This window comes from Suncus etruscus, chromosome 14 (genome assembly GCF_024139225.1).
Source record: "Suncus etruscus isolate mSunEtr1 chromosome 14, mSunEtr1.pri.cur, whole genome shotgun sequence".
Classification (NCBI taxonomy): domain Eukaryota; kingdom Metazoa; phylum Chordata; class Mammalia; order Eulipotyphla; family Soricidae; genus Suncus; species Suncus etruscus.
In genome coordinates, this window is record NC_064861.1 from 29,705,913 (window position 1) to 29,778,001 (window position 72,089).

General features: G+C 44.9%; 1 protein-coding gene across 1 annotated transcript; it reads right to left on the reverse strand.

Moving 5' to 3' along the window:
• Positions 1-5,275: 5,275 nt before the first annotated feature.
• SLC25A48 (solute carrier family 25 member 48) lies at positions 5,276-43,652 on the reverse strand. Its single transcript, XM_049786827.1, has 7 exons — positions 43,424-43,652; positions 38,493-38,536; positions 31,627-31,698; positions 28,548-28,806; positions 12,700-12,957; positions 9,821-9,954; positions 5,276-5,398 (listed from the first exon to the last, which is right to left on the reverse strand). Exons 1-7 carry the CDS (start codon positions 43,515-43,517, stop codon positions 5,276-5,278), a joined length of 984 nt encoding a protein of 327 aa, XP_049642784.1. The 5' UTR covers positions 43,518-43,652.
• Positions 43,653-72,089: the final 28,437 nt, after the last annotated feature.

Below are 72,089 nucleotides of genomic sequence, written 5' to 3' on the forward strand. Positions count from 1 at the left end.
TTGGGTGTCAGGCTCAGCAGCAGGGCATGATCTCCTTGGGGAAGTCAAGAATCATGTCTTCTCACATGTCACCAAGAAATCTGGCGCCCGTTTAAGAATGAACTGGATGCCAGTGAAATATCTTCACCAGCACCCACATGCTTGTCCTGGACCAATATGCTGGGGGGACATAGAGCTGCCTCTCCTGGTTACCAAACTGCTGCTAATGTGCCAGAATAAAAGGGTCTTATCGGCCCCTGTGTCCTCCCTGACACCCAGCCCAGTGAGTGCAGGAGCCTATGAGTGAATGATATCACACAGCTGGAGAGGGCCAGAGAGCAAATCTTAGCCTAAAGCTGTGGTCTGGGAGGATGATCAGAGAACAAACCTAGAACTTGGTTTTAAGCAATTGGAACCAGTCAATAACCAGAGAATTAGAATAATGACAGTAATCGAATAAACTGAGGAGATGCCAACTCATGCACCTGTTTGTATGGGAGCAGAGCTCTGTTGTGGTGCATTGTCTGCTTGGGCTGGAGATTTTCAGAGACTCTCAGTTGCTGGCAGAGCAGGTAGGCAGGAGTGAAGTAGTCAGGAGAGACCCTTTCTAAGGCAGGGAAAAAGCATCTAAACTATTTTCCCAAGTGGATTCTAGGCGAAATGTAGAAGGCCATCTTGTCACCTACTCAGCTGAGAGGGATCCTGTAGCTGCGATTAACTCCTGAGAGACCTGGGGCTGGGGTGGACAGAAGGACTACCACCATACGAAGGAGCCCAGGACCTCCCCCAGGTGGTTCTGGAGAAATAAGAACACTTATAATAATGATAGTTCAGGGGCCAGGGTGATAGCACAGTGGAGAGGGCATTAATTTGCCTTGAATCTGGCTGACCTGGGTTCAATCTCTGGCATCCCATATGGTTCCCTGAGGAACCATATGGCTTATGTCCCCCAGCATTAGTGGGTAAATACCCTACGTCAGGGAAGTGGATGAACATGAACTGGTCGACGGAATAATATTGAAGAAATGAGGCCACACAAAATGACTTGTATAGGGACCCACATTCTGGCAATCTTGTGACAAAATTTAATCTCCATGCTGGGAGTATATATAGTGCAAAACCACAGTCTTAGGCATGAAAGGAATTTCTGCACGGAATAACCCACAATGAGTATGGCCTAAAAACAAACAAGTAAGCAAACAAAACAAGAAAGAATAATGAAATTCCTCAGGAAATCAGTCTCTGGAGAAAGTCTTTTTATTTCATTTGGTTTTGTTTCCTCTGAAAAATAGAGGCCCAGGAAGCCCATGAGCAGGTACCACCTCTACAGGGCTTTAGCAGCACATTTTACAGCTGGGGTGAGGGGAGAGGGTCTCTTCCACTTTCCTCTCCCACACCTGCCCATAAGCTGAGAGCTGGGAGAAGACCACGGGGTTTGCTGCATCCCGGGCACTCCTCCACTGTGTGGCCATACTCCCCACTGGGCAAGCAACCAACCTCTGCAGTGGTCTGAACAGAGGGAAGAGACAAAGTGTGGCTTGAACAGGGGCCTGGCAAGTGCATCTGATTGAGAGACTGGGTGTGGGTTCAGTGTTTTTATTTGGATACCTCGAGGCCTCTCCAGCATGTATGTAAAATCCCAGATGGTTTATGTCAGGTGTAAGGAAGTGCCCACTGACACCTGGCATAGAGGATGGTCCATCTTGATCCCAGCTTTGTTCGACTTGACAGCAGGGGTTCTGAGGCCTCAGCCAGGCAGCCAAGGACAGAGCACTTGCAATGCAGAGTAAGATTTCAAGGTCCTCGGGGCTGACTCAGGCCCTCCTGGGCACAGGGCTGCTAGACAGTTCTTCTCTTGAGCAAATTCACGTCTGTGGGTCATGGAAACGGAATCTGTAGCACAATGAGGCCCCAGTCAGGAGAAACCAGCCTTCTTTTGAGATGCTGGGCTTTGAGCAAATGAGAAACAAAGACCTAGGGGTTAAAAACAATGCTTGTGGGGGGGGGGGCTGGAGCAGTGGTGCAAGTAGTAGGTCATCTGCCTTGCACATGCTAACCTAGGATGGATACAGTTCGATCCTATATGGTCCCCCAAACCAGGGGTGATTTCTGAGCCGGGAGTAATCCCTGAGCATCAATGGGTGTGGCCCCAAAACAAACAAAAATATGTTTTTTTGTGAAGCAATAGTTAGCAAAGCATCAGCCTGGGAACAGATAGGAAGCAATGATAAGATTGGCAAAGATTATGTGTAAGTGCTAAAAAATGAAATTATAAGAATTATTATAATTATTATAATTATAATTATTATCTTCTTTCACCATAGGTGGATTTTCCTGAATGGAAAGTAGGCCAAGGAGATTAGAGTATGAAGGGTCACAGCTTGGGGACAGAGCCGCATTACTTCACGAAGATTCCAGAGGTGGGTTGAGAGTTGCAGCCAGAGCCAAAGGTCTCACTCAAACCTAGGAGCTGATGCTGATGCTTGACCAGTCCCTGCTTCTACTGGCACAGACCAATGCTCTCATTTGGTCTGATTCTGGTTTCTTCATAAGAATAGATGAGTTGACAGACTCATAAGAAAACTATCTCTGCTGACCAAGATCCTCGGTAATGGGAAGGAAGTTGGAGCTGCTTGAAGCAGAGATGCCTTTGCTACAGGTACATGGGTAGTGGTTCTGGACATTCCCACCACCTGTACACAGGGACCCCTGGAATCACATCCTACCATTTCTGCAAAATTACAGGAGATCCTGCTTCTCTTGCCATGTCATTAGTAAGGACAAGATGGGTCTGGTTTCCATAGCCTGAGAGTGGCTGTTGACCCTGCCTACAGGTGGGCTTGCTTCAGCTATAAGAGCCACTTGACAAATGCCAAAGTCCAGGATATGTTCAAGGTTATCTGTGTTTTTGGGTTTGTGGAGTAAGTTAGACAACTCTATAATGAGGCTAGTTCAAGATGAGCTTCTGGGAAAGTTGCTGGGCAGCCTGTTCTTCTGAGTTCCTGACACAAGATTCTTCCAGAAACAATAGCTTCTGGTATGGTGATCAGAGAAGCCACATCTCGGAGGGCCATGATATGTCTTTCTATAAACTCTCTTGAGATAATGGCATCAGTCATCAGGAGACCATTATGGTTAGGGCTACAGCCCAGCAAGCATCTAGCCTCTCCATGACTGCTGGGACTTGGCATTGTAGCTTAGATTTCATAGCATTGGAAAATGGCCTTGAGCCTCTACCTGGGAAGGAAGGGCTAGCAGCCACCCCTAAAGAAAGACTCCAGATAGGGATACATATAACAAATAGGGGGCAGGAGATAGCAAAATCTTGGGATCAACCTAGTTTGATTTGCTTCTGTGTATTTGTACTTTCTATTTTTCTAAGATAAAAATACATTAGTTTAAAAAATAAAAATAAAAAATACATTAATTTTATCATAGAATTATTTTGGAAAATCAATTTTGGAAACCTAGAGAAATAGTACAAAGGTTAAAGTGCTTGCCTTGCACGTGGCTGACCTTAGTTCCATACCTAAAAGTACACGTACCCTGAGAACCACCAGAAGTGATCCCTGAGTACAGAGCCAGGGGTGAGCACCCATGGGTGTGGCTCCAAGGCCCCAAATATAAAAGATTAAAATCTCTACATTTATCTTGGAGGCCTGAAGAGATAGCATGGAGGTAAGGTGTTTGCTTTGCATGCAGAAGGACAGTGGTTCAAATTCCGGCATCCCATATGGTCCCCTGAGCTTGCCAGGAGTATTTTCTGAGTGTAGAGCCAGGAGAACCCCTGAGCGCTGCCGGGTGTGACACCAAAGCCAAAAAAAAAATTAAATTTATAAAAAAAACCTCTATATTTCTCTTTTAAATATTGGCAAATGGCTGGCCAGCTTTAAGAACAAGACAATTTCCTTAAACTACAGAAAATCTTTAGCCGAGATGCTTAATTACGCAAAGTAAAAACCAGGAAATTTGTGACTGTGGATATAAGTGGCTAAAAACAGTTGCTTTAAATCTAACTTTCACATCTCAGCAGTGTGAACCATAATGCCTTTCCTGGTGTGCAGGTCCCAGGCTCCCCTCTTTCTCCATGTCTTGGCAGGGCTCTGCTACCCTGGAGGAGGTGCTGAGAGTCAGCAGAACCCTCCTGACAAACAATTCTTCTGAAGAGAAGTTTCAGTCACTAAAACTAAACCAAAACAGTCTTCTGATTCACTAGAAAATTCTGTGACTCACCCCCATTATGCTTTCTGAGCTCCGCAAAGAACCAGTTGGGATCAGAAAAGGAGAACTGAAAAAGGAACTGAGAGGATATTGGAGGCTGATCATCATCCACTCAGTGGCATTTTGGGTTAATTTGATTTTTTGGTTTATGTGATGCTGGGATTGAACATTGAGCCTCACATATGCCTGGCAAGTTATCCACTTCTTTAGCCCCTCATTGATTTTTTTGATGACTGTTGGTGCTCTAGGGCAGGCCCTGAATAAAACAGTAACTGTAAAGAGAAGAACTGCTTGGAGCAATCCTGGGCCATTCATGCTGGGCAAAGAGTAGAGCATACATCAAGCTATGATGCAGAGATGTATAGGGGTAGGGGTGCTGAGCAGACACAACTCTACAAGAGGCACCAAGGCAGGCTTCCTGGAAGATTCTCCTTGATTAAAATACAGCTGACAAAAGGGTGATGTTGAAGCCAAATTGAGAGTGTTAAGAGGGTGTTTAGCAGGTGCAGCATGAGTAAAGACCTAAAGATAAGAGACAAAGGTGCATGGTGGCAAGGATGCATACATCCTGAGGGCTCTTGAGTGTGGGAGTCACTTGCTCAATGTCTAGCTTTAGATTTCTGGGGCCACAGTGATTGTGCTGAATGAGAAAAAAAAATGGGAGTGGTGGCAGAGTTTGGGAGGGAACTTTGGGAACCATCAGTGACTCTGACTCAGGTCTGAGGTCACAGGAAGGTCTCAGGAAGGCAGCATCATGTGAAAGAAGAAGGGCCGCTGCTTTGAATCCTCACCCTGGTCACTGAATTTATGCAGTTACAGTGATGCAGTTCTCTGTGAGGGCTGTCAAAACAGGGGGTTCACTGAGTACGGCTGAGTCCTGTGTGCCCAGCTCTCTGCCACTCACAGGTAGATTCCTCAGAGGAATCTTTGACAATAATGAGAGGGGCCCTCACTAAGTCTTAAAACAGGTTAGAAAGGTGTCATGGAGAAGGCCATCACACCTTTAGAAGAAAGCTTCTAGCTGTAGTGAGGGGTAGCATTGGGGAGTATTTGGGAGCCAAGTACTGACCTGGCACTAGGGGCTGGGAACTCCGTGGTCCCTGCGGAAGGCCTTCAGTGAGAGCTCGTAGCCCAGGAACATGGCTGCACTCATGGGGAAGCCTCGGACCATGTTGACTGTGATGCCCCTGAAAAACACCTTTGGGAGAGGCAGTATTATCTCATGGGCTAAGTGATACCCTGATAGGGCCACTGTCCAGTGTCTTCACCCCTGTTTCAGACTGGACCCCGTAGACCAAAACTACCTGGAATAGCGAAGCCATGCCCTCTTCCCCAACCCAGGTCCTTTCTGATGGTCATTTTCCTCCAAGCCTGACGCTCAGACATAAAGTAGCACAGACAAACCATGGAGCCCACAAATCCCCACAGAGATTAATCACTGCAGAAGAGGTTAAATCACTGTCTCATGTATACCCAAACATGCACATAAGTGTACACTCACACACACACAAATCCTGGGAATCTGTCACTCGAAATTAGCTCTCTATGTCCCTCACTTTGTAGGGGTACATACCATGGAATCCATGGCAATATGGAAGATATAGCTTGGTGTGGGAAGATAATGAAAAGTTTTAGTGGACTTGGGTGGGGGGGGGAAGCATAGATCCGGGGAAAGCAGTTGATGACTGGGAGCTCCCAGCTGAGCAAATGCAGCTTCACCAACAATTTCAACAATTGAGAAGGGTAAACAGATCCTCATTCAGTTCATACCCCATTAATGTCTTTCAGAAATTCTTTAGGCTCTCCCAGAATTCCAAGCTGATTGTCTACAGAAGCTTTCTGGGCACCTGGCTCTGTATAGCCAAGATGTATACTGGGACCACCTTTCCTCAGTGTAGACTCTGCAGGCGCTGTGGACAGACAGATATGACCTACCACCCAGCCTTTAGCAGCTAAGGCCTCTCTGCTACAAAACTCCAAGGTGGCAAATTCAGAGAACATAATGTAAAACCCCAGAGGGAGTCTCCTAAGGAAGCCTCAGTGGATCCCTACTGCCCAGAATTTATACCTTTCCTGGCCTACTGGGACCCATGCCCTGCCCTGTGCTCACAGAGATGCTATACTGTCCTATGGGGAGATTGTAGCCTGACCCTTCTAAGGACCAGTTCTCTCCTACCACCAGGTGTCTCGTCCCCTCTGCAGCAGTGTTACCACACACCCATAACTCTGGCTACCTCAACTGGATTATAAACCATTGCTTCTTGTAAGTTTAGGGTCTCTGCCACCACAATCCTCACACTACTCTATCACAACTCATCTGCACTTTCATGATCGTGATGAGTGTCTTAGAGAAGGTTGGGTGTGGGCCTTAACTCAGAGTCCCCAGTACCTTCACTGGGCTATAAATCTTACTAAATGAACAGATAAATGTAGATAGTATTTATAGAGATGCATGGATGAATGAGCATATTGATAAATGGGTGAATAGATGGACATATGAATGCATGCATGGATATATGGATTTATGGAAAAATAGGTAGTAAATGAACGAATTAATGGGTGCTTGGATGGATGGATAAATAGGTGAATAGATGAGCAGATGAACAAGTAGATGGATGAATGAAGGGAGAAAATGATGTGTGAGCAAGTGTATGAACTCCTTAGTATGAAAAAAATTATGAGCTGAATTATTCCTAGTGTAATATTTCTAAAGAGGAGGAAATTATCTAGATCTCAAAGTGGCTAAACCAAAGAGCAAGCTGGCCCTGGGACCTGAGGAAGGTTTTCTACTGACAAATATCATTCAGTCCCATCTAATTGTCATCAATCACTTGATAAGTCTATCTGTGGATCTAGAGGACACCAAGTCCTTTCTCCAGCCTTCCGGTTTCAGATAATTCTCCAAAGAAGAGTCACAGTTCAAATGGCCCGAGATAAGCCTCACAGAAGTTAGAGACAAGGGCTTGACTCTAGGCCTCCTTTCAATTCTAACTGGCAAGCTCCAGAGCCCTAGGACTTATAATTTCTCTCATCAGAGGGGTTGTTTTGCTGATAATCAGTAATTAAATCACAAATAGCTAGTAGTGGGCACCACTGTCTTGGTTTGACTCCTTTCTAATCTTTCTTAATCTATTAAATACTGGGTTCTTCCACAGGTCATTGTGTATGGAGTGGCTAGTACTTTGCACTCTGCTGCAGGTGTGTGTGTGTGTGTGTGTGTGTGTGTGTGTGAGAGAGAGAGAGAGAGAGAGAGAGAGTGTGAGTGTGAGAGAGAGAGAGTGAGAGAGAGAGTGAGAGAGAGAGAGAGAGAGAGAGAGAGAGAGAGAAAGAGAGTGGGTTAGTAATGGGCATTGCACAGAGCCAATGTCCCAGCCAACTGGGACCACAGCCATGCCTTGGGAAATACCCTTCCTCCTGACCTGATGTGGGTGGCAGCTATGAGCCACTCTGCTTCCCAAGGCTGTGTGAGGTCGTTTCACTTTCTGTTTATATAAAAGACACACACACAGGCTTACCCAACTAAAAAATATTTTGGTGCTACAACTCAGAATAGTTATTGACCAAAGACCAAAAGCCACAGAAGGGTCAATACTGCCTCTCAGAGCTCCGAGGTTTCCGATGTCAACATACAATCTTAAACAACACATCATATTAAAGTAAAAATAATAATCTGTCAGTGAGGTGACTAATGAGCTGAACATATCTCAACTTTTAAGTTTTAAAAACCTTATCTCTGGGTGAAAAGTATGAGCCAAATGTTATTGAGGTTGAAAAATGAATCCTCTGGCCTCAGCTGCCTCTAATAATTGTGTGTTTCACAGAGATTTTTGGAGGAAGTGATAGCAGAAATATATTTTGCCTCAGTGTTTTCAGAATTATGACACATGAACATTTTTAGGTAATAGTCAAAAATATCTCAAACACACAGAGAACATCCTGTTTGAATCTCCTAGGTGTCTCTTTATACTGGTTGAATCACAAATTGTGCTAAAAAATAATCAAACACAACTGAGGTGGCAATTCTAGGAAGATGGAAGAATAGAGAACACAAATACATGGAATAAACAATCTAAAGGGCCTATTTTTGGAATTCTGGAATTTATAGAGGGCGGTAAAAATTTTCCAGGGGAAAGTTTTCACCATAAATTGTGGTTAATTTCAACAGTACTTTAAGCCCTAGAGGGAGCTGTGTACCGGCTCCCTGAGCCACCACACACAAGTTGGGGGAGTTACTATGGGCAACAAAGAAGCTGGTCAGTAGGATGCCATGGTCAGCCAACCCCAAACACCAACTAATGCAAGCTTCACTCCTGTAGCAGTGAGGGAATGAGGGAGAAAGGAAGACATTCCCAGAAAAACAAAATTTGAGGGGCTCAGTACCACCAGACAGAGCCATCCTGCAAGAAATGGGCACAAGAGTCTCCCCAAGGTAAAATAAAATGATACCAGACAGTCACAGGGAACAATAAGAAGAAACAGATCTTGAGACTAGAGAGATAAATGGGGAAGGTGCTTGCCGTGCATTCAGTCATCCAAGGTTCTATTCACTTTCCTCATATGGTTTCCAGAGCACTGCCAGGAATAAATAACCCCTGAACACAGACAGAGCCAGGAGTCAGCCCTGAGCACTACTATGTGTGTCCCAACCCCCATGCTGAGAGTGGGGGGAGAGTGAGAGAGAGAGAAAGAGTGAAAAAGAGAGAAGGGGAGAGAGAAAGAGAGAGACACAGAGAGAGAGAGAGAGAGAGATCATTATTTCAGCACGATCTCAGTCTCCTGGTAGTATGAGATGGCCCTGGTTCTGCAGGCACTTCAACCACTAAACTATGGTATCTGTTCATGAAGCAAAGAATGTGCATTCTTGGGGTGCTGCTGGTAGAAAACAGGGGGGCAGCCCTTCCTCCCAATTGTAGAACTGCTACAGTTCCTGTATTCTAGCCTTTTTCTGTCAGCAGGGACCAGGAAGGACAAGGGGGAAGGAATTCCTGAAGGAACTCAAGGGAAGCAAGACAATGAGGAATAGTAATTGCTTGTAGCCTTGCTGCTAGCTGTGAATAACAGACCACATTCAGAGTGGTTTTGAATTTGGCACAGATTTGTATTTAGTCTTTTGGGTTCAGGGAGGAGGAAAGAAGGAAAGGGTAATGGGGTCAGTGCCTCAGTAGCTGAGACTAGAGGTGAGGAGCTCTGGACTTGGGATGGGGGAGTAGAAGACACATCAAGGAAAGAAAACTCTGGAGATATGTCTGGAGAGACCAGCAGGGCCAAGGGGATACACACTGAAGAGGGTGGACGCAGCCTCTCCAAGAAGAAGTTATCACTGGTGACAGACAGACAGATGTGACTTCGGGGGTCTAGCTCTGTTCTGTGCCAGCTGTGACCTCAGGCAAGTTACCAGGAAGGACTCTCCAAATTTGGGGTATATGTGGATGGATACTTGTTCCCTTCTCCAGCCTAGGAAAAGAACTATTTCAGACCATGTTCCTCACAATGTATGAGAAATTATTGTTGCCAGCCTCAGTTTCCATTTTCTTTCACATAATTCTACCCCACTATCCCAAGGCTGACCCCACATTGAGGGGCTAACACTGATCCCCCAACAGAGCCTTAGTGTGCTTACTTGAAGCCCTTCCTTCTGGTAACTCTGGGAAATACAGTCTAGGACACCTCTGTATTTGGTTAAATAAACTCCATCAGCTTGGAGTCGACTTTTCACAACATCCATAGGAGTCGCAGTTCCCCAAGAAATTGCTCCTGCAAAGAAAGACAGACAGGGTGAGTGCTGGCTGATGGGGTGTAGAATCCCAGCATCCATGACACAAGGGGAGGCAGAGAGATAGCACAGCAGTACAGCGCTTGCCTTGCATGCTGCTGACTCGGGAGGGACCTGGTTTGATTCCTGGAATCCATAATGCCCCCAACCTGCTAGGGTTGATTTCTGAATGCAGAGCCAGGAGTAAGCCCGGAGCACCACTGGGCATGGCCCAACAACCAACCAATCAATCAATTAATCAATCAATAAAAAAATGTTTAAAAAAGAGACTCAAGGGGCTGCTGAGAGAAGCAGGGTGAGGGGCTCAAGGTTGGGTCAATCTGGAAAGGCTGATTCTGCCCCCTCACCCTCGTCACTCACTCTGAGACTGCAGAATCTCCTGACTTTTCTAAGCTTCAAGTCTTTCATCTACTATAGGGTTGACTTCATCTTTCTTGGTGGGGTTGCTGTGAGGATCAATACATTGATGCATGGGAAGTGTCATCATAGATCCATGCCTTCATCAGGGCTGAAGAAGGGGAAGTGCTGAGTAGTAGCTCTTATAAGAGAAAGAGGAACAATTTCACTAGTGCTTGGCAGCTTTGGAGGCAGCCTGAGAGAGGCCAGGGTGGAGCCTGAGGCTGTAGGAAAGGCTTCGCAGGGCAAGCTTTTCTCTGGGCACACACCTGGTAATAAGTCACTCTCCAGAGAAAAGGCTGCCAGGGGAGAGTAGAGGACAGTGGGGCAGGTCTTTAAGACCTGCTTCTCTTTCCTGAATCTGTAAACTCCAAGTCTTTGGGCCATACTCAAGGATAAGCTCAGAGGCACTTGTTTGAGCAATTCTATGTTTCAAGATCTCCAGGACAAGTAGCACCAGGTTACTCTAAATAAACACAGAAACATTCTTGGGTGGAGAGAGAAAAACAAACATATGTTAAAGTCCAAAGTAGTATTTGCAAGTTGTATAACTGGTGTCCTGGGCTCCTCAAAGAAGCTTCTCCTCTGCTCATGTGGGTGTCCAGCTCTGAATGCTTCTAGCCTTCTGGGAGCCTCTGGCCAGGACAGTCAGCAGCTTCCCTGCAGGGGGCCAGGAACTACCCTGGTGAGGGGGTTCACAGAAAGAGTCCGCTCAGAACTGTAGAACTTACTAGGAGCAGAGCTTGGGCAGGAGCTCACACAGGTGGAGAAAAGTGGATTCAGTGGGAACATTCTTGTTTGGGATTAAGCCATGGTATGTGTTTGCAGAGTTTCGGAGTAGAGCTAATGCTGACACTGCTAGGGGTAGGTAGGGTCAGGGTGATAACTTCCCTCTATCCAGAAGATTCTTCCTGTCAGCATCAAACATGGGGCAAATCATGATCCTCTCCACTTTTCTCTCCCTCCAGATCCATTTCTCTCTTCCCCATCCCATCTACCAAAACCCTTTCCAAGTGTGGTGTCTACTCATGTTCTCCAATCATCCTTCTCTCTACCCAGATGGTCTTGTCTCTATTTGGTTAAGTCCCCAGAGGCTGCCCCACAGATTGGCCTAGGCAGCAGGAAGAGCAGGTGTGGAAGTCCTGTCTGAGAGCCCTGTTGCAGTAGCCTCATGACTCCAGGGCAGTAGCATGGAAGTTAGGTAGAGATCCAATGGGGGGTGAGGAGGACAACTGCTATAAGGAATCAACTTCTACTTAAAAAATGGGTTTCAGGGTGGGTATCTGAAGCAGGTCAATGGATCAAGCTATACCTTGAGTGAGAAACTTCCCCTGTGTCTGCCTGTTAAATTTACGAGACTTTTGCGCCCACCTGTGACTTTGGCATAGTGACTATACTTCTATGAACATGAGCCTTGAAAATATGGAGGCTGATGCCATCCTCACGAGAGGAAATATGGCTATGGCAATGGGCTTGTTCAGAAACTAAAGCCTGGCAGCAGGTTTCTTTCTCAAAGCCAAGTAAAACCTGACCCAGAGTGGATGCTTGAAATTACCTGAACAGGGGCTGGAGAGATAGCATGGAGGTAGAGCATTTGCCTTACATCCAGAAAAATGGTGGTTCAAATCTCGGCATCCCATATGGTCCCCCATGCCTGCCAGGGGCGATTTCTGAGTGCAGAGCCAGGAGAGCCAGGAGTAACCCCTGAGCGCTGCTGGGTGTGACCCAAAAACCAAAAGAAAGAAAGAAAGAAAAAGAAAGAAAGAAAAAGAAAGGAAAGAAAGAAAGAAGAAAGAAAGAAAGAAAAGAGAAGAAAGAAAGAATGAAAGAAAGAAAGAAAAGAAAGAAGAAAGAAAGAAAAGAAAGAAAGAAAGAAAGAAAGAAAGAAAGAGAAAGAAAGAAAGAAAGAAAAGAAAAAGAAGAAAGAAAGAAAGAAAAGAAAGAAGAAAGAAAGAAAGAAAGAAAGAAGAGAAAAGAGAAAGAAAGAAAGAAAGAAAAAGAAAATGAAAGAGAAAGAAAGAAAGAAAGAAAGAAAGAAAGAAAGAAAGAAAGAAAGAAAAGAAAGAAAGAAAGAGAAAGAAAGAAGAAGAAAGAAAGAAAGAAAAAGAACCTGAACAAAAATTGAAAGAGACCACCTAAATAGAGATTGATCCTCTCACAGCTGCAGAGGGAAGGGGACAGGACAAACCAACCAACCAACTCCATTTCTAGCATTTTCTATGCCTGCCACTTAGCAAACCTTGGCCCTGGGGAGGAGGGGCTGGGCAGAGCTTAGTAGGCTTCCTAGATGCAGTATCCAGGCCAGGGAGAGGCAACACTGTCCTCCTTACCTGCCACACCACCTGCCAGCCACACAGAGTAGGGGTTGGGGCCTGAGCTACCCTCAGGTGTGATCCACTCATTGAGGAAAACATAGGGGATGAAGTAGAGGCAATAGCCTGGGATGTCCCTCAGCAGCATGGCATTGAGGCCCCGGTATAGCCCAGCCAGGCCCTCGGTGCGCAGGATGGTAGTGATGCAGTGCACAGGCCCCTTGTAGGCAGGCCCCTCTCCAAGAGCCACAGTCTGAGTCTTTGAATGGAGGTGGACTGCAAAGAAAAAAAGAAGAGGACAAGTCACTATGAGGCAAAGCATGGCTGTTCTCTATGGGGAGTTCCCTGTCATATTACTATAAAACTTCACTAACCCAGACCTTGGCAGTTCAGACTATTTCAGTGATTCTGAAATACTCACAGGGAATTCCTGTCAGCAAGCCCAGTCAGACTGGACACAGTTCTGGCCAGGTGATAAAGTGCCAGGAATTTTACTTCATCATCACTGTGTCTTTCTAAGAAAGACATGACTGCACACCAGAAGCAGAAACTAAAAAATTTATACTCTGGGGGCCGGGCGGTGGCGCTGGAGGTAAGGTGCCTGCCTTGCCTGCGCTAGCCTAGGACGGACCGCGGTTCGATCCCACGGCGTCCCATATGGTCCCCCAAGCCAGGAGCGACTTCTGAGCGCATAGCCAGGAGTAACCCCTGAGCGTCACCGGGTGTGGCCCAAAAACCAAAAAAAAAAAAAATTTATACTCTGTGTGTGTGTCTGTGGGGTATATGTACTTATGCATTGTAAAGAGTAGGAGATTTGGACCCAGACTTCCATGGGTCCCAGACACCCTACCTGCAAACCCCTTTTTCCTTCTTCAGTCTCCTTTGCTTCCTTATCTTTCACAAGATAACCCACCACTGTCTTAGATACTTGAAAGTTGACACATAGCTCCTAAAAGTTCTTACTACATGTGGAGAAGAAAAAATGCCAGCTATGTGAGGTCACAGAGATACTAGTTAACACTATTTTATGATCTACACATGATCGCCTCATCATGTTGTGTTCCTTAAAGATGTCAGATGTTAATGATAGCACAAAAAAAGCTGAAAATGTACATATATATTGGTACTTGGGATCAAACATCAGGTCTTTGATATGCAAGGCATGAGCTAGTCTAGATCCCTAGCAAAATATTTTTTTTATTTTTTTTGTTTAACCAACTTTATTACATACATGATTGTATTTGGGTTTCAGTCATGTAAAGAACACTACCCATCACCAGTGCAACATTCCCATCACCAATGTCGCAAAATATTTTTTTAAAGAACTAAGAGAGGGATCATAGCTATAGTACAAAGATTTGCCTTGCAATTGGCTGACACAGATTTGATCCCTAGCACCCTATACAGTTTCCCAAACTTACCAGGAGTAATCTCTGAGTAAAGAACCAAGAGTAACCCCTGAGTATTGCTGGGTTGACCCCAAAACAAAATTTTTAAAAATTATAAAAATTATATAAGAGGAGAAAGGGAGAGACAGAAGAGAGAGAGAGAGAGAGAGAGAGAGAGAGAGAGAGAGAGAGAGAGAGAGAGAGAGAGAAAGAGAGAGGAGGGTGCTGTGTATGTGACCAAGGTAAATGCATGCTCAATGTAATGTAAGGAAAATAGGGGTGGAATAAGTTAGCACATATTACTGCTGAGCCTGTGGTTTCCCATACAAATGTGAGGATAGCGAGATCACGAGCTGGAGGACAGAGCATGTTCTCACTGACTCACTGTAGTTCTGGTCAGGCTATTCCCTAAAACAGCTGTGGGGTAGTTCTGAAGTTCTGAAGCCTGGGCACATGGAGTTCCAGGAACACAGGGCATCTGTCTCCTGGTCTGACTCTGGCATCACTGATGACACATCATAGATTGCTACATTTGCCTCTTTTAAGGGCAAGGGTGTAGACAGCAAGTAGTGACTTTGTCTCTCTCCCTTTGAACCCTCCTACCTGGTTCTCACCCAACCAGCTACATCCTCCCTTTCGGAGGCTCCTTTCTATTTCTACAAACCCTTTAGCATGACTTTGACTCATGGTGGGAGTCTGAGCAGAGACTCCATGTTTCTTTTTTACTTTTTCTTCTTGGAAAATGAACATGATATGATGGAGAAGGAAGCAAAATGTGGATGGCCTGCTACCCAACACCTATTTGGCCACCTGGCTTTTTAACTTCTTATAGGCAACGACTCATTTTGGACTCTTACATGCTGATTAGCATAAACCACTTTCCTTATATAGGCCTTTCTTCTGAGTCCCCCTAAAAGTCCCATCTTTATCAGATGAAAAGTTGGGATTCACTCATGTGTAATGACTCCAGAGTCCAAACTGGAGCCATGGGAGTAAAGTACAGCCTGCATTCTAACTTGTACCAGAAGTAGATGAGATCAAGTGGGAACTTTCTATTTGCCTGGGAGGTGGCTTAAGTCAGCTCAGCCTGAGTGGGAGAAGAGCAATCTCTTCCATCCATTATAGGCTTTTCAGTGAGGGCAGCACCAAACCAAATGAATTTCATCCATTTCTGCTAAGATCCTAGAACAGTAATCTTTACCATTTGGGCAGGTTGGTAGGTATAGACAACTGGCCTACCATCTTAGTTTTTTAGTCCCTAGATCAGTATGTAGGGCAGCTATAAGGAGGCTGAAGAATATGGGGTTAGAGCCATAAGTAGGAATGGTAGTCACTTTGGGGGCAAAAGTCAACTGAGTTCAGAGCAAGATCAGACATTGTAGGTTTTTAAAAGCCCTTTGAGAGATCACTGGAAAGTCTTTCTCCTGAATTCTCCGTTAGGCTGCTGGGTCTTCCTGGGGAATTTTGACAGGAGATGAAATAACCATTGTCCCAATGTATTCAGGACCATGATCATGTCCATGTCACAAGAATATGATCCTTAGAGCCTAAGTTTCCATGAATCAATTCAGGCTCTAATGTGGCTTTTAGGAGTTACTGATTAATCTGTGTGTGTGTAGGGGGAGGTATCCTGCTGAGAGTCTGCTTGATTGGAGGTGGAAATGTTGGGGAAAATTCTTGCTTGATCTCTAATTGGTCTTGCCACCAAATATTCCTGTTGTCTACTTTTATTTCTAGGGTGACCAACAAGGAAATTTTTCATATCTTTCTTGGCTTGAAGCACAAGTAATCAAATATTTATTGCTTGATAACTATTTCTTTATGACTAGAACAGAATTTCGATTGTCATGAAGATTTTGATTGTCACTTGGAACAGGAACACATCTTGGAGCTGGTAGGTAGCACTTTTAGAAACAAGATTCTATTGCAAAGTCCTTTAGATTTCTTTCCACCATCCTCATTGACAATATTAAATTTTTTTATTTAAAAAACAAACTTCACTGTGATAAGCCTAAAGGATATTCTCCTCTTCTTGATGCCATGAAACCGGACAGATGCCACAGGTGATCAGACTTTGCCTGAGTCACATTTAATAGTCTTTGCCAAGTAACAGTAACCTGACTTTGACTCAAGGTTTTCAGCAAATCATCTAGAGATATGATATGGCTTTTGGTAATGACTGATAGAAGAAACTGTCTGATAACATCTACATAGTTTGGAGGAGCTGATATTGGTAAACAGTTCCCAAATCTTAAGTTGCTAACAAGACTAAAACCACAACTAAACCCATTCTAGAGCTTTCTACAAGGTTATTAATGAGAAATTTCTTTTGCACATGCATTCAATTTCACAGATCCTTAGATAATTTTAATTTCTGTGCCATTTTAGGTATTTTAGGGGTAAATTATATATATGATAGTTCTTTTCTTTATCCCATAAAGTATGGGATAAAGTATGATTTTCTTAAGAATAAGGGATATGGTCTCATAATCCATATCAGAGTTATCAGTTCTTAACCCATATTGACAAAACTTTAACTAATGTACTATACATGGATTGTCTCTGGAGCCCACAGTGACCTTTATAGTGACTCACCTGCCACTCCTCTAACCTCAGTCCAGGATTCATTCCAAGATCCGGAATTGCATCTAGTTGCCAAGACACTTGAGCTAAAACATGTCAACAATATTTCTTTGTTTCTCATGATATTGACATTTTAAAGTACATATTTTCCTGCTTCTAAGAGAACCTTCCTCTTTGTGATCTCTGCTGTTGTTGCACTGAGATTATATGTTCTTGGTGGGAATTACTATTATTCTGAAGTCTCCCTTCTTTCAGCTAAGATCTAATTCATGTTAAACAAAAGGTATAGCTCCTTAGCACATTGTTGATGAGCTTTGACAATCACATGTACCTGGATTTCCACACCCTCTTGGGAAAATGATGTCTCATGGTTGAAAATATCCCAACAATAGCCCACTTACATGGACCAGAGTCCTAACCCCTGTGCCCTCTTCTGTGTCTCATGGTGAGAAAATCCTGTGATGAAAGCTTTCTCTCTGCTTGCTGCATAGATCCTGCTAAATTCATCAATCATTTAATGATCCCAAGAAAATCTCGAGAATAATAACAACAATGAAGAAAAATGCCTTCCAGGTTTTTTCAGAGAGATAGTATTATAGGTAAGGCGAACCTGTGTTCAATCCCCAACATTCATATTGTAACATTGTACTGTCATGAGTGATTCCTTAGTATAGAGACAGGAGTAATCCCTGAGCATCACTGATTGTGGCTCCTAAGCAAAAACAACCAACAAAAAAGAATTCTGTGTTGAGGCCAGAGCAGTGGCGTAATGGTAGAGTGTTTGCCTTGCACGCAATAGACCTAGGATGGACCGCGGTTCCATCCCCTGGCATCTCATATGGTCCCCCAAGCCAGGAGCAATTTCTGAGCACATAGCCTGAAGTAATCCCTGAGTGTCACTGGGTGTGGCCTAACCTCCCCCTACAAAGAACCTTGTGACATCAATGTGGAGCTCCTCACCATGACCCCAAAGTGGCCCCTTGACCATGATGATCACAGCTGCATCCACATTAGCAGTTGTGTGGTTGAATGATTTGATTCATCTAGAATACTTAAACAGAAAATCAGACACTCCCATCTATTTTGCTCAGATCAGATGTTTTGCCAGCCTTAGGGAAAGGTCTGAGAGTCTCTTCTACTAGCTCCAGAAAACCTCTGAATCAGAAACACTGGTGATTCCAGCAGTGAACTAATTTCAGCTTATGGAAACCAAATTTTGGTTAGTCTTACAAATGGAGGCTGCTGGCCAGAAATGTTGGTCCTGCTGAAATTGGTGGACTTGTAGGGTGTTTCAGAACCCACAGGACTGGGTAGGTATACTAGCACATAAAGGGATATGGAGAAATTATAGCTTCTTTTAGGCTGAAATGTGTTTATTTCTCTAATTAGAAATTTTTATTTTGCCATGAGGAAAAATTATGAATGAAATTGAAAATCATTTGAGAACATATTTACCCCCTGTGTTCTTGATATAAAGAATCTATCATGAAATTTTACTATGAGAAATGAGGGTTCTACACCTCAGATACTCAGAATGCCATGGTTTCCTGTTTTCCCAAGTTTGAATCAGACCAACTCAAGCTATTTATCTCAGAACTGGCAGGGAATTTAAAATCAATGGAAGTGTATCAGGGAAAGTGGTGTAGTGGGTGGGGACACCGCATATTCCTCAGGATGCCATCGTTTCTGGACCATACCTGACAAGTTGATCATCTTGAGGTGAGGCCTACCAAGCCCTGCTCAGGTTACCTGCTGGGCTTCAGTGTGTTTAGGTCCTATATCTCACAAATAGCAGTCAGTGTCATGGAACTTGTTTTGAGAAACCCAATTCTCTGATTATCTGATGGACAGAATTCCTAAAACATCTTCTATATACTTATAATTTACTTATAGTATCATTGCCTTCTGGTTGACTTAAGTATACTAATAGTTCACAGTAACTTCTTTTTTTATTTCTAGTCTAACATATTCTTTTTATTTTTAATATCTTTTTTTTTTTTTTTTGGTTTTTGGGCCACACCCAGTAACGCTCAGGGGTTACTCCTGGCTATGCACTCAGAAGTTGCTCCTGGCTTGGGGGACCATATGGGACACCGGGGGATCGAACCGCGGTCCGTCCAAGGCTAGCGCAGGCAAGGCAGGCACCTTACCTTTAGCGCCACCGCCCGGCCCCTATTTTTAATATCTTTACTTAAACACCTTGATTACAAATATGACTGTATACTCTGGTTTCTCTTCAGATCGCATAAATCTTTCACCTTTTACAAATATGATTATAGTTGGGTTTCAGTCGTATAAAGAACACCCACCTTCACCAGTGCAATAACTTCTTATCTGTGTTTTCTTAATTCATAGGCATGGTCTTCTATGGGTTGGACCCCATTTTAAAAAGGTACTTTTATATAAAGCTGTAGTCTGTAGAAGCTGGACCCACTCTATTAGAATGAATCACATTACTGCCATTCTGAGTGTCCAATATGGCCCTAGCGGATGAAGTACATTTTTTTGTTGTTGTTTTTTTTTTGTTTTGTTGTTGTTGTTGGTGGTGGTGGTGTTGGTCTTTGGACCACACCTGGTGGCACTCAGGGGTTACTCCTGGCTCTCTGCTCAGAAATCACTGCTGGAAGGCACTGGAGACCATATGGGATGCTGGGATTCAAACCACCATCTGTCCTGAATGGCTACGTGCAAGGCAAATGCCCTATCACTGTGCTATCTCTCCGGCCCCTGAAGTAAGCTTTTATTATGGGAAAGACCACATCTGACAGCCTGTCCCATGTGGCCCCTAAGTGCCTTAACCTGTATTTAATGAGCCCAGGAGTGGTGTGTGTGTGTGTGTGTGTGTGTGTGTGTGTGTGCGTGCGTGTGTGTGTGTGTGTGTGTGTGTGTGTGTGTGTGGCATGCGCATGCGCTTTTGAGAGAGGTGTCTATATCTGGCCCTCCCAAAATTTCACTTCCTATGCTCCATTTTTATCCTAATCTAGAATTACTGAAACATCCCCTGAAGGCCCAGGCCCAGAGACTCCACACTTACTTAAGGTGTTATGGCTGTGCCCAGTAAGGGCTACATCTACCAGACAAATGAGGCAAGTCTTTGTGGGTTGGAGGAGAGTGGGCTGAAGTTCCTTCAGTTACTTCCCAGGATCTGACCTACTAAGGAGAACTCCTTTACTCTTCTTGCTGTTTCTAAAGAGTCTGTCAGTTTTTACATCTGCCAAAGTATCTGAGACAGACAGATGATTTAGTAGAAAGAAACCTGGGGTGAGAAGCCAGGGTTAATGTGACTTGGATTTTATTCTTTTTTTTTTTTTTTTTTTTTGGTTTTTGGGCCACACCTGGCGATGCTCAGGGGTTACTCCTGGCTGTCTGCTCAGAAATAGCTACTGGCAGGCACAGGGGACCATATGGGACACCGGGATTCGAACCAACCACCTTTGGTCCTGGATTGGCTGCTTGCAAGGCAAACACCGCTGTGCTATCTCTCCGGGCCTGGATTTTATTCTTTAAACAAAAGGCCTCTCCACTGCATTTACATTTTATAAAAATTAAGTGAGAATATTGGCAAATATATACATATTATATATTTTTATTTAAATATATGTTCTTTAGAATGTTTGACTAGCAACAAAACCCTGAGCTTTATAAATCCTTAGATAATGACGTAGTAATAAAATAAGTTTCACAAACTTTCTTTTATTGAAGTATTTTTGATAATTCTATAGACATTTAGTTGTAACATGCAATATAAAATAAACTGTTATATTCCTGCCAAGGGAAAAGGCATGGGTGGGAAATTGGGGACAATGCTAGAGGAAAAGTTACACTGGTAATGGGATACCAGAAACAACTATATTATGAGTAACTATGTAAACCACATGTTTAAATAAAGTAATAAAAATATAAATAAAATGTGTGGCTAAATGTACTTTACTCGAAGAAAGTAATTATCATTTCTATTTTTATTACTCTGTCCTGATGTGACTCCAGAATCTGGAAGTTTAGGACCTGCCAATCTCAGGGAGTTGTGGCCTGATGCCAAACTGCTGTGGGAGATGACAGATACCACACAGTGCCAACACTTTTACCAATAACCACTGTCAAGTCTTAAAATGGAACAAACTTGCTTTGTCCATGGATTTAAACAACAGATGGATGTATCACCAATGTAAAAAGCTTATACAATTATTTGTTATGATATACTATATGTACCTTCATTAATCTCTAGTAGCTATGTGGGACCACAGTTTGAAAAAAACTAGTCCAAATGCCCATAACTCAAGGCAGAGTTCTTCTGCTACAGAGCTATGTGGAATGTATGTGTATGTATATATATGTATATATGCATATATATGTATATGTGTGTGTATATATATATATATATATATATATGCCTGGCCTCTATTACCTCTATTACCTGTGCTAAATGGGCTACCATTGCTCCTATCCTTACTTCCAATTATCAACCTATAAACTATTTGAAACAAAGGCCCAGGCTCTATGGTCCTAGCTTGTCTCCAGGCTTCTTATGTTTCTTTTTATGCTCTTGCCTTTCCACTTAGGCTTTCTACTTTACTTGATGAACAGGCGTCCCTTAAAGGAACATGGCATTGTTAATTCTTGCTCTAAACTGGGAGAGTCTTAGAAAATTTGCTGTATCAGAAGACTGCTCCTCCCTGAGGCCAATGTGCCCAGAGAGAGTTTTTTTTTTGCCCCTTGCTAGGCACATATCTTTATGGTGCAATAAAATGAGCTTAGCAAAGAGACAAACTATCTTTGGGTCATTTGAGGCAGTTTGTGACATCCCTAAACAGTCATTTCTGAAAGTCCAGGAGAGTCAGAGAAATTATTTTTGTCTCATTTTCATTACACATGGAAACTTGGATTTAGATGATGTGGTGCTGATCTTCCCTACCACGATCCATCTCTTGGTCAACCCTCTCTGTTCTTCCCATTCAGCCTAGATTGCTACCTCTTCTTGGTATATCGAAAATGATAACCTTCTCTTTGATTCTAGGCCATGCTCTTTCCCTTTATTCTACTCAGATGATCTTTACTCTAGTAGAACCAGACCTTCAGAAGCAAACCTCAGTTTATTTCTCTGAGCCTCTTTTTTTCCTCAACTACCTTCTGTATTCTTTTCTCTCAGTGTGGGATCTCTTTTCCTTCTCTCCCCCTTTGTTGCTGGCCCTGATGTTGTCTCTTCCAACTATTTCTATGCTCTCTCCACCTCTTCACTTTCCTCATGTGACAAGAGTTTCTTAGGATTCTACTTCTGGATGGTTTAGGAGTTTGCCAGACAGAGCTGATGCCCCACTCTCTGTGCAACAGACAAGTGCCCAGAACATACTACACACCTATGTCTCCATTTCCCCATCTAGAAAGCAGTGACAATGACAGTGACTATTTCCAAGATGCTGCAATAAGTTACTCTCAGAGAAGGGTCTGCTTGGTGCTCAGACTGCAGCTAGTGGTGCTATTATAGCTCTCACTCCCCACTATGTCCTTTATTCATATTTCCTACCAGAGTTTACCACCTGCTTTTTTGCAGCCTGTCTCTACATTTGTACCCAGTGTCATAATTTCAAAGATTATGTCTCTGTTGGTGGCACTCATATATATCCCTCTAGTGCTCATATCTCTGCAGCAATCCTTTATCACCTCACACAACAATGAACACAGACAAACTCAGCACATCTTTACACAAACCTGCCTTCCCCCTGCCCCTGTTGGTTCTCAAACAGCAGCAAGATGCATTGCTGGCCATCAAGTCTATAACAAGGGGCAGGGAAATAGAACAGCAGTTGGGATGCATTCCTAGCATGTGTCCAACCTGGACTCAATTTCTGGCATCTCAAAGTCTCCCAAACACTATCAGAGGTGACCTTGGTGGCTCCCAGCATCACCAGGGTGACCCTGGGTATTCCTGGTCCAGTTGGGCATGAACAGCACCACATCCACAGAGTGTTGCACTGAACTGCCAATTGGCTGACCAAAAATTATGGGTGGAGCCGTAGACACCACTTGGGAGGCCTCCTATCAAGAAACAAAACCTAATCTATGCCAAGCATCAAGTTATATTTGACTTACCACTGATTCCCCATGGGAGGTTCTACCACCCAAAGAATCGTTCAGCTCAAAGGATCCGTGTTGCCTTTTTCCTGCTCCTGTTTGGATGCTGGCTCAACATTATCCATGCCTCTCTCCCATTGGCCAATTTCCCCCAGTTCCAAGCACTGGGTCAAATGTGCCCTGTACCTATGGTAATCTACAAATCAGCTTCCAGAATTCCCATTTCACCCCTTCCAGGAGTCGGATTCACCTTCCCACTTCATAGCTCTTGGCTGGACTAAGAGATTCTCGGGATCAACGCCCTTGGGCATCTCAGTACATTATCCACTAAGAACAACAGCTCATGATACTACCCCGAATCTTTCAACATCCTCCTTAGCCCCTACACCATATGCCTGCACCAACCAACTGGCCTTCTCAGGCTGTGACATGGCTACACTTTCCTGACACTGTTCCTTCAGTTTGAAATATTCTTCCTTTCTATGCCCATATTAAATTTTAGTCAGTGCTCCAAGACCCTGTCCAAGGTCACTGTCTCTTTGGAACTTCCTAACGCACAGACATAGATGTAAAATTTCCAGAGCCTCCATGGACACTGCTTTTAAATGCAGCACCTCTGTTTCTTACCAGGAAGTGCTCCTTGGAGCCAGGACTTTCTGTCTGCTGCCTCTGACTTGCTCTGCTTGGCCCTGAGCAGAGTCTCAGAAGACACTGGTGTGAGAACAGGTCAGAGTGACATCCAAGACCAGTCATTTGCCTCAAGGGCCCTGGTAATACTGCTGGTGGTCAGCACAAAGTTAAGGCCATCTCCCTCCAATCCCAACAAAGCTGCCTCCTGTGGTGTAGACTGCATCCTGCCCTGCATATTAACTAGCCTCTTAATGGAGACCTGAACACTCCCAGAGTGGGGAGGAGGGAGTGTCCTTGGCCACTGCCTGAAGGATGTGACTTGGCACCAACAGCAGGATTATGGCGCATCTCGAGAACCACAGCCCTAACTTCCAGCTCAGACCTCGCAGGGGCTCCTGGGAGGTGCCTGCGCACAGGGTGCTGATACCTGGAAAAGGGGAGGGTATTTTCACAGGTGCCTTCCAGCTCAGGGCACAGCCTGAACTTAGTCTGTGCCTGCTAGCTCACCAAGTGAAGGATTCCCAGGAGAAACCTCCATCAGATTAAGGAGTTTGCATGAAAAATAGCTGCTGTCCATGCATGTAGCCATAGTTGCTGCGAATGGAAATTCCTTTTAAATATCACTCACTGTGATGTAATGTCGTACACCCTTCTGTATAACAATTGCACAATATGTAACAAGAATCTTAAAAATGACCATGCCCTTTGACTCATGAATCAAAGTGCTCACATATTTAAGGAAATAGCCCTAAGTAAAGGTGACTCTTTATGAACAAACATGTTGATTGCATCTTTATATTTAAAGGAGAAAAAACTGTAAATAGCCTAAATATTCATCAGTAAGAATATTGTGAAATAGTGAGTTGTTAAGTTTTGCTCCTGGTTAAGACATAATGTAAAGGTCTATTTGAGATCAATAAACTGAGATTTAGTGCAAGATTTCTTGGCTCTCGTGGAGGGAACATTAGAAACAGGCAATCTAACTCCCAGAAATGGAATTTTCACCTCACTATGTGTGTTCACTGGATGGCTTAGTGCATTCTAAATCCGGTTGTCCTGTTTTAGGTCATTTTATACACTTTCTACGTGGGGTCCTTTCTGTTATATTACGGAGTTCAAAACTGGATAGGAAACATGGGTGTTTCCTCTTCAAACATTTCATTTGAGTAGAGAGATAGAAAAGGAAGCAGATTCATATACTAACAGTTTTGGGATATCTGGCATTTTCTCCCATGTTCCAGGGTCTTTATCCCCCCCACCCAAGGGCGAATTCCAATCAGATCTCATCACTAACATAGAACCAGAATGAAGTTCTTGGTTCTCTGTTTATAACTCATTGCTCCATCTGGTCTCCATGGACCTGTCACATGTTTCTGAGCAGAGAAGCCAGTGGCCTTGTGGCTTCTCGTTTCTGTATGTGGCCACTATGGCTCATCACCAACTCCCAGGAAGTAGATGGGAATTCTAGAGAAAGCTACAAGTTATGAGAAAATCTATAGTCCTATCTAGGGCTGCCTAGGATGCCATCTGTGCTGTCTTCCTCCAGAATGGGCCTAACACAGAACAAAGGCCAGCAGTGCACGGAACTCTGGTGCCATACTTTATATACAGTGCTTTGTTCTGTTTATGGTGTGTTTGTACCAACTTGTCAGAGCTGAGCTGCTGGAGATGGGCCTACACTGCTGGTGTCCATGGGGGCCTTAAGGGCAAGACTCTGACAAATATCTCAATCATTTTATTAGAGAGGCCCAGGGACCTATGACAAACCTTTAGGCAAGGAGAGAGAGAGAGAGAGAGAGAGAGAGAGAGAGAGAGAGAGAGAGAGAGAGAGAGAGAGAGGAGAGAGAGAGAGAGAGAGGAGAGAGAGAGAGAGAGAGGAGAGAGAGAGAGAGAGAGAGAGAGAGAGAGAGAGAGAGAGAGAGAGAGAGATGGATTTGGGATCAGGGAAAGTTCAGATACCCATATACTTTTACTCTCGCCTTCAAACTGCCACTTTTTTTTTTTTTTTAATTTTTGGTTTTTGGGCCACACCTGGTAGCAGTCAGGGGTTATTCCTGGCTCTGGGCTCAGAAAATTACTCCTGTGGACTGTCACTTATCTAATTACAGAGTGATTTTGAAAATGAGATACATTCTGTTTGTTCTATGTTTCAATTCAGAAAGGAAAATGAACCAAGGGTTGGGAGGTAAAATGGTCCAGTTCTAGGCACCTCTGATTAATTACCTTACCTCTCAGGTCTGAATTTTGTACCTCAGGAACAAGGCAAGAAAAACCATATCCTTTCTTCTTTTCTGGAAAGATTCAGGGCAGGAAGCACTGTCCAGTCACTATTGCCTGCTTCCTAATAACAGAGCTTGCCCAGAACCTGGCAGTGTGGATAGAGACAGGGGAGAGTGGGTGGTACAGAGGATCTTTCCAAAGCTACAGGCTCATATCCAGCACCAGGGACCATGAACAACACCCCTTACCTGCGTAGTGCCACTTTGGTGATGTGCTAGCAATCCACATTTCTAAGTTTGAAGTTAGTTTTGTACGCATGAGGTCAAGGCCAAGGTGTCAGGAAGCTGGTAGAGCCTTGGTTCTTTTGCTAAGTGTTGTGGTTGAGGTAGAGGTCAGGCTCTCAGCTTCTGTTTGGCTCAGTTTGCCCCCAAACTGTCCTTCCACGAAGGCACATGACTTTTGTGATGGAATCTCTCCTCTTTGTAAATGTCTAGGAATTAGGCCACTGTGAAGATGGCCCCGTAGAAAAGCTCTTAAATCAAGATAGGGGCTCAGTAAACAAACTGGAGACTTGGTCCCCACTGCTGTACCAGTGGCTCAGCCCAAACCAAAGGTTTGAGGGCACAACTGAGAGGAGCTTCCAATCTTTCTCTGCATCTCTTTAGGGGAATCGGTGAGTCTGCGCTGTTACCTAAGCTCATGGCACCAGGCACTCGGAGTTCAGAGCTGAGGGAGCTGAGGAATGCTTACCTGTGGGAACCTCCCTGCTCTCATCCTCAGAGCCTTCACAGAAACCCTAAAGGGCAGTTTTTTGGCACACTGGGAAAGACAGAGCATCCAAGGGCTAAATTGTAAAGAATCAGGTCTTCCAGTGAGCTGTAGCTGCTCTATGTAAGAACAGAGTTAGCACAAAAGGGGTACATCTGAGACAGGCCAGTGTACCACACATAGAGGATGCACTGGCTCATAGGTCTTGCTTTATGTCAGAGACTAGGTCTACACAAAATGGAGCCCTCCCGGTGGACAGGGGTTGGTGCTCAGAAAACCAGGCTCAACTTACAGCAGAAAGGGTTGCAGACAGATTCTGACTTCTTCACCACTCCCAGTCACCTTTTTTCACCCCAGTCTGGCTGATCCCTCCTTCCTCCACCCCTTTAACACATTCAGCATTGCTTTTGTTTCCAGCTATGTCCTCAGTATCTCTAGGCTGGGTACTGGACAGTCTTAACCCTCAGATTAGCAAAGAGGAGTGACCATTAAACAAGCTTCACATGGTCTTTGGATGGATATGAGCCATAGTACAGATGGCACAGACCATCAGAGCATCAGGCTTGCAACAGGCATTTGGTGGCAGCTTCTGACAAGCTGACTTGACTCCCTAAAACTGGCTGATCACAAGCCATGTACCCAGCTCTGGGGAACTTCTCAATCTGACTGTTTTCTGCTTCTTATCGCCCTCCTTCTAGGCTCCAGAGGCTCTGGCCAGCCTCCCACCTAGTAACCTCAGCCGCAATGTGACACATGAGCCACTTTTCCCATACTCTTGGTAGGGATTACAGAGAATGGAAGCATATGCCATAAAGAAAGAGTTTTGAAGGGCAGGAGCCTCACAGTGAGCAAGGTGCTTGCCTTGAACAAGGCCAACTTGGGTTCAATTCCCAGAATCTCCTGAATTCCCCTGAGAGTACTGCTAGGAGTGATTCCTGAGAGCAGAGCCAGGAGTAACCCCTGAGCATCACCGGGTGTGGCTTCAGAAACCACAACAACCAAAAAGAAAGTTTGTCAATTTACTGGCCACCAAAAGTCCTTGGGCTTTGCAGAGAGAGGAAGGTGTTTTAGGAGGAGCATCCCTGTAAGGTTACACCTTATTTTACCTAAAACAAAGGTCATCTCCGGTTCCTTTGTATGTTTGTTTACAATTTGGATTTACCCAAAAACAGAGATTGTCTTACTTATAAACCTGAATGGGACAGGCTCAGGATTGTCTGAGCTATCTGCCCCACCTGAGGGTGGTCTCTGTATTCAATAAAAACAGTTCTAGCAGGGTGTCAGAGAGAGGAGAGGTGTGGAGAAGCACAGGGCAGTTACTTTATGCCCAAGTCCTTCAGGGAAAAGCCTGTGGCACCTGGAGCTGGCAGGTGGGCAGGCAGAGGTGTAGACTTTGGAGTGAAGCAAGTGTGGCTGAAATTTGTTTCTATGTCCTGTGCTTAATATTAAAAATTCTTGATCTGCAGCTAGATAGTGCAGTGAATAAGGCACTGGCTTTGCACATGACCAATCTAGTTTCATTCCCAGAATCATATATAGAGAATCATATGTGATCCTCAGAACCATATATGACTCCCTAAGTCTCACCAGGAGACTACAGGGACTGGAGTTAGCTAGCTCTGAGTATGCTGGGTGTGGCCCAAAAACCAAAACATAAAAATTCTTTATATGAACAAGGAATCCTACAGTTTTATGTCCCACAAATAATGCAGCAGGTCTTCGCTCTTGATCCATTTACTAACTGTGAATCCATGAATGAGTATCTCCGCTTTGTAGGAGCCTCAGTTAACTCATCTGTGAAGTGGGAAGAGTAATAGCATCTGCCTCACAGAAGGAGAAAGGAGGGGAATAATGAGAACACATACCAAGCTCTTAGTATTTGGCAGCAGTAAGCACACAGTCATGGCAAGTGACTGCAGTAGATTAGTAAGAGTGACAGAGCCTGGAGCCATCATTCAGTGAATAGGATGCTTGCTTTGCATACAGTTGACCTGAGTTAGATCCCTAGCATTTGCCAGGAGTGATCTTTGGGTGCAGAGCCAGTAGTCAACACGGAGAGTAACTGAGTGTGGCCCCAAAACAATCAAAAAAGTGACAAGAGTCTTAGTGATGACATTGTTGCCCCGCTCAGTGACAAGGATGTTAGAACCACATCCCAGAACCAAGGAACCAGGTAAGATCTCCAGGCATCTTATGCTGGCGTCTTACCTTCCCGAAATGGCTGTGTTTGCATCTGCAGCCGGATCTTGATGAGGTCCACAGGCGTGCTCATTCCAACAGACACTGCTCCTGCCACCATGCTGGCCAGGAGCAGGTGGGACAAGGCAGGGGACAGGCTGGCCTCTGGCATGTTGCTGTGGTGCTGACTGAGGAAGCGCGCTGTGTTACTGAAGACCCCAAACACCACACAGTTGTTGATGGCGATGCTGGCGAGGGGGAAGGACATGCCCTTAAAGAAGCCAAAGATCTGTGGGGAAGCCCAGAGGGAGGCAGAGTCAGGGCCCAGGAAGGCTATAGGTGGGTCTCTATGTTCCCTGAGCTGCCTTCCACACAGATCCTGCTGACTGGAGCTGCTGGCTTGGTAGATGGGTGGGGGGATCCTACCAGAGAAATGATATTAAAAAAAGTAATCAGTGCTAGCATGAATGTGGGGATCCTCCCACTGCTGATGAGAAGGCCTTTGGATGACCCTTTTGGAAAACATTTTGGACAGTCCTCAAAAAATACAAGAATTGAGTATCCATAAGACCCTGTGAATCTACTTCTCAGAATCGACCCTAAGGGCCACAAAACACCATTTTGAAAAGCTCATTGTTGCACTAGTCACAGTAGCCAAGATCTGGAAATGACTAAAGTGTCATTTTGGTCATCAACAGTGACTGGGTAAAGCAACTCACACACACACACACACACACACACACACACACACACACACACAAAGACTACTCGGCTCTAAGAAAGGACGAAATCCTGCAAATTGCTGCCAGTTGGCCAGTTGGATGGGAATATAGGGTTTCAGGTGGAGTGAAGGCAGAAGAGATACGGAGTGATCTAACTCATATGTGGGATATTAAACACAACAAGGGAGCAGCAGATGGGCCATGGAAATAGGGTCAGAGAGTTTGTCTACAGGCCTGAACTTACCTTTGGAAGACAGGAATCGATGGGGACTAGTGTTGGAACAATGTCCACAGAAAATCATCTCTAATAGCATTGTATATCATGGCAGCCCAATGCAAGATGAGACAGGTACTGATGTGAGAGGGGTGATAAGGAACAGCTGTTCTCTGGGGAGAAGCTGGGTCCCATGCAGTCTTGTCTCATGGAATCTTGTCCCCCTGTGCTATGGGGTGTTGGGCCTGATGCTCAGGTGTGCTATTCGAGTGTCCTCACCCTGGAAAGAATCAGCCTAGAGAAAGGAAGCTGGGCTGCAGGCACAAGCTTGTTCTTGTTCACTATGAAAATATTGTTGGGCTCTTCCTGTGTGCTGGGCCCTGGGACGACAAGGCAAAAGAGAAAGATTTTCCTCCCACACCTAACCTGCAGTCTTGGTGTGGGAAAGGGAGACCCTAAACAGACCACCTAACAGGAAATGAAAATAGAGTGCTAAAGACTAAGAAGAGGAGCTAAAAAGAGGTCAACAGCAAGGGCATCAGGTCTGGGCAGCAGCTGGCAGCCCTGAACTTGAGCATCTATTGGCATTAGAGCCAGACAGAGGTGTTCCAGAAGAGCAGAAGAGGCTTCTGTTCTGTTCTAGAAGAGGCTTCTGTGCCTATACCAGATACAGATCAGGGCCCTTCTCTCTCACTGCATTCTCCACAAAACAAATGCTGCACTGATGAATGGAAAATTCCACAGGTTTGTAGCAGAGCCAGGGCAGAGTACACAATGGAGCCAGCAGCCAAAGATGATAAAGTACCAGGAAGTTGTTGCCCAGGCCTAGGCCCTGAGCAAACCCACAAATCCTGGTGTGCAGGTGTGTGTGCATACTTCATCCTATTTGCAAGAGGCAGATCCCTCACACAGGTTCACACATTCAAATGCATGCACAAACACAAACATGCACATGCATGCACATTCATCAGTCTCCCCCTTGCAAACCTCTTCCTCATCTAACTTGGGGTACTGCTTGACCCTGTACCATGTGTTTTAGATAAATGCCCACAGTCCCCCCTGTGCGACTCTAGAACTGAGAGGCCCCACTGGCAGCCACTGTGAGGAAGAGATGCCAAAGGGAATCAATGAGCGCTTTCAGAGGATAGAGGAATCCCACAACAACCCAGAACAGCAAGAACCAGGCTGGAAGGCAGGGCCTGCCATAGTCTTAAAGCCTGTGAAGTCTGAGTTAGAACGCTGTTGGGTCACATGATCAGTCAAGGAGGATGCTCCACGTTCAGGCAAAAGGACCCCACCAGTGCAGGACATATTTTGAAGCCCAGCTACATGGACTCTGAGTCAGCTATGGGCCCCATTCTGGTGACTATGGAGAACCCAGAACTCACATATGACACTTCTCCATCAGTGCTCCTGCCATGCTGAATCTGACAGTGATTTTTTTTTTTTTTTGGTCACACCCGGCGGTGCTCAGGGGTTACTCCTGGCTGTCTGCTCAGAAATAGCTCCTGGCAGGCACGGGGGACCATATGGGACACCGGGATTCAAACCAAACACCTTAGGTTCTGGATCAGCTGCTTGCAAGGCAAGCACCGCTGTGCTATCTCTCCGGGCCCCTGACAGTGATTTTAAGTAAAAAAGGGACCCCAGAAAGTGTCACTGGAGCACAGGCTAATTATTAGCAAGGACACTGCAGAATCTTCTGTTTTTATATATTTTGTATTATGACTTTCCTCTTCAGAGAGAAAAACCTTGGGTTCTCTGAGCTGGGGTGACTCTGGGGCAACTCAGCCCTGGGCATCTGGAATGAGGGGCTCTGGGCTCTAGAAAAAGAGGTGCCTGTGAACTCCCAGTTCACCGGCCACTCCTTCCAATCAGAGAAACTTACAGGTCTCCCTGTTTTTGTAGGAATTTTCCACACCTTGGCTTGAAACTTCTGCAGAGAAGCTCATCATTGTTTTTTTTTCCACTGCACTAGGTGGGCAGCAGGATAAGTTTAGGGGTCTGTGATAGCCACAGGTGGCACAGCAAGAATGGAACACTTGCCAAATGCAAGAGCAGAACAAAAGTCCTCAAGGACCATGTGGGGTAAAGGCTCTGGGCACAGTCCCCAGGCCTGGCTCCACTTTGCCCCTTTCCAGGAGACACCAGCCCCCCACCAAGAGGCACTTACACTCTCCCTCCTATACACAGTGTGGATGCAGTGGAGGGTGTTTCCATAGCCGACACCAGCCTGCAGGCGTGTCTGTGGAGACAAACAAGGCAGTGAGGGTCTGAGCAGAGGATGTGGGTCCCTATAGTATCTAGGATGCTAAGTTTTGAGCAGCAGATCCCATCCCATCCCCTACCTGCACCTCCATTCAGGTCTTGCTACCCTACTTGGTCTAAGAGGAGAACAAAGGCCTGTTTATAGTGCAAAAGCAAACCAAGCCAAACCAATGGGGACTTGTTTGGAGACTATAATCACTATCATGGCTTCCACTTGAGCACAAAATGTGGTTCTTTCTCCTCTACTCTTTGTCACTGTCCTCTTAAAAGTTCCTGGAAGTGACCTCTTACCTTCCCAACTCCTCCTGCATCCCACTCAACTCTTCACTTACATCTACCCACCCCATCGATCCTGAGTGAGCCAGAAGGATTGGATCTGGCTGCCATGGAAGAGTGGAGAGAAGTGGTCACACATAGTTGGTGCCAGCGTAGGTCTCTTCCAACCCCCAGCCTACTTCTCACCCACACACACCAACTTTCTCATTGGGTGGTGCAGTAACAGTTCCCAGAACACCAATTATTCCTGCTGATCCCTAAGGTTGTTCCTCTTTCTCCTGCTCATCTCTCAGTGCAATAGTGTGATCTATTCACTTGGGTGGTTTCAGGCCTCCCCTTCCTGAGCAGGCAAGCCTCAGTCTCAGGAGACTGTGTTTCTTTTGTGGGAAGGGTAGGAAGGAGCTAGGTCCACATATACTGTGCTCAGGGTGAAGCCAGGAATCAATTCCAGGATGGCTACATGCAAGATAAGCATCTTATCTGCTGTGCTCTCTCTCTTTCTCTCATCTTTTTTTTTATTTTGGAGGGCATACCCACAGGGGTTCTTGCTGGATCTGTACTCAGGAGTGATCCTGGTTGATGCTTGGAAGTCCACATGTGGTTCTAGGATGTAAACTAGAGTAAATGGCATGCAGACAAGCACCTTACCTCTTGTATTATCCCACCTCCCAGATTTCACTATTAAGATGATCAACCTATGTTTCCACCAAAATGTTCTGTAGGCCCTACCCCATAGTGACGCTGGTGGAAAAGACCAGAAGCACAGAGGAAGAGCCCCAGATACTGCTACTCAGAACCCATAGTGTGGACTAAGATGCTAAGGTTCAGAGTACCAGTTAATACTCACACAGGACAAGTTGAGTTTAATCTCCAGAGCAGTGGAAAAAGGCCCTGGAAGGACTCGCATGTTAAAGGCTTTGAGGACAAAAGCATGAATGGGTAGGATTTTCTGCATTGACCTCATTTTCCAACCACTTTAGAATGGCCAGATTGGTTGGAAATAATCTTTTATTATTTTTAGCATGTATAATTGAAAAGATTAGTATATAGGTAATATGAGAATACCTTTTCCTAAAATAAATTTCAACGGCTGTGGATAAGGTGTATGTAGTAAGATAGAGCACTTGCCAACCTAGCATGTATTCAGGCCCTGAATTTTTTTCTTTATTGATGTCTTTATACAATTTGATTCCAACTACATGATTGTAGTTGGCTTTCAGTCAGATAAAGAACACCCCCCTTCACCAGTGTGACATTCCCATTACCAATGCCCCAAATCTCCCACCTCCCTAACCTCACCCCCGCCTGTATTTGAGACAGGTTTTCTACTTCCCTCATTCATTCACATTGTTATGTTAGTTATCAGTGTAGTTATTTCTCTAACTGCACTCACCATTCTTTGTGGTGAGCTTCATATTGTGAGCTGGACCTTCATCTCTATTCTCTGAGAAATATTATAAAAATGTCTTTTATTTTTCTTAAAACTCATAGATGAGGGAGACTATTCTCTCCCTCGGACTTATTTCACTCAGCATAATAGATTCCATGTACATCCATGTATAGGAAAATTTCATGACTTCATCTCTCCTGACAGCTGCATAATATTCCATTGTGTATAAATACCAAGTTTCTTTAGCCATTCATATGTTGAAGGGCATTTTGGTTGTTTCCAAAGTCTGGCTATTGTAAATAGTGCTGCAATAAATATTGGTGTGAGGAACGGATTTTCGAATTGTATTTTTGTGTTCCTAGGGCATATCCCTAGGAGTGGTATAGCTGGATCATATGGGACTTCAATTTCCAGTATATTTAGGAATCTCCATATTGTTTTCCATAAAGGCATTGTTTTCCATAGACAGCATTCCCATCAGCAGTGAATGAGGGTTCCTTTCTCTCCACATCCCCTCCAGCACCTATTGTTCTTGGTTTTTTTTTTTGTTTGTTTTTTTTTTTGTGATATGTGTCAGGCTCTGAATTTAAGTCCAGCACTTCATGGTCTCCCTAAGAAGCTCTGGGTGTTACTCAAAGAGCCCCCAAACATTTGCAAATTCATATCACTGGACTGAGAGCATTATAAGGAATGACCTCCATCCCCCAGAACCACTGGTTGTGGTCCCTATAAAAATAAAATTCATTCAGCCTCATAAATTGAGGGGGGGGGATGAATGGTACCAGGTCCAGACACTCGTATGAACATTTAGTGGAAATAAAAAATGATTAGACCTGAACATCAATCCCAAGGTCAACAACAACAGAATCTATACCTAATCCACAGCAAGTTGTACAAGTGGGGACCAGTTACGCTAGTATTCTGGGGGTAAAGGAGGGAGATATGGGATGCATACTGGGAACAGGGGTGGAGGAAAGACATCACTGGTGGTTGGAATGCCCCTGATTTATTGTCACTATGTACCTTAAATATTACTGTAAAATATTTGTAATTCACTTTGGCCACAATAAAAATTAAAAAATAGAATATAGCCAACAAAAAATTAAATAAATAAAATAAAATTCAACATTCCCTGTAAGGCTAACACTTCTTTTGGTTGGCTCCTCTCCTGAACCCCTCTTCTGAGCTCATCAACAGACTTGCTCACATGGCTAAAGGTTTTCTAAATAACCATCTATGGAGCTTTATAACCATAGATAATCACAAGAAATATGACATAATTGAATAGGCTGGCTTTTATTGCCAAGTATAACTTTTCATAATCATAGTATTGATTGACTCACACAGCCAATATTTTTCCAGAGCCCATTCTAAAGAAGTCAGTCTCCTTATCCAGGAATTTGGCACTAGGGCCACTATCCTGCCCTCAGGGAACTTACAACTAAGAGGGTTGGAAAAGACAGTCAATAATAAATTATCTCAAACAAACCTCTCTGCCAGGTGACAAGAAGTCATGAAAAGAAAGAAGCCAGGGATCAGAGAGCTGGGCTGATGGTGGCAAGGATAGGGGTGGGAATGAGGATTTTCAGTGGGAACTGAGGGACAAGGCTCAGCAGCAAAGCATATGCCTTGAATGTGGAAGACTCTGGGGCCAAATCCTGGCACCCTGAAAAATAAATATAAATAGACTAATGGGGAGGCCCCAGAAGATGCAGTAGGGAGTGGAGGCGGGGAAGCCAGGTCTTCCAGGTGGTCTTAGTAGGGCCACAGAACTGTACCCTGAGACAGATTATCCTGAGTAAACCACAATACATTGTCCTCTTGTCCACAATGGTAAGAATCAAAAAGTGCTTGACCTTTATGAAGCCACTCAAGCCAATAAGTAAATATTTCTTTCACTCCTTGCATTTGGCTGAACTGTTTTCCTCAAAAAAGACACATCCAAATCTTTACATCCTAGTCCCTGGGATGTGATCTTCTCTGAAAATATGTAGCCTTAAGCTTAGACTCTGGAGAAGAATCATTCAAGATTGAGAAGCAGCAGAAAAGAGGGCTTGACAGTAAGACTGGAGGGTATCTGTGAGCAGAGGAACTCACACTCAGGAATTATCTAGAATGGTTTACCAGACATCTCAGCAATACCTTGAGGATGAACTTGTGGCCTCTTAACTCTGAGGAACTCGATTTCTTTGGTTTAAAGTCACCTCCTTGGTGGTCATTTGTGACAATGGCCCAGGTTCAGCCCTTCAAATCTCAGTAGCTTCGTCTATCACACTCAACAGAGAAGTTAATTTCCTCCTATAAGCTCATGGTTTTCAAGTGTACTTATATTCACTGTTGAATAAAGAAGCAACTGCTTCTTTCCATGTCATGATACTGAGGGGTGGACAGGGAGGGAGCAGTTGTCCATTGGAGTAGCCATCTGAGACTCTCCTGCCTGCCTTGGGTAGAGTTCTCACAGTGTCCTGACTCATGTTTATCAGGAAACTCATTTTAATCACATGGGGCATTTAAATCACATGCCCAAATGGCCAAAACCCAGCAGGACATTTTTACATGATATGAAAAAAATCAGAAAAACATTAATTGACACAAAGATGTTGTTGATCAGGAAAACTTAATTGACACAGACAGATATTAAAGATTGGCTACCAACTCTGGGTTATTTTATTGGGAAGGGTAGGGGCAGTGAAGGGGTTGGGGCACACCCAGTGGTACTCAGAGGAACCATATGTGGTGCCAGGAAACAAAGTGGTATCAGCTGATCTTTGATATCACCAGCTGCCACACCCGAATGCCTGTTGGGCACATTTCACAAGAAACAGCATCTGCTCTTTGGGCATCTATTTTTCAGGTACATCCACCCTGCAGGATGCAGGTGAGAGACTTGTACTATGAGAGGAAACAGCTGCAGCAGGAATCAGTCAGGACCTGTGAAGCTTCAAGGTTGGAGCTTCTGGCCCGGCTGTCTCCTGGCTGATCACAATTTCTATCCTGGCTGGTATGTGAAATAGGGAGGGCTCAGGAACCTGCTGGTTTAGTTTGGGAGGGGATGGGGAAGACAAAAAAACAACATGGACTACAGGATTGTGCTCCAGTCTTGAGGCCCAGCCCTTGGCAGGGCACCGAGGGGAAAGCCACTCATTCACCAGCTTTTCTTAGGACTGAGCCTAGCTCCACTCTGAATGGAAAAGTCAGAGCACAGCAGGGAAGGAAGGAGGGATAACCAGCCTTCCCCGGTGAGAGGTGGGCAGGCTCTGGGACAACTCCTGGAAGGGGGGCAATGACGTACTCTGGCCAGGCTAAGCTTTCTACTCTCCTCAGAGCCTCTAAGTGCCAGGGCTGGTAGGAGGCAGTGGCATGGCCCCAAGGCTTCTCCACCACTCCCCTATTTCCCTGACTGCTTCCCTGCACCTGAAACACACCCCTGCTCGCCTCACCAGTCTGCACACACTGACACAATTTGGACAGCACAGCCCCAGACTCCACTTCTGCACTGCCAGCCCTGCCTTCAGTGCCTGGCTCTTTTCCATTCCTGGGGGTTACGTTCAACCCAGGCCCCGTCCACCCTTTATGAATTTATTGCATTTCGAATCTGTTGTTCTCCTACAAGGATCTGTTCTCAGGGAAGACAGGTGCTGGCTGGGTCCTCCACATCTTCCAGCACCACCTTTAGATACCCAAACAAGAAGGAACATGGCATGCATTGTTGTTTCTGGATAAGCCAGAATCTTCTCTCTGACATGAGTGGCCTGGGATCATTACTCATACCTGGGGACACTAGGATCTGAGCTTGGTCACTCCTTCCTAGGACTGAGGCTGATACTGCCCTTGCCTGGCTGAAAGAGTTGAGGCCTTGCTCCTCAATCCTGTAGTCATGGTGAGGCCAGAGATCCCTTAGGAAGGAACCTGAGGCAGATGAGCTGGGTTTCAATATGTTTATGTTCATGCCCAGGATTTGGTCTGGTGCCCCTAGGGTAGCTAGGGAGGGGACAGTGGAGCTGGTAGGAGACCCAGGACCTCCTGCCTTCACTGAGGAACACCTATTGGGCTCCAGTCTTCTTTAGGCTTCTCAAAGTATGAAAAAAGCACAAGCCTATGGGACAGACCACCTGGAGTCAGACCCACTTTTGAGCTTGGAGCCTCAACCCTTCCACAACTGTGAGGTCTGGGCAGCATCATTGTTAAGCTCCTGGATGCAGCCGTAGGAGAGTGGGACTAAATCCACACCCTCCTCTCCAGGGGCAGTAACTAATACATGCCCTGCCACACCCATGGTGAAAGACCCCAGGAACCCCTACATCTCTGCTTATCTGTCTGAAGTGTTTTTCTAACTATTCAAGATGAGTAGGCCTGCCTCCACATGCAGAGGGAAGCAGGCATGATTCTGGCCAGGTGGAACGAGGTCACCTGGTGTTGAATAATAGTGCAGAAAGGGAAACACAGTATCTGTGGGACAGGGGTGCCTCCCAGTACAGGCTTGGAAGAGACAGTACTGAGGACCAGGGAAGAAAAGAAAGGGTGGGGCCAATGGCCCTGGTGCCACCTCATGCCTAAATGCTTGGTCTTGCTGAGTGAGTGGAGGCCCTGTTTCTATATTCAAGAACATGAGGCTTGGGTAGGCCAGGCTGGGGAGCCCTGCCAGCTCCAGGGGCCTCACATACCGGCCCCTCACCAGGCCCAAATGGCTTCCACTCCCCACCCACCTCTGAGTCATAACATGCCACCCTAAGGATAAGCCTGACCTTTCTGACCTAGGTTCAATGGAGTCAGGTCTCATGCACACAAGTTATGTGTGTGACCACTGAGCTATCTTCCCGACCCTCCTACTGGACTTTAACCTTCAGTCACTGTCGTGAACCCACTGAGGGTGCCATACTGGCCATGGCTGCCTTTCCCAGAATGTAGCAGGGAATGCTCGCATCTGAATGTCCCCGTTTATGTTGAATATTGCTCTGGATGGGCTTAGGATGGGAACGTCATTCGAGAGAAGGCCCCTGGAGCCACCCTGGCTGGGCACTGCTGGTCAGATACAGTGAGCCTGTTTCTGCACAGGCTACTCTACACTCTACTCCATCTGGGGCTGACAAACAGGGAGACTGTACCTTGACCGTGTCCAGAGGGTGGCCAATGATGACGCTGGCAGCACCTGGGAATGGAAGAAACACAGCTGGTCACTTGGCCCCTGCACTGGACAGACATAGGGGCTCAGGCATTTTGGTGGTCACTGCTACTTTCCAGAACACCTAAGAGTCACAGGACAGCAACCCCATCCCCACACATAAAAATTAATTTTGACTCTGGTTTCTTACATCAAAGTCCTAAATGGCAACACTGAAACTGTAAAATCCACAGACTAAAGCAGAGGAGGGACTTCCTGATTTTAGATTTGCAGAATATTCTATACAGGACACCAAAAATACAGGCAGCCAAAACAACAACAACAACAACAACAAAAAGCAAAGCAAAATACCAAATGTCAAAGTTTGTGCTGTGCCAATCTATCAAAGGGGTGAACACAATCTGTAGAATTAGAGTAGGCAGGGTCTGAAGCAGGTATTGTGTTTGCCTTGCATGTTACCGACCCAGGTTTGAACCCTGGTATCCCATGTGGTCCACTAAGCCTGCCAGGAATAATATCTGAGTACAGAGCCAGGAGTAAGCCCTGGCTTACTGGGTGTGACCCAAAACAAACAAACAAAAAGAACAAAAAAACAAAAAAAGAATATTTTCAAGTCACATAGTTGATGAGTCTAGTATCCAGACCAAAAAAAAAAAAAAACTTTTACAACAACCCCCCCCAAAAAAGTTAGTTAAGTGGACAAAAGACAAACAGATATTTCTCCAAAGAAGGTACACAAATAACCATGCACCGCCCCAGAAGATGCTCAACTCCATTAGGTATGAGTGAAACATAAACTAAATCACAATGAGATTCTTCTTCATACTAACTTTTTGTCCTAGTGAAATAAAAACTAGCCTGTGCTGGGGTGAGGGTAGTGGGGTGGCACATAGGACATTCCTGCAGGGTAAGTTTAGCAGTTCCCTCAAATGTTAAGCAGAATTGCCCAAAGGCCAGCAATTCCATGCCTAGACTTATGCCTAAAATTATGGAAAATATAAGCTCTAGCATGTTCGCACAACTTCTCAGCACTACTTGAAACAAACAAAAGGTGACAATGGTCTTAGGAGCCCACTGACTAAAGTCAAAATGAACCCCAGCTCTCCAGGCACTACTATAAGACAAACACAGGTATGAAGTGACACCATGGCACATCACAAATATTTTGCTAAGTGAAACAGATCAGACCATACCAAACAATATTATATATTGTCTGACTTGTTTATATAAAATTTCCAGAAGAGGTGCTGGAGAGGTAGTACAGTAGGATCGATCCCGTATGGGCCTGAAGGCCAGCTCGGAGTGATCCCTAAGCACAGGCCCAGGAGTAAGCCTTGAGCACTGCCAGTATGACATGAAAAACAAACAAATTCCCAAAAGAAAATCCCAAAAGAGAGGAAGCAGATTAATAGTTCGGGGAGGGGAAATGCAAGTGATTGCTTGATGAGTTTAGAGTTCCCCATGCGTAGCAGGAAAATGTTTTGGAAAGTGATGTTTGCAGGATGCTGTGAATATACAGGCTGATTTTATGTGAATTTCATCTTTAAAGTGGAGATGGAGGGTTGGAGAGACAGGACAGTATTAGGGCACATGTACACAACCTGGGTTCAATTCCTGGTATGATGCAGTCTCTTTCAAGCACTGTCCGTGAGGTCCTTAAACACTGTCATGGTGTTCTTGATGCTCCCCTGCACCACAGGGATTGAGAAGCATCATCTTAGGCCCGAGCACTGACCTGCCCTCCTGACTGGCTAAGATTCACAACTGGCTCCAGGATCTCCTGAGGACTGTGTGGAAGGACCGTCCAGCCCAAAGTGGGGGAGAAGGAAGTGAAGAGAAATCCAACTTACCGCTTACCATATCTACAGTTTTAGTTTGTGTAGAAATGAAATTAACCCTGGGTCCTGGGTCCCCCATAAGAAAGAAATGAGGAGAGTGATGGCAGCACCTGTAGAAAGCCTGTCACCTCTAGGACGCTCCAAGCGAAGGCATTTCTCTTGTTTGGTTTATGTTTTCTGTTTTTCATAAAGGCCTTGCTGAAATAGTGGCTAATACCCTAGATCTTTTAACAGGAAAACTGCCCTTGCACACATATTCATAGGAGCAAAGCCAGCTTACTCTGGGGCCACATAGCTTAGAGGTTCTGTTCACAGAAGCAGCTGAGTGTGAGACCCAAACAGGAGATGTTCATCCAAGACAAATCCCCAAACAGGTTCAGTGCTGATCATTAGAGGAAGGAAGCCCAGTGACAGCCAGGGAAGACAGATGAGACATCCCAAACTAAGTTATTTATGGGATCAGAGAAACAGATCATCCCAAAAGTGTTCTTTCAGCCTGTTCTCTAGAGACTTTTACCCTCTCCTTGCCAAAGAATAGGGCAGAGGCAACAGGGAACTGGTGCTGTCCAAAGGACAGGGCCTCAACTACAGGAAGAGTATGGTCTTCACCCCAGGAAGAAGGCTCCCTGAGGGAGTATGTCCTTCACAGCAGGCACCCTCAGCATGGGGCAGCAGTATCAGCCCCAGGCCTAGGCTGCTGTCTCACTGCTTACTCCTAGTACACCAAGAAATCAAAATGTGAGGATAGAATGGAGAGACTTGGTCAGGCAAAGCCATTCTGGTCATTGAGGAAGGAACCAGCTTGAAGCTTAGTTAGGGGTTGAGCTGAACCTGGCACCAGAATGTAGTTTGGAATCCCAGTTCTCAAGTGTGTCACTCAGCTTTGGGCAAGCCATGGAATTCCTCTGTGCACCCACTTTCTTTTGTAATAAGAATAGTTCCCTGGCTGGGGTTTGGCAGAAATTCACAGAAACAGAAACAAATTCATGTAACAGGGGCTGGAGAGATAACATAGAGGTAGGGCATTTGCCTTGCATGCAGGATGGTGGTTCGAATCCCAGCATCTCATATGGTCCCCTGAGCCTGCCAGGAGCTATTTCTGAGCATAGAGTCAGCGTAGAGTCAGCTCAGTAGCCCCTGAGCACTGCTGGCTGTGACCCAAAAACCAAACCAAACCAAACCAAACCAAAACAAAACAATAACAAACAAAAAAAAACCATGTAACAGTTGATAGAGACTCAAAGAAGTACAAGTTAGAGCCAGAAAGAATTGTTCTGGGGAGTGGGAAGGGAAAGAACATTAACTCTAAATGAGCTCAAGGCTCTCAACTGGGAGGATGAAAATGCTCTAAGACAAATTTGTGATTACAGCACTTGGTAAAGTTATTATAAAAAAAGGGACTTGTATGTCTGAGATGGGTGAAATTTGTAACATGTAAAATAACTTCAGCGACACACTTAAACATCACCCTTGGCCTTACTATGCCCTCACTCTCACAGCTGCCTCATCATTTGATGGGAGGAGAACCTGTTTAATGAACAAAATAAGGTGTAGAAATAAAGCAACTCAGGAATTGCCCTGTGAGCTGGGAAGAGTCTTTGTGTTCTTAGATGTGGAGCCACTTGGGGTTAGCCTGGTGTTTTGGGGCATTTCTCAAACAAGCCTTGGCAGTCCTAACTACAGTGGGTCTGGTGACCTGGCTGGGCAGTGGAGGGAGAGCATGTCCCCCAGAATTACCAAAAGGTCTAGCTCTGTACTATGGGACCCCAATCACAGGCAGCCCACTGACTGAAGCTATGAGGAAAAGCAGTCCCAGTCCTACCCATTGCAGCTTGTGCCAGTGGTCCACTGTGCATTACCGGTGCCCAAACCTGTGTCCATCTGAGGAGGACACACCTGCTCCAGGGACCAGTAAGGCACTGTGTTTCCATCCAGAGTGGCTGTTCTTTTTGTTAAACATGTTTGATTACCTGTCTCCTGGTCTCCTCCATGCCTACAACACTTGGGAATTTGAGAGAGTGGGAAAAATGGAGCCTGGGACTCTGCCTCAGCAGCTCAGTCGTATTTGATGTTTTCATTGGGAATGTGAGTGTAATTGTAAAATTCCAGTTTTGATGATGCTCTTAGATGGGGTCCACAGAAAGAGAATATTCAGGGCTGGAAGGATAGTGCAATAGGTAGCGTTCTGCATGTGGCAGAGTTCAATCCCCAGAACTCACCTGCTGCCTACCCTATCAACTACCAGGAGTGACTTCTGAGACTAGAGCCAGGAGCCCTGAGTATGGCTTGAAAACCAGAAAGAAGAAAAAAGAATATTCAATGATCAGTGAGGTCTTTCACATCCTTCCTAAGGGGTCTTTTACACTTTCCCCAGGGGAAAGTCCAAAGAGCAGCGAGTAGAGTAGAGAAATGAGGGAAGATGAAAGCTACCTCAGCACAGGGCCTGGATGGGGACCCTGGCAATAGCTGCTGGAAGTAGACCCTGGGGACAGACCTTTCCTGGGCTGGAACCTGACATCTGCAGTACCAGCTGTGTTCTTCTCCAAGGTGGCGCAAGCCCTTTGGCCCAGCCTACACTTCCAGCAAGGCTCCCCATCTACTGTTGGAGGGAACTACCTACTGAGAAAGCACCATCTTCATATACAAAGTCCTGAGAGCCATGTCTCCAAATTCAGGTGAGCACCCATGCGCCTCCAAAGATAGGGTGTGTGCGCACTGGGAAGCACCATTGGCTGTCGGGTTAGACTGGCGGTTTAATTATTACTGGGTCCTTTTTTTTTTTTTTTTTTTTGGTGGATCCCAATTTGGAGGCAAATCGGAAGCTGTTGAAGTTGAGCACCAAGAACGGGCAGAATCCCTGAATTCAAGAATTCAAGAACAAGACTAAGGGGCGCACTTCGGGGCGCACTCTAGGCAGCAGGCGGCGCGTCTGGTTCTGCAGCGAATTCAGTGAGTTGAATGGGGGAGCTCCCTGGACCCCTCCTGGAAACTAAGCCCGCTGCCCACCACTCCCTGGTGAGCTCCCACACATTCACTTTCCCCACTGCGGGCAGGGGGGATCCCCCATCAAGCTCACCTCCGATCCAGCCGGCTGCAAAGTCTTCCAGCTGGAAGCTGCCCATGGCTGGAGCCGCAGCGCCTTGCCCACCCGTCAGTGGCTCCGTGCCCATTTAGTCAGTGCCTGCGGTTCATGGACCCCCAGTTCGGGGGGGGGGCGACCGGAGGGAGGAGGAAAGCAGACAGGGCGAGTGCCCGATAGGTCTTACTTCAAACTGGGTTTGGGGCGCGCGTAGTTCTGAGCCAGTCTCAAGTGCCCGCAGACCGCGGACTGCACGCCTCCAGCCGGCCTTAAAGGCACCGCACCCTGGACTCTCCGGGTGCCTTCAAGGCGAGGCTTCAGGCCAGAAGACACCAGGGCCATCCCAGACACGCCCTCAATCCTGCCTTGCCCCAGCCCCCCCCCCCCTCTTCCTTGCCAGCTGCTGAACCTCAGTGCCTCAGGTGAACAGGGCAGCCCTGTGCTTTGTAACTGTTCACGTGGTATCCGACCCGACCCTGTAAATGATTTCAGGGACATTCTGCAAAGTTCAGCGGTGAGCTGAAAGTCTCCTCCCTGGGGGGGCCTTTCTCCAAGGCCACAAGGGGAAAAAAAACCCAGGGGGCAGTTCTGCTATACAGTATAGGGGAAATGATTCATTTATTGCCTTCCACGGAGCACTTGCACTTAGATGTGTGAGGCTTAGGCTTCATTCAGTCCCTGGAACTGCAAAAATAATCAATAATGTTATAATAATGTACTGTTGTTATTATTATAAAATGATTGGTTTCCTATTGAGGTTTAGAGGCTGGGTTTTTACCCACACAGTCCTTCCTCCATGGGCCCAAGACCGTATCTATTATTGGACAGTGAAATTAAGTGTGGGAAACAGCTAGTCCAGTCAGTATAAAACAAATCTTAGCAATCAGTAATACACAGCACTTTCTCAGCGGTGAAATTGCGCTTTCTTTTCCCATGCTTCCTCTTCACAACAGCCTTAAGGGTAGGAATTATCACACATCCTTCCTAGAGGAGGAAAACAGGTGATTTTCATACCTATTGTGCATTTTTATAGGCATATACGCATGTATGTATATTTTTGTTTTGTTTGTTGAGTGCCACATCTGGCAGGGCTTAGAGGCCACTCCTGGCTCTGCAGGGCTTAAGGGACTGTAAGGATCAAACCCAGGTTGGCTGCTTGCAAGGTAAGTGCCCTACCCACTGTGCTATCACTCCATTCATGTTCACATTTATATTCTAGACTCACACAGCACATAAAAATTAGTTACTGAAAGCGGTCTAAGTGACGAGATGAATATCTTCTTTCATAGCTGAATGTTTCAGCTGTGCTCCTCTAAGTGCTCAGGCTCACTTGAGCTTCTTCCCAAATCTTTGACCCAGATCCAGCCACATCCTCTGCTGAAGCCTCTCAGCCCCCAGTTGCTGAATATTATGCCTCTGAAGGTGCCTGGCTCACACTCTCACAGATCATTTAGCCCTGACCTCTTTGGGTCAGCCCCATGTCTTTTTCAGACAAGTAGACCACAGACCCTGTTCTACCACCTTGGCTGGACATGTTCCTTCCCCACCATCTCAATAACTTGACCCAACTGCATGTACTAAGCTTCCGACAAGCAAATGACAGCAGAGCCCCAAGTTGCCTTGCCTGAGGCTAATTTCCAACTCTAGTCCACTGAAGGCAATTCACACAGTTTCCGGTCCTCCTCAGCAGCTGTGAACAGAGCCCAAGGTCACCGCCCCCCCCCCCAGATGATCAGCTTTTAGTCACCATGCTGGACAGCAGTACCCAATGGTTCAATCATGGAGCTGCTGGAAGGATAATACAGTGGGGAGGGCATTTTCCTTATTTTCCTTGTATGTGGTCAATACAGGTTCAATGCTCAACATCCCATATGGTCCCTCAAGCACTGCCAGGAGTGATCCCTGATTACTGATTACTACTGCAGAGCCAGGAGTAAGCCCTGAGAACTTCCAGGTGTGCCCCCTGTTCTCCCTCCACCCTGCCCCATATTAATATGGGATAAAAGTTCCAGCTGTGTTTGTAATTTCCACCCAACTGAATTGAAGAAAGGGTTTTGTTCTGAACCATTGAGGCGAGCTCTACCCAAATAGCCGAGAGTCCTCACATCAGGTAGTGTTACCCTGAGGTGGCAGCAGTTGCACCTGTGAGCTGCATTGCCAACTCTTGCCTCAGCTCAGAATGGAAGACAGGTGGTTTCTCAGTGGCAGCCTGACTGGGATCAACTACCAGGCAGATAGAGTGGGAGACATGGGTTCCAGGGTGACATGTCTGTCAGGAGGCCCTATCCTTTTCCCCACACCCACTGTTCTACTCAGTGTCCTTTCCTGAAATGGTGGGTGCTCAGGTTTCTGGGGGACTGTGTCCATGGTGCTGGTCAGGGCTAGTTCGTAGGATCCTTCCCCCTCCACTCTCAGCCACACCTGGAGCCATTGAATCTGGGCTCCACACAGCCCTTCCCTGGGGAATTCCACCAGGTGTGTCCATGAGATGAGCTCTTCAGGGCTCCACCTGAACTCTCCTGTGCCTACCCGGGCCTCATCCTCAGGCCCATGTGGCTATGGGTCACAGCCCAAGTGGAGGTGACTGTGGTCCAGAGGAAGTCCTGACCTCTGAGAAGGAGGATGATAAAGTGACATTCTCAAGTGTTCTGAACTTTTCCAGTCTTGGTAGCCACCAACCCTCCAGAGTGGGAGAGAAAGGGCAGGGCACGGTCTGTGGCAAGTACCCCACAGGGCCACCCCATCTGTGTCCTGTCATCCAGGCAGTCAAGGGGTGAGTCTCACTATCATAGCAGATCTGCCATGAGGGACCCTTTTATGTGAAAATCAGAAAATACCCCTTTCCCTCCTATTATAGTCTAGAGCTGCTACTTCTGAGGCCAATGCCGGGAATAGCCTACAAGGGTACAAGACCCAGAAGGGTAGCCATGCCCAGGTCCCATCTACTTGGACACATCACAGGACAGAGTCCACCAGTTCCCCTAGGACAACCCCTATGGTGGCCTCTCCAGGGTTCCTTCCCTCATCCCATGCTCTCACACTTGAGAGAACCTGAATCAGCAGCTCTCCAGCTCTGGAAGCTCTGTTTCAACTGCACCAGAGGAGAAGTGGGCAGCTTTCGAGAATGAGATGCTGCCTCTCTGCTGGCCAACTCCTACCTCCTTCAAGATCTGCCCAGTGACCTCCATCACAGGAAATATGTGGTTTCCCTCTTGAGGTGTCCCTGCTTCTCCCTCCTTCCTCCTCGTGTTGTGTTGACTAGCACAGATCAAGGGCAATTTGCATAGTGGAAAGCAAAAGGACTCAGATGGGACCTGGGCATGGCTACCCTTCTGGGTCCTATACCCTTGTAGGCTATCCCCGGCATTGGCCTCAGAAGTAGCAGCTCTAGACTATAATAGGAGGGAAAGGGGTATTTGCTGATTTTCACAGCATGCTATGGAATGGGGTTCCCCCTTTTCTCATCAGCTTTCTGCTGAGATCTGATAGAGCATGTGTGGTTTTGGCACCAATTGCGACTGGCCTAGCATCCCCTGAAGGCATTCATGCTGCCCCCTACCTCCACCCCCACCCCTCCCACCTCTGGGCTTAGTTTTAATCCCAGTTCTTTTGTTGCTGCCTTTATGTCAGGGCACTTCCAGAAGTGTTTAAGAACCCTGGAGCTATTGCCTGGGCTACTGTGGCCAGTCTAGCCAGATGTTCAGTGCCAGTGGCACTGGGGGCACAGTCATGCTGCTAGTCATCTGATGCAGGGATAACACTCGTGGTCATACATGTCAGGCAGATATCTGATACTTGAGGTATCTGCCTGGGCCTACCTCTCTCCCTTTTAGAAGTTAGAAACAGGATTCCTCAAAGGCTGTATCCAAAAAAGACTGAAATTCCGAGCCTGAAAGACACCAGCTCTGGGTGTCATATCAGGATTTGACAGCAGAGGGCACTGCTGCCTAGGTATTGTGGGCTTGCAGGTGAAAAAGAGGCTGATGGCTGCCTGGGGTAAACAGTCTTCCAACTGCTCTGATGCTGAACTGACAGTTACTTGAGCAATGAGAGAAGTTGACCTGGGAGGCTCACAAGGAACCTGGGGAGCCAGACTGGACCTCTGGGGTGCTTAGTGAGGATTCATGTGCAGCTTCTTGGGAACTAAACTTGTCCTTGGAGAGGTGGAAAGGTGAGAGCTTCAGTGGCTAAAGCCCCCAACTATCTGGCCTGCTTTAGTTCATATCAGTGTACCAGGCTTCTCCCCACCAGAAGGTTCAAGCTGGCCCAGTGCTATATGTTCTGATAATATCATCTCAACAAATCCAGACACAATTCCCACTTTACAGAAGAGTTGAGCAAGGCTAGGGAATTACGCGATTTCTCCAAAGTCATGCAGCCATCAAGTTGAGGTTGATGGCTTCATGATATTGTTAGACTTCAAGCACCATCTGGGTCCAGACTCAAAAGTGAATTTACTTTCCCAAAGCCTTTATTCCCTGTACGAATGCCCTAGCATCTCTCTTGTTTCTCTACCATCATCTGTGAAATTTAATGAATATTTGACAGCTATGTCCATATTCTTATGACTTCCAAAGCAGATGTTTCCTAAACTGGGGGAATTGTCTCGTCCATGTGCTCTAGGACCCATTTTTTCCTTTCTTCCTTGACAGAGACATTTTTTCCTTTCTTTCTAGTCCTAAAACAGCTGTTATGAGACTTGTGAGAACAGGAAAGTTGGACCCTCTTGAACTTTGCTTTTTAGATCAGAAGTGGGCTGGCACCAGGGCAGGTAGGGGGACCAGGGAGATGCAGGATTAGGAATCTTTGAAAGATAGGGGAGGGGACAAGAAGGGTAAAAGGACCATTGCAGCTGCTGAGGCCACATCTGGAAAGCCCTGATTGGTACTAGCTGCCTAAGATGCACTAGTTTTGCTTTAGTTTTGTTTCGAAACACTGATAATCAAGGTCCTTTGCTTATTGCTTATCATTGTTTACTGAGGGGCCAGGGCTGGAACCCAGAGCCATCACACAATGCTAGGCATGTATTCTACCACTGGGCCACATCAAAGGCCCAAGGTGATAGCCGTTTGTATTTCCATTGTGCCCAGAGGTACCTCCTCCATCCTGCATGCATATCCAACTGTAGCTACATATGGGGGTTGAGGGGCCCAGGTTTTCCATTATGCCCATATATTGATAGAGGGCAGAAGATCCAACAGTGGCTAGTAGAGGTAAACAGAAGGGACTCAAAAAATTAAGTGGTGGTCAGAGACCCTTTCCATTGGTCCTAGGGTATGGAAAGGCCAGTGATAGAGCCAGGAGGTTGTTCAAGCTATGAACAGTGAAGAACCGAGACCTCAAGATGCCCTACAGATGACCTGTGTGCCTGCCATCATGTGTGGACTCTCCAGCCCTGACCAGTCCCGAATTGCCTACAGCCTCCCCCATCTCATGGGTCCTCACTGTTCCCTGCCACAACCTCATGAAATTTGAGACAAAACATGCAGCTGAGCAGCCAGAGTGGGCCCCAGAACTGTGAGTGTAAGTCGTGCCTATCATCAATGCAAGCACCAAGATTTGGATTATACAGACTGAGGGTCACACATGCTCAGAGACAGGCTTGAACTCATACCTCAGCTGTGTCCTGAGTCTCATCCACCCCAGACTAAGCAGTCTCACCTGAGAAATGAGATGCTGCCTGTGCCCAAGTCAGATTAGACCCAACTCCAAGTCTTTTACACAAACAGTGCTAGGCAGAGTCTGGCACTCAGCAGATACAACAGAAGGCCCAGTTCCTCTTGTCTTTGTTCTGACTACTGTCAATGCTAGTGGGACAGCTGAGGGGTAGTAGCTTTCTTGGATCAGCTACTCCCTTAGCTGGACCATGCCAGTGCCAGAACCTTCTGCCCCCCCCTCCCCGCTTACTCCCCCACCCCCCACACCACACGCTGAACCCTCAGGGAACTTCAGCTGAAACCTTTAAGATCTCAGCCCACTGCAGAGCAAGGTGTCCCTGGGGAGCTGCCAGCAGGTAGCTGTAGAGTTGGGGACCCTGCCCACATTCTGGATACCACAGCTGGGTAAAACAGACACACCACAGGTTCCTTCCTAGCACATGCACCCACATCTCACATGCCCTGGTGTATCTGAGATGGGCAGAGCCATGAACTAACCGAACCCTCCTTGTGATATTTATTTACAAAACTAGCCCCACAAGCACCCCTCAGTTCTTCTGAGGCCCCTGATCTGCCTTCTGAACATCCATAGGGGGTCAGTGACAATATATGCACTATTTGTAGCAGGTACCCTCACTTCTTTGAGAACTGCGGCTCTTACACTGGGAAGATGGACGCAGACCTGGGGACGTCTTCTGGGGAGTTGGGGGCATAACTGGATGTAGACACACGGGCAGTTGTCTTCCTCAGCTTGTCACCTAGAAAGGCAAAGCCCAGCCCCTGCACTGGGCCCAGGTGGGGATACCCATATGCTAGCATGGTATGGTGTCTTCCTGTTTGTCCAGCTCAGTGGAGTGAAGGAGGAGGAGATAAGCTACCAAGTGGAGGACTTCTGCTGCCTCTGCTGGCCGTGGGCCTGGGGGCAGTGGGGATATAGACCCGAGAGTTGGGATCCCTGGTGGAGGCTGGATTTGGGGCATGGAAGTCCCTGGAAGCTTCAGGTGCATCTATTTTCACCCCTTGTTGATAGGGCATGCTGGAGACCCAGTCTCTGCTGGCCCCTGTAACCACCTGATGAGTCTCCCTCTTGGCGTGGCTCTTCCAGGCCTGGGCAGTTTCTCTGGAGACAGGCCCATAGACCCTGGACAGAGCAGTAGAAGGCCCTGGGCTGGAGTGGAGCCTCTCCTCAGCTGCTCTATGGTAAGGTGTAGATCCAGAGGCCCACACAACCTGGTCAGTCAAAGTGGCATCACTGGAAAAAGGGGCATCCAGGCTTCTATCATGTGAATGTCCCGCTGGGACCAGCAGGATGGGACAGCAGGAGGTGATGGAGCCTGAGAAACTGGCACCGAGGCCTGAATCTGCTGAGAGAGCCTAGACCAGAGAGAGATGTGTTATCTGGGTCCCGGCCTGGGGCAGGGGTTGGAGGATAGGGTAGGGCTGGCTGTGCTGGAGAGGGGAGGCATTGCTGGGTGCACCCCAGCTGGGAGGGAGTTGCCTGGGATAAGAACCCCCAGGTTGCATGCAGCATCAGGCTTTATGGCTGCTCTGGCTGGCAATGAGATGCTCCATGATTCTCTTTTCCCATCCGTGAAATGGGAGCAACAAACACCTCTCTTACATGTCAGGAAGTACCTTTGAGTCATGGGGACTTGACAAATGTTGTCAGGAGGGAAACCTCCGCTAAACCTAGCACAAGCATTGCATTTATGTAGGGGATACTCTATGAGAGGTTCTAAGAGAAACTGAGAATATCTATTTGAGAGTGTCTAAGTGAGATATCTAAGTGAGATATTCTAAGTGAGGCTCCAAGAAAAGCCAGGGCAACTGAGGCTTCAGGAGGTTGAAACATATAGTCTAGAGCTAGGCCCACTCTCCTAGCAATGGCTGAGCCTGGACAGATCCTGGACCTAAACAATGGGAGTTGGGGAGGGAGAGCCTGAAACAGGAGAATCAAGAGTAAGCTCTCCACTCCCTGCCCTTTGCCTTTTCATGCCTTGACCCCCCCCTACCCATCCAATCCCAGTCCATCCCAACTCACAGAGCTGCCACAATTGCAGGCCATCCTGTAGAAGTAGCCAGCAGGTGCCTCTTTCTTGAGGGGTGGGTCTTGGTTGCTGGCCTGAAGGGTCAGACTTGGGAGACTTTCCTCCTCAGAGCGATAGTATGGGAAGAAGCCATCTGGCGGCAGCGAGGCATCTGGGAGCCAGGCCTCTCTGCCATCTTGCTCTCCTCCCAGACATCCTGGTGCCTCAGGACCCTGTTCAGGCTCACAGCCCAGGAGATGCTCAGAGGTGCGGAAGTAGGGCAGGTACTCCAAGGCCACTCTGGGCTCAGGGGACAGATCAAGGCTGGTGAGCACCTGGCTGTTTCTTGAGCTAGTGGCCTGCTGTTGTGGGGCCAGGTGAACTGGGTCATCGTCCTGCAGAAAATTTTAAACAGGCCAGACCCAAGCTTGGTGTCAGGGCTGTTCTGGAAGGTTTGGGAAGGGAAGGGTGCGCTTCCATTACTGCACTCCCCCAACCAGGCTACTCCTGCTGTCTCACCCCCAATTTCTACCTGCAGGAGAGAACTGGAGGATCTTTCCAAAGCAGCTGGGACTCTCGAGCCTGCCAAGAGCCTCAGGAATTCCACACTGCTGGCTCTGCTCTCCTCTCTTGGTGCTCCTCAGGCTCTGCCAACCCCTCTACCACTCTGCCAAGCTGTATTCAGATACTCTGCTCTGGGCTCAGAGGCACCTGCACACACCTCAACTCCCTGGGAGCTGCCCATCATTTGTCTAGGCTGGGACATCCTCTCCATCTGTGCTTTGCCAACCCAGGTCCTAGGTGTGGGGCAGTTGTCTGGAGCTCCTGGATTCTAGCAGACTCTCCTTTCTCAATGAATGATCATTCTCATCTGCTCTGTGCCTCTGTCACATCTTATGCACTCTCTCTGGCTCAGTCATGCTGACCTCCTTTTGGTCCTTCTTACTAGTCTGCTTACAACAGAGCCTTTGCAAGTGCCATTGCTCTTTTTTTTTTTTTTTTTTTGGTTTTTGGGCCACACCCGGTGACGCTCAGGGGTTACTCCTGGCTATGTGCTCAGAAGTCGCTCCTGGCTTGGGGGACCATATGGGACGCCGGGGGAATCGAACCGCGGTCCGTCCTAGGCTAGCGCAGGTAAGGCAGGCACCTTACCTCCAGCGCCACCGCCCGGCCCCTGCCATTGCTCTTGCTTGGAATCTTGACATACCCCTTCCCTCCTATTTTCCTAGCTGAAAATTTTTTCAAGATCACTGTTGGCTCAGGGTCTTCTCTTTTGCTTCTCTGTTCATAGATTCCACCATCTCCAACCAGAGCACCCACCTCCGCAGTGACCCCCTACTCTCTCAATGCCTCCCATCACAATTACTACAAAGGTGTCTGTTTCCTCAGAGACTGGAATTGCCCTGACAGGCAGTGTATCAAATTGGAGGGAAGGAGGGAGGGGAGAGCCAAAGGGAGAGAGATGGAAGGAAGGAGGGGGGAGAAAGGAAGGAAAAAAGGAAGGGAGGAAGGAAAGAAGGAAGGAAGGGAGGAATGAGGAAGAAAGGAAAGAAGGGAGAGAGGGAGAGAAGTAAGAAAGAAAGGGAGGGAGAAAAGATGGAGGGAGGGATGTAGGAAGGAAGAGAGGAAGGGAGGAAGGAAGGAAGGTAGGGAGACAAGGGAAGGAGGGAGCGGGAACAGTAAGAAAGGGAAGGAGAAGAAAGTGGCCTTGGAAAGGAGTCAAGTCTCTGTCAGACTCTATGCCAGGCCTGGTATTTCCCAGCCCAAACGTGGGACAAAGAGGCTTCGAGCACCTGTCAGTGAAGCCACCAACCACTCTCTATCTCTGTAGTCAGAGCCCCTAATTTCATTGTGGGACACATGGAGGATACTCGCAGAATCTAATAGAGTTCCGGGTCTCTGGGTCCCAGCTGGAGACTCTCTGTCCTAAGTTCCTTGAACCCTACTCTGTGTCACCCCAGATAGCTTGATTCCCTCAGACCTTAACCTACCTCTAAGGAGGAAGATACCTGCTGTCCCCTGGAAGTCCCACGAAGTTATGGGAATGCAGGATACAAATCCCTCCCCAAACCCAGGCCCTGTTTTGTTTGGCTCCTTGCTGGCTGCTCTGCTCTACAGACTCTACACAGGGGCTTTGAGGGTCCTGGACACCACACTTAGCCTCACTAAACTGAAGAAATGGGGCAGGCTAATGTGGTTCCCGAGGTTGAACATAAGTCTACCCTGCTCCATAGCCCAGCCCCTTACTCTGCAGTGTGGGTAGTAGTGTTTGGATTATACTGAGTCTCCCATGAGGCACCGAGGGCCTTACCCTGAGTCCTGTGAAACTTATATGGAAACAGTCACTGCCAATGTAATCAATAAGATGAGGTCATCCTGTCTTTGGCAACCCCCAAATATAATGACCAATGTGTGTTTGTAGATCAGTAAATGTGGCCACAGTCTGAGGGAGGACGGGGCAGGGAATGAGGTTGTCCATTCATCAGTACATATCTGGGGAGTCAGAACCCCTCAAAAGCTAGGAGACAGGCAGGAGACAACCCCTAGAAGGGGTTGGGACATTTGCCTGAGGGGGAAATGAGCTCTTGCATGTAAAGTGCAGAGGCTCTGAGGACCATAATGCAGCATCAGGCCTTGGCATGACAGCAGCCATGCTGAAGGGGTCCCAACACAGCCATGAACATCTTTCTTACTGAGCCTCACCCTCTTGCACCATGATGGTGCAGGCCCAAGGCACAGTGCCACTCTCTCCAGCCTGGGCTACTGAATGCTGGCATGAAGGAGCCCCCACATTTCCACAAGGGCTCCACAAAATAGATACACACTGGCTTGCCTGAGGCCCCGTCTCCAGGGTCCATTCTCAAGTCAGCAGGAACCCAAGGTATGGCATGACTCAGCTCTTCAGGCTCAGGCCCAAAAGCCCCCCTGGGCTGGTTCCTTCCTCCTGCTGACTCCCCACCCCACCCTGCAATCCTCCCTCTGTCAACAGAGAGAAGATTCTGCCATGAAGTCACAAGGCCTGGTGCCAGGCAAGAAAGCCAGATGGCTCTGTTTCCATGGATACTCTTGCCAAGAGCCCAGCACCTGGGACCCTCATCTGCTTCTTAATCCCCCTGAATCCAGCAGAGTGGGGGCTATGGGGACACAGAGTAGCAAGCATCATCAGAAATTAGAACAGCTTTTCATGATGGGGCCAAGGACCTTATGCAAGGAGTTGAGTTCAGACTACCCAGAGCCTTCAGCACCTCTGGGGAAGGGGAGAGGGTTGTAGAAACCCATCCTGTCTTTTAGGGGTGCCTGAACCTCTTCTGAGTGCTTCAGTCTCTGAGGGCTATGGTTAAGGTAGGTCCTTGTGGTGCCCCTGTACTGCAGCCTCCTCTCCTCTGTGGCTGCAAAGCAAGTGCCCTGCCGCTGTGCTATCTCTCCGGCAATGTAGGCCTTTCTAATAAGTGTAATATGCTAGCTCATGGTTTTGACTTGCATCTTCCCTCATAATAAGTGAAAAAAAGACATTTTTTCACATAGGCTTATTCATAATTTTGGAGTTATTTAATGGGTTTATATATTGTGATGGTAAATTTTATGATGTATGTAAATCGCACCCAAATAAAGTTGATTTTTAAGTTTTAAGATTTTAAGTTAACTTGAAAATATATCACAAATTAAAATTATGATGATTGTGATCAAGCAAAAGATATCAAAGCAGTTACAATGTCTACGAAGAATAACAAAAAGAGAAGCAAAAAAATTCTAGGAACTGACTTGTTTTAAAAAGTTGAGAATGTTGTCATTCTGCTATTTCAGATCAGGTTGGGGGAGGAATTATTCATATGTTTATGAGTCAACTGAGTAGGCTTTTGTTTTTTGTGTTTTGTTTTTAGGCCACACCCTGTGACACTCAGGGGTTACTCCTGGCTATTCACTCAGAAATCACCTCTGGCTTGGGGGACCATATGGGATGCTGGGGGGATTGAACTGTAGTCCATCCTAGGTTAGCACATGCAAGGTAAATGCCCTACCACCTGAGTAGTCATTTTAAATATAAAATAAAACTAGAGTTTCAGGAGTCCAAGACAGTATGTTGGGCTGGACACTTGCCTTTAACATATTTAACCTGGTTTTAATTCCTGTGGCATTCCTGAATGAAGAGCTAGGAGTAACTCCTGAGCATTACCAGGTGTGGCCCAAAAACCAAAAATAAATAAATAAATAAATAAATAAACAAATAAATAAAATCACAATTAGAATAGCATTTCCAGCAGCTCCCAAATTTTCTTATATAATTTTGCAAGTTGTCCCTCTCTTTCATCCCCAGAGAGCCACCAGCCTGCTCTCTGTTACCATTAATCATTTCATATATTTGCATAAATGGGCCCATACAGGGTTTACTGTGATTTGACTTCTCTTAAACAGTCTGTGTGCTTCTAAGATTTCTGACACAGACTGATGATAATTCATTTTTTTGCCTTTGTTTGAGTAGCTTCTCTGCATGGATGAACCAATCTTTATTCAGCAACTGGGTCATCATTTTTCTCTGGTTGATTTGAGGCTACTCTATTTTTTGGTTTTTAGTCATGTGTGCTAAATCTATATACATGGTTTTCACTAGCCTAGTCCTTTATAGTTTGTACAATTTATTTAACATGACTATCTACATCTTACAGCAAATTTGGTGAGACTTTAGGTCTTTATTTCTTCAATGTTTCCCACCACTCTATTTCTTCTCCTCTTCTGAGACTCCAATAGCCTCATGCTAATTTTTAAAAATATATTTCTCACAGGTTGTTGGGGCTCTGTCCATTTCCTCCCTTAGTTTTTCTTTCTCTGTTCTTGAGATTGTGTCATTTCTATTGATATATCTTTAGACATACAGGTTTTATTTTTTTCTGCTCTCTCTCATTACCACCAGTCTGCTACTAAAATAACCTAGTGAATTTTTAAATTTCAGATTTTATATTTTTTCAGTGTTAACATTTCCATCTGGATCTTTTTTATAGTTTTTATTTCTCTGCTCAGAACTTCTGTCCTTTTATTCATTCAAATGTGCTTTTCTTGACCTGATGGAACATAATTATAATAGCTGCTTTGAAGTCTTTGTCGGATCTTTCCAATCATAGGTTACCTTGAGATTGACGTCTATTGTCCTTTTCCTTGAGAACATTTTTCTGGACCTTTGTAAGTTACATACTTTTGAATTATTTCAGACATTGTGAATTTTATGTGGTATAGGTGTTGGGTCCTGTTTAAAATCTTCAGGAGAAAGTTGATGCTTTTCTTTAGCTGGAAAACAACTCTATTACATTTAAGCTGCTAGTTCTGGCTTGCCTTTTGTATACAGCAGTTCAAATCTTTAAATCTGTATTGGCTTGGTATCTCTTGAGCATGCATTATTTAGTGATTAGGTAAAAGAAATAATAAAGGCACAAAGGTTAATCTCAGCTTTGGTTTCAAAGTTTTGCTATGATGAGATGAATCTGTTCTTTTTGAGTGTAACTTGGTAGTTATGCTTAGACTTAGGTGCATTGGCCAGAGAACCAATGGCTCTCTTTCCTTTTGAATTCCTTACATATATTCCTTACAGCCCTTCTTTCTGGGTCCCCATTTACTGTTGCTGCCTAGCTGCTAAGCACAGCTTGTCTTCTGAAAAAGGAGGGAGAGAAGGAGAGAGGAGAGAAAGAGACAGAGAAACCTAGAAAGAGAAGTCCTTTCTAAAAGGGTGACTGTCCAAATTTTGACTATCCTCTACAGTTTCTTTTGGGTTTTTTGGGGGGGGGGTTTATGAAGTTGGGGCATATAATTTGTGTGGGAGGAATGGATTAGGACTATAGTGAGCTCACACCCATGCCTTGCAGGCATTGGAACCACTTTCTGTCCATCTTTGTTGGGGTTGCTTGTTATTGTAACATTGTAGGAATTCCAATATTCTGTATATGAGTTCTTTGTTAGAAATATGCCTTGTGGATATTCTATCATGCAGGGATTATATTTTTGTTTTCGCAAAATATCAATCTAAAATATTTTCAATAAAATCTAATTTTGATATCCCATAGGAGAAATGTTTGCCTAATTTAAGATAATGAAAATTTCTTTCTGAAGTTCTACAGCTCAACTTTTGTTTGTAGGTCCAGGATTCTTTTTTAGTTAGTGGAGACAAATTGAGGAAAGAATCAAGACATCTTTACATTTGGATATTTACTGTGCTGGTACCACTGGTTGAAGAAATATTAAAACACTGTGGCATCTTTGTCAAAAATCAATAAAATCAATAATATCTATATAGGGTCATCTAGTCTAGATTCTGTTCTGATCCATGAATCCATGCCGCATTATCTTAATTATTGTGATTAAGGTATCTAAATCTTGGCCTTGATGTCTTGAGCCCGATAACTCTTCATTTTTGAAAGGATGTTCTGTATTGTAGAATATTTACTAGAATCCACTAGATGCCAGTAGCACTCCTGCCCTAAGTCATGAAACAAAAAAATATCTCTAGACATTACCAAATGTCCTCTGGAGAAAAGAAAGTTACCTTCTGGTGAGGCCTTGGACCATCAAATTACAAGTCTTGAAATCAGCTAGGGCAGACTGCAAACTTTGTTCTTTTAAAAACATTCTGCATTAAAAAAAAAACTATAGTGTAAAAATACATCCTAGGTCTTTTGCACTTCCATCTACATTTCTGCTAAATTTATCTCCAAATATTTTAAGTTTTAATCTCTTTTTCAGTTAGAAAAATTCACCCTTTTGAATATTGCTAAATGCATGCCAGCATGTAACCAACTCCATCATCAAGAATAGGAGAGTTCAATTGTCCCCACAAATTACTCTGCCCAGGGATGTGCTGGTAAACCAGTTCTCAAACACTTCGGCACCATCTAGTCCAAACCACATGGTTGCTAGTCTCCCTGCTGCAAATCCCCATACCCGGGACATTTTCAAGCAGCCAACACATGAGAAATTGCTACATGCAGAGTTGGGAGATAAACAGGTTGGGTCCACATGAAGGCATTGGCTCGCCCCGGGACTGGCATACTCTGGTAGGAAACTTTTCACCCTATATTTTTTCGTATTTAAATGCCTATGGGTTTTTTCCTTCTTTATTTAAACATCTTGATTACAAATATGATTGTGATTAGGTTTCAGTCATGTAAAGAACACCCCCTTCACCAGTGCAACATTCCCACCACCAATGTCCCAAATCTCCCTCCATCCCACTCTACCCCCACCTGTACTCTAGACAGGCTTTCCAGTTCCCTCATTCATTCACATGATTATGGTAGTTCTCTGTGTAGTTATTTCTATAGCTGCACTCACCACTCTTTGTGGTGAGCTTCATGAAGTGAGCTGGAAGTTCCAGCCCTCTTCTCATTGTCTCTGAGGATTGTTGCAAAAGTGACTGTTATTTTTCTTAAAACCCATATATGAGTGAGACTATTCTGCATCTCTCTCTCTTTCCCTCTGACTTATTTCACTCAGCATGATAGATTCCATGTACATCCATGTAGAGGAAAATTTCATGACTTCATCTCTCCTGACGGCTGCATAATATTCCATTGTGTATATATACCACAGTTTTTTTTTTAGCCATTTGTCTGTTGAAGGGCATCTTGGTTGTTTCCAGAGCCTGGCTGTTGTGAATAGTGCTGCAATAAATATAGGTGTGAGGATGGGGTTTTTGTGTTGTATTCTTGTGTTCTTAGGGTATATTCCTAGGAGAGTAATAGCTGGATTGAATGGGAGCTCAATTTCCAGATTTTGGAGGAATCTCCATATCGCTTTCTATAGAGGTTGGAGTAGACGGCATTCCCACCAGCAGTGGATAAGAGTTCCTTTCTCTCCACATCCCTGCCAGCACTGATTGTTCTCATTCTTTGTGATGTGTGCCAATCTCTGTGGTATGAGGTGGTATCTCATCATTGTTTTGATTTGCATCTCTCTCCCTGATGATTAGTGAGGTGGAGCATTTTTTCCCGTGCCTTTTGGCCATTTGTATTTCTTTTTATCAAAGTGTCTGTTCATTTCTTCTCCCCATTTTTTGATGGGATTACATGTTTTTTTCTTGTGAAGTTCTGTCAGTGCCCTGTATATTTTGGATATTAGCCCATTATCTAATGGGTGTTGGGTGAATAGTTTCTCCCACTCGGTGGGTGACTCTTGTATCCTGGGCACTATTTTTTTGAGGTACAGAAGCTTCTCAGTTTAATGTATTCCCATCTGTTGATCTCTGCTTCCACTTGTTTGGAAAGTGCAGTTTCCTCCTTGAAGATGCCTTTAGTCTCAATGTCATGGAGTGTTTTACCGATGTATTGTTCTATATACTTTATGGTATCAGGTCTGATATCAAGGTCTTTAATCCATTTGGATTTTACCTTCGTACATGATGTTAACTGGGGGTCTATGTTTGCTTTTTTGCAAGTGGCTAACCAGTTCTGCCAGCACCACTTGTTGAAGAGATTTTCCCTGCTCCACTTAGGATTTCTTGCTTTTTCGTCAAAAATTAAGTAATTGTATGTCTGAGGGACAATGTCTGACAATGCCTATTCCACTGATCTGAGGGTCTGTCTTTATTCCAATACCATGCTGTTTTGATAACTATTGCTTTGTAGCACAGTTTAAAGTTGGAGAGAATAATGCCTCCCATTTTCCTATTTAACTGCTCATCTATTCTCTGACTGTGAGTTTTGCCTTTACCCTAGTTCACATGAATGAGACCATGAAGGAGTTCCAAGAACATTGTACTGTTTGGACGCAGAGCTCTGCCATCTCAACTTTGAGCATCTCTATGCTCTCACAAAGGTGGCCTCACTGTTGCATTCTAAGAGTGTCTTTGACAGAAAGCCGAGGAGATCTCAGTTGTTCACTTCTTCCCTTTCTCTGCTGGATCATTCCTAATATATTGTTTGCTGTGGTATTAAAATATAACCCTCCTTTTGATCTTTTATCCTGTTTTTCAGTTGTTTGCTGTAAGAGCAAATTGCATGATGGTTACTCCTCCCCCCCCCCCCCGTTCTGAAGTTCTGAAGTACACGTGTCTGTAACCAAGTTGTAATAATAACATTTCTCTGAGCGATTACTCTATGCCAGGAACCACATTTTTTTATTTTTTACTGATGATTTTATTCCCCCTCAATAATCTAATCTGGAAGGGTCTAGCATTATCTCCCTATAAGTGAAAAATTTAATTTTGCCAAAATTCTTTCATGCAAAAATATTTAATGAATATTGTAGGATGGTATAATTATCATAGCAGAGGCCTGCTTTTATGAGTTGTTACACTCCCTCACCCCAACACCAATTTGGGACAAGAGTAAAGTAGCTTTTTTTCTTTTTCAACAAAAGATATCCATATCATAGGCCTAAGCAGACGTGGCTAGAAGATGGAGCCATGTGGGAACAACGCCTCTCTCTGATCCAGGCACCCTTCTGACTGTTTACTAGCTCCACACCTATGTTGTGTTCACATCTATAGGGGAATGATGGACACTAATTTTACACAAAAAGAATTCTGCATCCCAACTTGCTCTCTCCATTTTACAGCCTTAAATCTTGATCTTACATGCAGGTTTAAGCCAGACCCTAGCCCTTTCTGTGTGATTGATGCTCTCCTGTGTGGGTAGGAGGTTTTGGGTGATTCAGAAAGACCTATTACCTCTGGCTGCAAAGATCTGGTATTCCTGTCATAGCCAGAGATCTCTGGAGATGTGCTGGACTCACTGCAGAATCTGGAAACTTATGCAGATGGTCCTCAAGCATCTGGCCATGTAGAAGCACTGACATGGGGACACCTTGTGGGCTGCTGTGAGATCACCAGACATTGCTCACTCCCAGCTTTACTGAATCCTTTCTGAATCCCCAACTCATGGGACCAACCTGTTATGATTTGGCCAGAAATGGGGCATGAGTTTCCCAGTGTAGTAGAAAAAGTAAAGTAAGAACTTGGCATCTGCCCCTGTATTGAAGAAGCCCCGCCCCTAAGTCCTATATTCCTCAGGGCAATTGGTTTTAGAGTTGGCACTCATGGTCAGCATGTTTCCAGGTCTTTATCAGGAGGCCTGAGCCTGGAGCCTGTGGTCCAGCCCACTTTGAGGAAAGAGCATAAGCTCTTTCCACTTAGATAGCATTTGGGCAACACCAGCCCTTCCTGCTGCTCCATCCTCTGTGCACAAGAAATCTTTCATTTTATGGGCCTAGCAGGATATTCCCAGGGGTCCTGGTATCCAATACTTCATTTTTTTTATTTTTTCATTTTAATTTTATTGAAACCATTGTGATTTACAAGTCTTTCATAGTTGGGTTTCAGACATACAACGAATCAGGGCAAATTCCACCACCAGTGTTGACCTTCCACCAATGTTCCACAGGTACATCCAATACCTAATTAATTTTTATTATTAGTAGTATCTTTATTTAAACATCTTGATTACAAATATGATTGTGATTAGGTTTCAGTCATGTAAAGAACACCCCCTTCACCAGTGCAACATTCCCACCACCAATGTCCCAAATCTCCCTCCATCCCATCCCACCCCCACCTGTACTCTAGACAGGCTTTCCAGTTCCCTCATTCCTTCATATGGTTATAGTAGTTCTCAGTGTAGTTATTTCTATAACTGCACTCACCACTCTTTGTGGTGAGCTTCTTGAAGTGAGCTGGAAGTTCCAGTCCTCCTCTCATTGTCTCTGAAGATTGTTGCAAAAGTGACTGTTATTTTTCTTAAAACCCATAGATGAGTGAGACTATTCTGCGTCTCTCTCTCTCTCTCTCTCTCTCTCTCTCTCTCTCTCTCTCTCTGACTTATTTCACTCAGCATGATAGATTCCATGTACATCCATGTATAGGAAAATTTCAGACTTCATCTCTCCTGACGGCTGTATAATATTCCATTGTGTATATGTACCACCATTTCTTTAGCCATTCATCTGTTGGAGGGCATCTTGGTTGTTTCTAGAGCCTGGCTATTGTGAATAGTGCTGCAATAAATATAGGTGTGAGAATGGGATTTTTGTACTGTATTCTTGTGTTTCTAGGGATAGCCCTAGGAGTGTAATAGCTGGGTAGAATGAAAGCTCAATTTCCAATTTTTGGAGGAATCTCCATATCGCTTTCCATAGAGGTTGGAGTAGATGGCATTCCCACCAGCAGTGGATAAGAGTTCCTTTCTCTCCACATCCCCGCCAGCACTGATTGTTCTCATTCTTTGTGTTGTGTGCCATTCTCTGTGGTGTGAGATGGTATTTCATTGTTGTTTTGATTTGCATCTCCCTGATGATTAGTGATGAAGAGCATTTTTTCATGTACTTTTTGGCTATTTGTATTTCTTTTGAGACTAAAGGCATCTTCAGGGAGGAAACTGCACTTTCCAAACAAGTGGAAGCAGAGATCAACAGATGGGAATACATGAAGCTGAGAAGCTTCTGCACCTCAAAAGAAATAGTGCCCAGAATACAAGAGCCACCACCTTGTGGGAGAAACTGTTCACCCAATACCCATCAGATAAGGGGCTAATATCCAAAATATACAGGACACTGACAGAACTTTACAAGAAAAAAACATCTAATCCCATCAAAAAATGGGGAGAAGAAATGAACAGGAACTTTGATAAAAAAAAAAAAAGGTATCCAATACTTCTTACCCTGCTGAATATACTGGGGTTTGAACAAGACTGAGAACAAAAGAAGGCTGGAGTGGTCAGGAGAGGCTCTCTCTAGGAACAGGAGAATGTAGCAAAGGACATCAGTCCACACAAAGGCTGTGAAGGAAACAGAATATAGACAGGGCACACACAATTCAGAGAGATAAAGAGGAATGCCCACCCCTAGAATGCCATGGTCCATACTCCATGTGAAGTCCAACTCCTGGAGCCCAAAATCAGAGTAGATTCTCTTTAAATGTTCAATTTGGTTTCCTTTGGGCACAGAACTTTTTCTATGGCATATGTGTCTCAGTGGGCAAAATACCTCCTTATTTTTCAGAAGCAAAATTATTATATAAATAACAAGGAGGTAACAAAATTCACATGCTAAGCATTTTTTCAGAAGTGGACTCTAACATTCACTTCATGTTGGAACTGCCATTTATGATTTTTCATCATAACCTCAAATACTTCCTTTTGTAAAAAAAAAAAAAAAAGAAAAGAAAAAGAAAAACACGCATACTGTGATAGAGATTCACAGAGAAATTTCCATTCAGTATATTATGAAAAATCTATTCAGGTTTGCCAGTTGTTTTTTTCAAGCATGAATCAGAGCTTTTTGTAAAATGCGTTTTGTATACATGCATTTTCTTTTTCTTTTATATAGTTACAAAGTTGTTTATGATTAATTTTCAGTCATACAATAATTTTCAGTAATACCCAATTCTTCACTAGTACACATTTCCAGCCACCAATGTTCCCAGTTTCCTTCCTGCCCTGCCCCATGCCCTGTCTCCTGCCTGCCTCTGTGGTAAAAAAATTTTCTTTTCTCTCTCTTTCATTTTCTTTTTAATTTTAGATACTTTGGTTTTCAGTATTATTACAGAAGGAATAACATGCATATACATTTATCTCCTTTCAGCACCCAGTTCTTGTCCAGAGTGATCATTTCCAATTATTGTCATAGTGGTCCCTTCTCTGCCCTAACTTCAGTCTTCTGCTATTTGTGGCAAGCTTGCTTCCATGGACTGGTCCTCTTTTTCCTGTCTCTATTTTCTTGAGATCAAAATGGTCCTTTGTGCTTTCTTCCTTTCGTGAAGAACGACATCTGGAAGTGGGTGCATACCTGGAAGCAGCTCACAGGAGGAGGTGATTCATTCAGGATAACTGTGGTTGAAACAATGCATGATGATTATGGTTTTTGATGATAGCTTTATACTTGGCAAGGTATAGGCCACATGATTATCTTAATCAAAAGTCTAGTTTCTGGGGCTGGAGAGACAGATAGCACAGCGGGTAGGGATTTGATCTCCAGCATTTTGTATGGTCCCCTGAGCTTGCCAGGAGTAATTTCTGAGAACAGAACCAGAAGTAACCCCAGAACACAACTGGATGTGGCCCCAAAACAAAACAAAAATGTCTAGTTTCCCCTCCCTACTATACAACAGACGGCCTTTCCCTTTTCCCATCTCCCTTGCTACTCTGCAATGGTCTGTTGTCAGAATCTAAGTATTTGGTTTGTATCTTTATCTTTCACTCACCAGGGAAATAATATAGTATTTGTCTCTTTGCTCTAATTGCACTTATCCTGTTACAGATAATAAACAGCATCTTCTGATATATGACTAACATTCCATAGTACATATACTACATCTTTATTTTCAAAAAGTCCCTCTCCACCTTCCCTGCTGTTGCTGACATGATACATCTGCACACATTTCCCAGGGCCAAGCATCAGCCTGCAATGTTTGCACATTCAATGTGGGACTTGTTGAGGGTCACACCCCTTTACTTGTGGTGCTCAGGCATACTCTCTGTGGTGCTCACCAGGGACCACTATGGTGTCAGCACACACACACACACCACACACACACACACACACACACACACACATACACACACACACCTGATTGCAGTGAGGTTGGAAATCATTTGTGGTGTCAGAGATCACAGACAATATGGCCAACTCAAAAGACACAGAGCAGCCTGGACTGTGCCCAATAAATATGGCAGCACTGAGATTGAACTGGTGGCCAAACACTTGAAAGGCAAGTGTTGTGAGCCACCAAGCTAGTCCTTTGGACCCCCATCTTCTCTATGCATCCCCATTCTTGGCAGTTAGGTTGTTTACTTCTTTTTGTTTGTTTGTTTTTGTTTTTGGATCACATATAGATGCTCTCCTGGCCTCATGCTTCGAAATCGCTCTTGGCAGGTTCGGGGGACTACATGAGATGCTGGGAATTGAACCCAGGTTCGTCCTGGGTTGGCCGCGTGCAAGGCAAACACCCTACTGCTGTGTTATCTCTGGCACAGTTCTTTAATTCTTTTGCTTGTTTGGTATTGGTTTTGGTTTTTGGGCTGCACCCGGTGATGCTTAGGAAATCGCTCCTGGCTTAAGGGACCATATGGGATTCCAGGAGATCGGACCTAAGTCCGTCCTAGTTTAGTGCTCGAAAAACTAATGCCCTACCGCTTGTACCACTGCTCTGGCCTCAATCAGGTGTTTAATTCTTGACTATGACAGATGTGGAGAAAAGGGAACTTTGTGACTTCTTTGTGGTAATGTAAACTGGTTCAGCTTCTGTAGAAATTAGTACAGAGATTGCCCAAAAACCTAAGATGAGAATTGCTATATGATTCAGCAATTCTGACTCTGGGTATTTATTTGAAAACGGCAGGAGCTCTCACTTGAATTAATACACATCCCCCAATGTTCATAGGAACAGATGCTTCCAATCACTCAGGGTGCTTCCCCTTTGCTATCCACTTCCCACCCTGATGCTTCTGGGTCTCTTTCCTTCTGTTTTTTATAGGATTTTCTCATTTTCCATGACTTTTCAGGGAAACCTCCCATAAAATCGCTGCTCTAAACCCTCTCTCAGCAGGAGCATGTTGCAGCTCCTGCAACTTTTGAAATGTAAAGAAAATCTCTTCTACCTTTCATGTGTTTTATTCCTTCCTGAAAGTACTGATGATGTGTATAATTTTCCTCTTTCACCAGATCACCACATAAGCTGCTCACCCAGCCTGCCTTTTCTCAAACACAGATAGGAAGTTTTCAGAACAAAAGGACTAACATTTTTTTTCTTCTTTCTTTAAAAGTACTAACTTTTGATATGGAAAGAGTTAACTTTTCAGTTTTCGATCTCCATGTGCTCTTTGATTTTATTGCTTTTTACTTTTTTTTTTTTTTTATCTTCAGGCAAGATGGGATGATTTATTGTGCACGGTTACATTTTAGCCAGGCCAGAACAAAACTAGTCCAGGTCATATTAGGTCCGGGGAAAAAGGTCCACCGCCCAAGGGACAGTTTTGGAAGGTCTGTCTCTCAAAAGGTGGGTGATGGCGGCGGCGATCATCCATCTGAAAGATGTTCAGAGTCCAGATGCAGCAGAGATGAATTCGAAAGCGCATGCTGGCTGGGTTTTAGTAGTTGTACCGACACCCCCGGGCCTCCCATCAGCCCTTTCTTGCTTCTGCTCCTTGTGGCCTCCATGCACGGTGCACAAGTCTGGAAGTTTACTTGGACCTCTGCCTCATCTTTCGTCTTTTGCGCTTCAGCCTACGCATTCGCTTCTTCCTCCACTTAGCTCGCATGGTGCGGAGGCTTCGAAGAAGATGGCGCTACGGCCGAGAGTGCTTTTTACTTTTTTTTTTTTTTATTTTTTTTTTTTTAATTTTTTTTTTTATTTAAACACCTTGATTACATACATGATTGTGTTTGGGTTTCAGTCATAAAAGGAACACCACCCATCACCAGTGCAACATTCCCATCACCCAAGTCCCAAATCACCCTCCTCCCCACCCAACCCCCGCCTGTACCCTAAACAGGCTCTACATTTCCCTCATACATTCTCAATATTAGGACAGTTCAAAATGTAGTTATTTCTCTAACTAAACTCATCACTCTTTGTGGTGAGCTCCCTGAGGTGAGCTGGAACTTCCAGCTCTTTTCTCTTTTGTGTCTGAAAATTATTATTACAAGGGTGTCTTTCATTTTTCTTAAAACCCATAGATGAGTGAGACCATTCTGCGTTTTTCTCTCTCTCTCTGACTTATTTCACTCAGCATAATAGATTCCATGTACATCCATGTATAGGAAAATTTCATGACTTCATCTCTCCTGACAGCTGCATAATATTCCATTGTGTATATGTACCACAGTTTCTTTAGCCATTCATCTGTTGAAGGGCATCTTGGTTGTTTCCAGAGTCTTGCTATGGTAAATAGAGCTGCAATGAATATAGGTGTAAGGAAGGGGTTTTTGTATTGTATTTTTGTGTTCCTAGGGTATATTCCTAGGAGTGGTATAGCTGGATCGTATGGGAGCTCGATTTCCAGTTTTTGGAGGAATCTCCATATCGCTTTCCATAAAGGTTGAACTAGACAGCATTCCCACCAGCAGTGGATAAGAGTTCCTTTCTCTCCACATCCCCGCCAACACTGTTTATTCTCATTCTTTGTGATGTGTGCCATTCTCTGGGGTGTGAGGTGGTATCTCATCGTTGTTTTGATTTGCATCTCCCTGATGATTAGTGATGTGGAACATTTTTTCATGTGTCTTTTGGCCATGCGTATTTCTTCTTTGTCAAAGTGTCTGTTCATTTCTTCTCCCCATTTTTTGATGGGGTTAGATGTTTTTTTCTTGTAAAGTTCTGTCAGTGCCTTGTATATTTTGGAGATTAGCCCCTTATCTGATGGGTATTGGGTGAATAGTTTCTCCCACTCAGTGGGTGGCTCTTGTATCCTGGGCACTATTTCCTTTGAGGTGCAGAAGCTTCTCAGCTTAATATATTCCCATCTGTTAATCTCTGCTTTCACTTGCTTGGAGAGTGCAGTTTCCTCCTTGAAGATGCCTGTAATGTCCTGTAGTGTTTTGCCTATGTGCTGTTCTATATATCTTATGGTTTTGGGGCTGATATCGAGGTCTTTAATCCATTTGGATTTTACCTTTGTACATGATGTTAGCTGGGGGTCTAAGTTTAATTTTTTGCAAGTGGCTATCCAATTGTGCCAACACCACTTGTTGAAGAGGCTTTCCCTGCTCCATTTAGGATTTCCTGCTCCTTTATCAAAAATTAGATGGTTGTATCTCTGGGGAACATTTTCTGAGTATTCAAGCCTATTCCACTGATCTGAGGACCTATCCTTATTCCAATACCATGCTGTTTTGATAACTGTTGCTTTGTAGTACAGTTTAAAGTTGGGAAAAGTAATTCCTCCCATATTCTTTTTCCCAATGATTGCTTTAGCTATTCGAGGGTGTTTATTGTTCCAAATGAATTTCAAAAGTGTCTGATCCACTTCTTTGAAGAATGTCATGGGTATCTTTAGAGGGATGGCATTAAATCTGTATAATGCCTTGGGGAGTATTGACATTTTGATGATGTTAATCCTGCCAATCCATGAGCAGGGTATGTGTTTCCATTTCCGTGTGTCCTCTCTTATTTCTTGGAGCAGAGTTTTATAGTTTTCTTTGTATAGGTCCTTCACATATTTAGTCAAGTTGATTCCAAGATATTTGAGTTTGTGTGGTACTATTGTGAATGGGGTTGTTTTCTTAATGTCCATTTCTTCTTTATTACTGTTGGTGTATAGAAAGGCCATTGATTTTTGTGTGTTAATTTTGTAGCCTGCCACCTTGCTATATGAGTCTATTGTTTCTAGAAGCTTTTTGATAGAGTCTTTAGGGTTTTCTAAGTAGAGTATCATGTCATCTGCAAACAGTGAGAGCTTGACTTCTTCCTTTCCTATCTGGATTCCCTTGATATCCTTTTCTTGCCTACTCGCTATAGCAAGTACTTCCAGTGCTATGTTGAATAGGAGTGGTGAGAGAGGACAGCCTTGTCTTGTGCCAGAATTTAGAGGGAAGGCTTTCAGTTTTTCTCCATTGAGGATAATATTTGCCACTGGCTTGTGGTAGATGGCCTTCACTATATTGAGAAAGGTTCCCTCCATTCCCATCTTGCTGAGAGTTTTGATCAAGAATGGGTGTTGGACCTTATCAAATGCTTTCTCTGCATCTATTGATATGATCATGTGGTTTTTATTTTTCTTGTTATTGATGTTGTGTATTATGTTGATAGATTTACGGATGTTAAACCAGCCTTGCATTCCTGGGATGAAACCTACTTGATCGTAGTGGATGATCTTCTTAATGAGGCATTGAATCCTATTTGCCAGGATTTTGTTGAGGATCTTTGCATCTGCATTCATCAGTGATATTGGTCTGTAATTTTCTTTTTTGGTAGCGTCTCTGTCTGGTTTAGGTATCAAGGTGATGTTGGCTTCATAAAAGCTATTTGGAAGTGTTTCTGTTTGTTCAATTTCATGAAAGAGTCTTGCCAAGATTGGCAGTAGTTCCTCTTGGAAAGTTTGATAGAATTCATTAGTGAATCCATCTGGACCTGGGCTTTTGTTTTTCGGCAGACATTTGATTACTGTTTTAATTTCATCAATGGTGATGGGGGTGTTTAGATATGCTACATCCTCTTCCTTCAACCGTGGAAGATTATAAGAGTCCAAGAATTTATCCATTTCTTCCAGGTTCTCATTTTTAGTGGCGTAGAGTTTTTCAAAGTAGTTTCTGATTACCCTTTGAATCTCTGTCATATCAGTAGTGATCTCTCCTTTTTCATTCCTGATACGAGTTATCAAGTTTCTCTCTCTCTCTTTCTTTGTTAGGTTTGCCAGTGGTCTATCAATCTTGTTTATTTTTTCAAAGAACCAACTTCTGCTTTCGTTGATCTTTCGGATTGTTTTTTGAGTTTCCACTTCGTTGATTTCTGCTCTCAGCTTTGTTATTTCCTTCTGTCTTCCTGTTCTTGGGTCCTTTTGTTGAGCATTTTCTAGTTCTATTAGCTGTGTCATTAAGCTACTCAGGTAAGCTCCTTCTTCCTTCCTGATGTGTGCTTGCAAAGCTATAAATTTTCCTCTCAGTACTGCTTTTGCTGTGTCCCATAAGTTCTGAGAGTTTGTGTCTTTATTGTCATTTGTTTCCAGGAACCTTTTTATTTCCTCCTTGATTTCATCTTGGACCCACTGGTTATTGAGCATGAGGCTGTTTAACTTCCAGGTGTTAAAGTGTTTCTTCTGAGTCCCTTTGGAGTTCACAAATAATTTCAGAGCCTTGTGGTCAGCGAAGGTAGTCTGCAAAATTTCTATCCTCTTGATCTTATGGAGGTATGTTTTATGTGCCAGCATGTAGTCTATCCTGGAGAATGTCCCATGTACATTGGAGAAGAATGTGTATCCAGGTTTCTGGGGATGGAGTGTCCTATATATATCCACTAGGCCTCTTTCTTCCATTTCTCTCCTCAGGTCTAGTATATTCTTGTTGGGTTTCAGTCTGGTTGACCTGTCCAGTGTTGACAAAGCCGTGTTTAGGTCCCCCACAATTATTGTGTTGTTGTTGATATTATTTTTCAGATTTGTCAGCAGTTGTATTAAATATTTTGCTGGCCCCTCATTCGGTGCATATATGTTTAGGAGAGTGAATTCTTCCTGCTCTACGTACCCCTTGATTAATATAAAATGTCCGTCTTTGTCCCTTACAACCTTCCTGAGTATAAAGTTTGCATTATCTGATATTAGTATGGCCACTCCAGCTTTTTTATGGGTGTTGTTTGCTTGGATAACTTTTCTCCAGCCTTTTATTTTGAGTCTATGTTTGTTCTGACTATTCAGGTGCGTTTCTTGTAGGCAGCAGAAGGTTGGATTGAGTTTTTTGATCCATTTAGCCACTCTGTGTCTCTTAACTGGTGCATTTAGTCCATTGACGTTGAGAGAAAGAATTGTCCTGGGATTTAACGCCATCTTTATTTCAAAATTTGGTGTGTCTTTTGGGTAGTCTTGTCTTAGATTAGGTCTTTCAGTTTTTCTCTTAAGACTGGTTTTGTGTCTGTGAAGTTTCTGAGCTGTTTTTTGTCTGTGAAACCATGTATTCTTCCATCAAACCGGAAAGTGAGTTTTGCTGGGTATAGTATTCTGGGTGAAGCATTCATTTCATTCAGTCTTGTCACAATATCCCACCACTGCTTTCTGGCATTGAGCGTTTCTGGTGACAGGTCTGCTGTAAATCTCAGGGAAGCTTGCTTGAACATGATTTCCCCTTTTGATCTTGCTGTTTTCAGAATTCTGTCTCTATCTGTGGGATTTGTCATTGTGACTAGGATGTGTCTTGGGGTGGTTTTTCTGGGGTCTCTTTTGGTTGGTACTCTTCGGGCATGCAGGATTTGATCACATATATTCTTTAGCTCTGGAAGTTTCTCTTTAATGATGTTCTTGACCATTGATTCTTCCTGGAAATTTTCTTCCTGGGTCTCTGGGACTCCAATGATTCTTAAGTTGTTTCTGTTGATCTTATCATAGACTTCTATTTTCGTCTGTTCCCATTCTTTGACTAATTTTTCCATTGTCTGCTCATTTGCTTTAAGTTTTTTGTCCAATCTCTCCTGCTGTATGGAATTGTTATGTATCTCATCTTCCACAGCACCAAGTCTATTCTCAGCTTCTGATACCCTGTCCCAGAGCTTATCCATTTTGTCATTCACTTCGTTTACTGAGTTTTTCAGGCCTGTTAGTTGACATGTTATTTCAGTTTGGAGTTTTGTCATTTCTGCCTTCATATTTTCTTGGTTCTTATTAGTGTTCTGTTCAACTCGATCCATGGTTTCTTGGAGTCTGTTGAGCACCTTCCATATTGCTAGTCTAAAGTCCTTATCTGAGAGGTTGATTAGTTGTTCAGTCATTATCTGGTCCTCAGAATTGTCATCTTCATTCTCTATGTCTGATGCTGGCCTGCGCTGTTTCCCCATTGTCACATTTGTATTGTGGGTTTTTCTACGTGTTGTAGTGGTATTCATTGTCTATATGATGTAGGCAGCACACTCCTCTGGCTCCTCCCTTTCTGGATGGGCTGACTTGCCTCTAAGGGAGGGGAGTCCTCCGTGGATGAAGCCTCACACTGGGTCAAATCTTAGGCCCGAGCATGTAACAGAGAAGACAGTCCAGAGAGAAATGTTTGCTTCTGTGATATAGCGCCGTTCTTAGTGTGATTTTTCCTTCTTGTTGCAATGGAGTTCTTTCCTTAGAAAGAGTGCACGGCCGCGTAGCGAAGCGGAGCGGCCGTGCTCCTCTGAGCCTCTTTTTGCCCCACTCGCAAGAGTTTCACGCAAGAGGACAGTGGACAGACATAGACAGGTCACACTCACAGTCTTTCACAGCTGAGCCCCACTGGGCCGGTGTACTTTCGCGGATTTTCCCCGCCTGGTGTCACACACAGGGAGCCAGCTTTTGCAAAGGATAGCCGGTTTTTATGCTCTGAAGTCCCTCCCTGAAAATGGCG

Bases quoted from the DNA above. Each gene is read 5' to 3' on its own strand.
- SLC25A48 (XM_049786827.1), bottom strand. From the start codon at position 43,517: ATGGGCACGGAGCCACTGACGGGTGGGCAAGGCGCTGCGGCTCCAGCC. The intron at 31,699-38,492 runs GTACAGTCTCCC...TTGTCTCCACAG, and splicing joins ACCCTCTGGACACGGTCAAG to ACACGCCTGCAGGCTGGTGT. The intron at 28,807-31,626 runs GTAAGTGCCTCT...GCTTCCCCACAG, and splicing joins CTGTGTATAGGAGGGAGAGT to ATCTTTGGCTTCTTTAAGGG.